General features: G+C 59.7%; 1 protein-coding gene across 4 annotated transcripts; it reads right to left on the bottom strand.

Annotated features, from left to right (window-relative positions):
• Positions 1 to 11,326: 11,326 nt before the first annotated feature.
• On the bottom strand, positions 11,327 to 63,144 carry ELFN2 (extracellular leucine rich repeat and fibronectin type III domain containing 2). Of its 4 annotated transcripts, XM_046010500.1 has the most exons (3): positions 62,893 to 63,141; positions 52,715 to 52,882; positions 11,327 to 14,324 (listed from the first exon to the last, which is right to left on the bottom strand). In XM_046010500.1, the coding sequence occupies exon 3, from the start codon at positions 13,819 to 13,821 to the stop codon at positions 11,350 to 11,352; it is 2,472 nt and encodes an 823-aa protein (XP_045866456.1). In that variant the 5' UTR covers positions 13,822 to 14,324; positions 52,715 to 52,882; positions 62,893 to 63,141; the 3' UTR covers positions 11,327 to 11,349. The 4 variants fall into 4 exon arrangements, 3 of the variants coding, with proteins under 3 accessions (XP_045866456.1, XP_045866458.1, XP_045866455.1); XM_046010502.1 differs by lacking the exon at positions 52,715 to 52,882; XM_046010499.1 differs by lacking the exons at positions 52,715 to 52,882; positions 62,893 to 63,141 and adding an exon at positions 22,493 to 24,545.
• Positions 63,145 to 69,870: the final 6,726 nt, after the last annotated feature.

The raw sequence follows: 69,870 nt of genomic DNA, 5'->3' as shown, positions 1-69,870 counted from the left end.
CTCTTCCCTGGGAGACGAAATTCAGATCCTCCCAGTCCTGCACGTCTTTGCTTCCAACCCTGCCCCTCCTTGCACAGGGCATTCCCTCCTCTGTGACCGACTTGCACCCACCCAGACACAAAAAGCAAAACCATTTCCTCATTTGACATCATTTGCAGAGCCTTCTCCTCCTAACAGTGGGCCCGTCCTGCACCATCGGCCGCCCTCAGTGAGCTCTGGGAGCCCTGAGCCTGGGCGCGCCCCTGGTGCTGGCAAGGCCTGGGCCAGAGCGCACAGGGGAGCTCAGATCCCATAGTCTAAATATTTGGCAGTTAGAAATCAAGCTAACAAACTGTGAGGACATCCTCCTGCCTTGACACAAAGGTAACTTCCCCATGACCTATGACCGATGTGAACTTCAAATTTTTGGACTTGTGAATATGATGGTCCAGGAGAGGGAGCCCCCTTTCCCTGGCCCTGACCACACCCACTTCCCTTCTCCCCCTCAGCACTAGCCCACAATTTGAGTGATCTCATATGGATGCCTATAATCCCCCAACCCATACATCCAAGCTCTGTCTACACCCCACCCCCAACACACACACACACACACACACACAGCTACCCTTGGCCATCTCTCCTGCTGTAGGCGACAGTCTGCACTTGGGAGGACGGAGCTTGGGAGCAGGTCTAGGGCCAAACTAGGCAGACAATGGTGGGATCTCAGGTATTTGCAGAAGGGTCTAGAAGTGGGGAGACCCTGCAGACTTGTTGCTCTGGGGGCTAGAGGACCAGAGCAGGCCCTCCGATGTGCTAGCCCGAGCTAGGGCCCCTCTTGAACCTAGACCCATGGGCCTCCTCCCTTTTCCATCTCTGGGACCGGGTCAAAATATTCTAAGATCTGACCTCCATCCTCCCAGGTCATGCCATGCTCCCTGGGGCCTGAGAAGGCTCTCTCCATCCCCTCTTTTCTGGACTTCATTCTTCTCTTCTTTACATGAAGGATCCCTAACAGAGAGCTCAGCAGTCACCAGGATTTTAACAGCAAGAATCAGAACGCAGGCTCTGGCGGGCCTTGGGACGTCTTCATGGACATTCAAGACTTGGGACTGTCACAGGCCCTGGCCTCTTTCAAAGCTGGCCTTCCTTCCACTCTCTGCTGGCCTGCAGGTTGGGAGGTCCTGCAGTGTCCCCTACCTTGGCCTTGGGCTTGGGACCCTCGCCCTAAGGGGACATCTGGAAGAAGCTACCTAGAGGAACAAGCCAAGCTTGGGGGTGCCATGGGGGGGGCGAGGCTCCATCCCAGCCTGGCCTCAATGCACTGTACCAGCTCGAGGAAATTCCTATTTTGGATCCTGTCCCCCAAAACGCACAACAAAGCTGAAGCCCCTACCTCACACGGTTGCTATGGGAATTATAGGCAACATGGTCCATGGGAGAGATGGGAAGGACCGGCTCACCCCCCTCTTGATGCTGTGGAGCTGATGCTAAGGGCCACCTGCCAAGGTCATGCTGAAGCTGAGGGTCACAGGTGGTTTGGCCCCACAGGTCACATGGGTTTCAGAGAGGTGTGGAAGGAGGTCAGGAGGCAGAAGGCAGTCTCCTGTTTCTGTGCCTTCCCCACCACTTCAGCAAGGAGCAGGGGACCCTCGGCCCACTACTGGCTTCTACGGATGTCCATCTGGCTGCTGGGGTCCCAGTGCCCACAGTCCCGGGCTTCCTAAGGGCCCAAAAGGCAGAAGCCGCCTCACGGGTGGCCTGAGGGAGAGCCCATCCGGAAAGCACAAGGTCCAATCTGGGTCCTCTGTACGCCTGACAGGTGGCCTCTGGTGACTCCTTCCCTGCCTCAGTGAGCTCTAGAGAATTCTGCTCCCTGTGGCAGAGCCCACACCAGAGTCAATACATTCCCCACCCTTGCCTCGGAAACAGGATGCCTCATTGGCCAAAGCAAGAAGAGGAAGGGGCGGAGAGCAGGGTGGAGGTCTCGGGCCTGTCCAGATTCCTGGGGCTCTCTAAATGAGGGCACGGCCCAGGAGGTTGCCAGAGCAGAAAGTCAGGGAAGGGGTAGGCAAGAGTGTTGAGGTCAGGGACTTTGAGAGGCTACAACTTCCCCTGTCCCCACCTGTCACTGTGTAACCCACCACTCCCCACCCAACACACACACAAATGCACGCATGATCTTGCTTAGCTCAGCAAGAACCAGGAAGACTGGCGATGGGCTGTCAGAGATGCAGGCAAGGGCTCTTCAAGCCCAAGAAAGATTTGGAACAGGACTTCTAGCCTCAAGGGGAACTGGGCAGGAGTGGGTATGGCAGATTTGGTGCTGAGGAGAGAGGGCCACAGACAGGAGGCTGGGGCCCCCCAGGCCTAGAGCAGGGGAAGGAGGACCCAGCCCAGGCCAGAGAGGCAGCCCCCAACCTCTTCTGGAGACTGGACCCTGCAGATCAAGCTGCAGAACTCTCTAGGGAGGAGCAGAGGGGAGGCAGAGAGCCCCGAGTCAACCACAACCGGGGCTCCAGCTCCAGAGAGCCTGGAGTCTGGGACTCCCATCGGGATGTCCTGGGACCCGAGATGAGCGTGAAGGAGAGGTTGTTCCTGGAGCTCAGGGCCTGAGGAACGACACCGTGGCTGAGTTCCTAGAGGCCAGGCTGGCACAGGGCCAGGAACAGGCCTCAGGTGTGATCCGCAGGAGGAGGAGGAAGACACGGTGAAGGTGGGAGCCCAGAACCTTCCCTTAGGCCTGGTCTCCAGGTCTCCTTTCTTGCAGGTAAAAAGCCCTGGGGAGGGGTCTCCCAGGGGCTGAGCGTTCACCCGTGTGGAAGATGGCAAGTGTAGGGACTGACAAGCTAGAGACAGGCACCTGTAATCAAGGAAATGGGGTGAGCTGGGGCCAAGAGAAAGTCCAGACCCAGAACTGGATTCTCCAACTCCAATGTCTAAAAATTCGAGAAAAACACCTCAGCTGCTATGAAATCACCTTAAGTCCCCTACTGCCCGGGAGCAGGGGAAGGCAGCTGGTGGGGGGTGGGGGGTGGGGACTGAGCCTCGGCCAGATTGGAGGACCTTAAGGCAGCCCCAGCTACAGACCCTCACCCCCCCAACCCCTCCCACAGACATGCCCCTCTCTCTTCCCATTCCGCAGCGCAAGTTCATCCTGAACCTTCCCTTAGAAAACAGGACATTAGCTAGTGGCTGCCTCCCCTGGGCCTTCCCCTAGGAGGGCCTTGCCGCAGTTGGGAGAGCAAGGATCCGAGCCCAGGGCAGTCTGGGCAGAAAAGGAGGCTGGGGCCTGTAGGTGGCCCCCAGGCCCCACCTGAGCAAGGGTTTCCCTGGACGGAAGACCCGAACTCCATGCCTGCCAGAGACACAAGTTGCCAATCTCTTGATTTCGGAGAAGGTGCAGGGGTGCTTTGTAGTTGTGGAGAAAGGGGCAGCTGTGGCTTGAGGCCAGCAGAAGCCCAGGGCGGGGCTCTGCCCGGGGTGACACTACCCTGCCTGTGGCCTGCAGGAGGCCGCCTCTGGGTCCCACAGACACCTCGAGTACCCAAGGCAGAAACACAAGGTAGGCAGGCCTGGGGTCATGGGCCAGGGGCCAGGGTGCCCACGGCCGTGCCTTCCGAGACTTGCCCCTGAGAACCAGCCGAGACAGGGTGACGTCCCCAGTGCCCTTGAGGCACAAGGGCTGATCTTGAGGACATCTCCAGAGGAAGAGATTTGACTGCTGCTAAGTCAGGGAAGGGAGGAGGCCCGGGGGAGGGGAAGTAAGCCACCCAACCGAATAGAAGAGCAATTTCGTTGGCCCACGGCTCTGAGAAGGTCATGGAATAACCTTGAAACCATGAACACCTTCAAACCAAGTCCTGGAGGAGCCCGAGGAACTATTCTGGGAGCACCTCGCAAAGTGGGAGCCCGCGTATGTGGGAGGAGGGTTCGGGAATCCAGAGACAGTGGCCATCCTGAGCGGACAGCTCAAGGCGAGGGGGACATGACGGGGTTGTAGACTTCCTGGAGAAGACAGAAGAACCGGGCCACCTGCGGACACTGGTCTGAGTGAGCCCCTGTTTAGAGGGCACAACCCGGAAACCGTAAAAGCAGGGTCGCCTCTGTCTGTAGCGTCCAGATCCCCCCCGCCTCCACCACTGAAATCGCCAGTATATCAGAGCTAGCGAGAGTCTACCCTAAAGTGCCCACAAGGCAGACCCCCTGGGTGACATGTGTCTCGTCGCAGGAAGAACACCTCCTTACCCCAGGAAGGATTAGAATTAGGTGTAAAACCCACATGTCACATTTGTATAATTAATGTCTGATGAAGATATCTGGGTATATCTCGTGTTTCAGATTCTTTGTGTTGTTCGCTCTTTATAAGGCATCCATGTCCCTGAAATTCAGATCGATTTGTTTATAAAAGGAATTAATTCTGAATTGTGATTTTCCTTGAAAATACCACTCATGTGGTAAGAAGATCGGAACACGACAAGAACCCAAAGTCACCCCAGGAGCGAGTAGAAATTTGTCAGGATGTAAGGCGTCGCTGGTTCTTCAAATAAACGAAGTATTTCGAAAGGAAATCAGATAGGATGAACGTCTGGATGAAGTTTGGGGCCGTTAAAGACATTTGATTAACTGCATTTTGTAAACAGGACCTAAATTAACCCAAATCCCCTTCCACGTGAACGGGAAAATTTACTAGATCTATAAATAGAATAACCTCTGTGCCGAAATGAAAAGCTAAAGGTCTTTGCATTTGTACCTGAGTTATAACAGAATGAGTCTTTCCGTACACAAAAGCAAAGCTGTCCTTGAAGACACTTCCAAATTCCCAGGAGCTGCAGATGACCCTCGAACCCCTGGGGGAAGGAACTTGAGGGGCCAGGGAGTTCAGGACAGCGGGAATGGAAGGACCTGGACTGGCCTGGATGCCCCCCATTGCCCCACCCCCACCCCCCCAAAAGCTCAAGCCCACCTTTGGTCATGGCTTCCTACCCTTGGAAATCATGGGGACCCTCCGACAGGAAAGGCCCACGGTGACGGAGGCACCAGAGCAAAGTATGAGAGGAAGGCGGCGGCGCGGGTGTGGGGAGGGGTGGCCTGAGCCTCAGCCAGGCTGGGGGACCCCAGGGCAGCCCCAGCTGCAGGCTCTGCCCCCCCAACCCCACCCACAGACATGCCCCTCTCTCTGCCCATCCCACAGTGCAAGTTCATCCTGAACCTCCCCTCAGAAAACAGGAAGTGAGCTAGGGGCTGCCTAGCCAGGGCCAGTCAGCAGAGGTCCAGGGAGACCGCGGGCCGGGCTGCGGCCATCTTGAGACAACAGCAAGAAGGGCGCCCGAGGCCAGCTGAGAGGAGACGGGACGCCAGCTGGGGCTCAGACAGGGGCTTTCGCAGAAGGACGCCGTCCCCCACCCCACCACCGGTCCGCACCAGCTCTCAGGGAGGTGAAAGGGATCACAACACACCCATGGGCCAAGAGCCACCAGGGATGGCCCCGGGGTCAGAGCTGCCAAATGGCACCATGTGACATCACTCATGCGAGAAGAGCTTGGGGCCAGGGAGGCCACTCGGAGGACCCCAGGGCTTTGCCGCAGTTGGAGAACAAGGATCCGAGCCAAGGGCGGCCTGAGCAGACGAGGAGGCTGGGGCCTGTAGGTGGCCCCCAGGCCCCACCTGAGCGAGGGTTTTCCTGGAAGGAAGAACCGAACTCCATGCCTGCCCAAAGACACAAGTTGCCAATCTCTTGATTCCAGAGAAGGAGCAGGGGTGGTTCGTAGCTGTGGAGAAAGGGGCAGCAGACCTCTCCGGAGACCTGGTGGGACTCGGCGGGCTGCCCGGAAGTTAGCCTGACAGTAGCCAGGAGGACACCCGCTGGGCCCCCGTCACTCTTCTCGAAGGGCACAGAGCAATTAGAAGCTGGCCCATGGCAAATCGGGGTCCTTGGCCACTGGCTAAGGGACATAATCCCTGGGCATCGGCTGAGATTTGTAACGTTCACACCCCGTCCATCTCCTCAGGTCTGATTGCGAGCAGGGACGATGGAGGCCAGGGCACCCGGGGTAGGGAACACGGGCAGCTGGCCAAGGGCCTCCCGGTTTTCAGGAAGAGGCACCATCAGGCCCCAGCCTGCCAGGCTTGAGGGGTATGGGGGGACCGGGACCCTCTCATCTCCTGCTGGCCCCTGACCTCCAACAGACACACTGCTTTTTTCCTTGACCCCGGGGGCAGGGTTGGGGGGGCGGTGACTGCCCATCATGGGGGGGCTCCATTCCTCAACCCTGTGTGTCGGGCTCTGGTAAGAAAGGGAAACGGGGGGTCCTGGGACTCCCACTTGGTGGGGGGGGAGGGGGTCGACATTCAACACAGACCTTGGCCCCATTGTTTTAAATAAGAAATTTATTGCAAATATAGAAATTGATTCTCTCCATACAGGAATCTCCGAGTTGAGGAAAACAATTTCGTGCCATTCGGTTTAAAACAGGAAGTTGGGAGGAGGGAGAGGCAGATATAGGGAAGAGAAAATAAATGAAGTTACCCCCCTAAAAGAAGAAAAGGAGAGGTTTTGGGCCCCCCCGAGGAAGGAAAGGTCCACACACAGCTAGGGTTCACAGGTTCGTAGCCCGGGGCCAGGAGTTCCCTCTGCAGCCCCCAAACCAGGTGCCAAGCCGCAGGGCCCATGGGGCTGGCGGCTCCTTAGGGAGGGAAGGGGGGAGGAAGGAGGGGAGGGAGGGAGGGAGGCAGCGAGGATAGACCCCTGCCCCTGTCCAGCCCTGTGCTTGTTTGGCGAGGGCAAAAGAAGCAAGAGGAGGCCCAGGGTCTCCCGCCCACCCCATTCAACACCCCGTTCCTCTCCCTCTGCTCAGCAGCAGTGAGGGACTTTTAATGAGGCCTGTGAGGCAAGAAGTGTAAATACTGGTTCTGTCTTAAAGGTGGGAGGACACAGGGTCAGGGAGGACCAGGAGCACAGCAGCTCCTGGGCCGGAGGGCGGAGGGCGCTGTGCGGAAGTCTCGCTGGGGAGGAGAAAGCAGTCCTTCAGGTGGGCACGCCTCAGCTCTGCCCCTGTAAGCCCCTCGGGAGCCAGACCCTCCCCAGGGCTTCTACCCAGAAAGAGCCCCACTCAGCCACAAATGGGGTGGGATGCTGCTGAAGGCAGGCTCCCTCGGCCAGGGGGATGGGGGAGTGGGCGCCAGAGTGGGGACACCTGAGGAGGTTCTTCAGGACATCCAGCCACCTGTCACCCTCTCCCTCTGGTCTGGTCCTCTTGGTCAGTCCTCCGGGCTCACGCCCCCCACCCCCCATCCCCCTGCCGGGGGGGCCCTGAGCCCCTCCCCGCTCTGTCACCCTGTTTTAATTCTCTGCACAGTGTCCCTCACTGGGGAACACTTCTCTACAAGCTGGGGCCTGTGACTCTTGTCCCCCATGCCTGGCTGCCATCTTGGACTCACGTCCCTAACTGGTTTCGAGACCCTAGAAGACTTCCTTCCTTCCCTTTCCTGAGCTTCTGTTTCCACACCGTTAAATTTTCAAGAATGTGGACAGATGGTGAGCGACGTCCCATCGAAAACCTTAAACAGACCCTCGGCCAGACCCAGACTCTCCCCTGCGTCCCCGGTCTCTGGGGCTACCCAGCCTTACTCTTCTTCCCAAGTGAGACGGTCTCTCCACTCCCACTGCCCCGCAGATAGCCCTACGCCCCATCTCCCCACAATCTGGACTCGGGCAGCCTCCACGGGCCTCCAGCACTGTCCCCTAGCAGGGGTGCGGAGGTGAGGGGCCTCCAGCAGGCAGGGGTGGGCCCTGGGACTCCTGAGAAGGTATCCACAGAAGACTAAGGTTTTGTTTTGGGTTTTTTTTTTTTTCCCCTCCAGACCTCTGCATCTCACTCCTGGAAGGAAGACCATTAGCTCCAACAGACAGTTAGCAGGGCCGGCCCTCCAGGTGAGGGGAGCACCCCGCTCCCCCCCCCCCAGTGCCACTCTCCAGCAACAGGCACCCAGGAATTTCCTCTGGAGATTCTCTGACAGGGACAGCAAAGCCCAGGCAGGAACCAAGGCAAGGAGGCCTCCCCGGGGAGGCGCACATCTCCTCCGGCCGGCTTGTCCCCGCTTCCTCCATTACCCCCCACCTCCCTTCTCTCCTGGCTGCCTGCCCTCCCCATCTGCCCCGGGCCCCCTGTGCTCATCGCTGTTACAAACACGGGGCCTCAGCTGGCCAGACTCTGACATAGGTGTTCGTTGGTCTTTCGTGAATATTTTGCTCCCTGTTGGAGAGTGATCCTGAAGAGGACACAGGACACAGATGCAGGAAAGCCTCCAAGGGGGGCTGCAGTGCACTGGCCCTTTTCCCAGATCAGGGCGACTGGCAGCTAAAGAAGGTCCAGCCCGGCCAGGAGGCCAGAGGCCCGAGTTCGATCCTATTCTGCCACCAAGATTGGGGTGATCTAGGCTGGGAAGGTCAGTTTACCTCCTGGAGTGGCAAAACACTCGCTGTTAAGACAGAAACCCCCGAAGTAAGATGGCCTGTGGTTTTTATAGGCCGTCGTCAACCAGGAATGATGGGGGAATGGCAAGGGTGGGGGGCTTCTGCTCTTGCTGCCAGGAACCCTCCCTCTGTGGGAAGCGCCATCTCCGGTGAGACCAGGCCAACCTGGTCCTGGCTCCTTCCATGGGTTCCCTCCTCAGGGTCCCCAGCCTCCCCACGAAGCCCCGAGCTCTTAGTCCCCTGGATTTAGCTAGGTGACCGTGTCCTACCCCCCAGCCTGGTAGTCAAGTCACCCAGCCCTTCCCTCTTCGGGGGGGCCCCCAACGTCTTCATCTGAAAAATGACAGCACGTGGGACAAAAAGGTCCTCACAGGCTCCCTTCCCTGGCAGGGAGGAGGGGAAAGGGCGAGGGCAGGAAACTGGGGGCCCCAAGGGGCAAGGCAGCACTTGTGGGCCCAACGTTCAGAGAGACAGGAGACGGGGACGGGGACAGGGCTGCGTTTCAGTGGCACCTGTTTTGGGTCTTCTGCAGAGCTGGACCCTCCCCAGGTTTCAAGAGCTGCTTGTCAGATCACGACAGAGGGAACGTGGGCAAGAGGGGGCGGCAGGGGGTGGGGGGGGCTGGGAGTCTAGACAAACTGGCACATATACGACAGATGTTTGCTCAGAAAAATACAGTAAAATCGTCATGCAAATATAACAGGAGTCTGCTTCCTCACACCACTGGCTCTGCCCGCTTGCCGTTCCCGGTTTTGCCGATCTGGTGTGAGGCAGGCTCGGGGGGCCAGGTTTCGGGGGTTGAGGGAGGTCTGCTCTGCACGTCCACGCTGGCCCCCTCCTCTCTACTCCCCAGACAGTCTTTTCTTTGCAAATGTCACCCCCAAAGTGAGCCCTGGGCTTGGTCTGTCCCCCAAGTGGGTGTAAGAGAGGTGCTCCTATAAGCCTAGCAGCCACCCCCAACAGTCCTGCCCCAGACTCTACCCCTGGCAGGAAGGTCACTAGACCCCCCCCCAGCCCAGGAGATGACACTAATTGTCCTGGTCAGCAACCCCCACACACAGTAAAGGTCTTAGTCCCACCCCGATGCCCGCCCTCACCCCATAGCCACGCTCCCCAGATCTCAAGAAACCCAATGAGGTGATAGGCCAGAGGCTGGGGGGGGGGGGGTCTCCAGCAGGGGTGTGGGGCGAGGTGAGTGGGCTCCTCCCCATCCGGAGTTGGGTGGGGAGTCAGGGAGCAGGTGGGCAGGCGGCCAAGGCCATTGTCCCCACCCCGACTGGCCCAGGTCCTTATCAAAGGTGAAGGGCTCCTCGGCACCCTGACAGTGTGTTCAAGACCGCAGTCTCATGACCCCAGATCTGCCCCACCTTCTGCCCCCCCACCCAGACTCGACCCTGAAAGCCCCTCGCTGTTGGGAAAGGCCACAGCCACCTTGGCCCTGCCCTCCCTTACCACCCTCTGCTGCCCACACTGACAGAGAACCCCCAGGAGCCCAACAGTCCCAACTGCTAGGCCCTGGGTTGCCATGGCGACAGAAGCTGGCCAGGCAGAGGGAGGGGCCCCATGAACCTGCCGGCTCCCGCCCCCCCCCCCACTCCAGCAAGAGGGGGTGGTGCTCACTGTTTGTGCTTTGTTCGATGTTGGGTGGGGGTCAGCAAGGAGAGGAGCAGCCATTTCCATGGAAACGTGGGAGCCCCTCTGGTCAGAGGGAGGGGCAGGGATAGGCAGCCGAGAGGTGGTGGGTGAGTAAGCCTGGGAAAGCCCTCCTTCCCCTGGGCAGGCTGAGATGCTGCCCCAAGATCCCATAACAGGGGATCAGGCAGGTGATAGGCCAGGATGTGGGGACACAGGCAGGAAGACCTGCCCCCCAATACCCTGCCTCCCCACTGCTCCCAGGCATCACAGTTCACTGCTGCCCTTCTGGCATAAGGAGGGGTCCTAGAGGCCCAGAGAGGCTAGGGGGCTGGGGTGAGGGGGTCTGCACCTGAGAGGTGGTGGGAGCGGGCCCACCTGCTCTCTCCTCAGACCCCAGAAGCAGCCCCAGAAGCAGCCCCCAGGCTACTTGGAAGACACTTGAAGGGGGCTGGTGGAATGGCCCTGTGCCTCTGCTCCTTTCCTGCAAGCCAGACCTCCTGTCTCTCTTGGGTGCTGGCATGGGGGGGGGCGTGGCGAAGGACCCCCAGCATAATGAATCATAGCTCCACACTTGGGGGCGTGGCCATGGGGCTTTCTAGAAAGGAAAAGCACCTGCCTGGTTCTCAAGTCCCTCAGCCACAAGAGACTACAGCTCTGGAAGGGGATGGTGAGCAGACGAACGGTTGGGGAGACAGCAAAACTGGCTCAACTGCCATGTGGCCCTGGAGCTATCACCTCCTTGCTCCGGGCCTCAGTTTCCCCAGCCATAAAAGAAAGGAAACAAGGCCCAACGTCTGCCTGGTGCTCAATCCCCAAGTGACCTGTCCCCAGAGTCGGGGCCGGGGGAGGGGGACCCTCTCTCCACCCCAGACTCTTCTGCCCCACACCTGTCCCTAGTCCCAGAGCCCTAGACCCCACACCCCCTTTGGGCTTCCTGGCCTGTGTCCTGCCCTCCCCAGCCCCGCACATCCCAGCAGAGTCCCTGGGCAGCACAGTAAAGACGACTGGTTTCGGTATCAGTGTGTAAACTTGAAGGAGAACGTGTCTCTGTTTTCCTGTCCGTTGGTGTCGGGTGGTGGCTGTTCACAGTCACGTGGTGCTCAGGTGTGTGCATGAGTGCGTGCGTGCGGGTGTGCGTGTGCGTCCGCTCCTCGGCCTCGGCCCCCAGCGCCACCCCCTCCCCCCTGCCCGGCTGCCGGGCCCTTCCCCATGGGGGCCCCCCCCAAACCCTCCCCCGTCCGGCCTCACCGGGAAGAAGAGGGTCACAGCTTCTGTTGGGCCGAGACCCCCTTCCAGTAATCGAGGATGTCGTGCAGGTCCTCGTCCTTGGCGAACTGGACCTTCTTGCGCAGGGCGTGGCCGGCAGCCATGTACACCTCCTCCCGGGGGTGCTTCTTGTAGGGCCGGAAGCGCTCCCAGATCTTGTGCGTGCTCTCGGAGGAGTACTCGGGGCTGGAGGAGTACCCTGAGTAGTAGTGTCTGGGGGAGAGCTGCGAGTAGGTGGAGTCCCGCTTGGAGCGGGTCAGCGGCTTGAGGAAGGACACGCGCTGGCTCAGGCTGTCGGCGCCCTCCTCGTAGTAGAGGGCTGGGAAGCTGTGCCGGTGCTCGCTGCAGTGGTAGGCGGGCTTCACCTCCAGGTGGTGGATGCCGCCGCCCCCACCACCCCCGCCGCCCCCACCACCGCCCGCGGGCACCAGCGGGAGCCGGTCCAGCGGGCTGTTGAGGGGGCTGCCTTTCTCGATGTACTTGGAGTCGCCCTTGGCCAGTCCCGCGGCAGCCGGGTGGTCGGGCACGTCCAGGCTGAAGACCTTGGCGCTCTTGATGGAGCCGCTGGAGGACACGCTGCAGGTCTTGCGGGCCACCGCAGCGTCCGCGCTCAGCTGGCGCTGCAGCGGGTGGTGGGAGCTCTCCTTGTAGGGGGGTGAGAGGAAGCTGGGCCGCTCCAGCGCCCCGGGGGCGGCGGCCGAGGACACAGCGGCGGCGGCTGCGGGGAGGGACTGGCACTCGAAGGCCAGCTCGGGGTCCCCGCCGCCACCTCCCCCGCCCAGGAATGAGGCCGAGTCCAGCTTGAGGGCATCGATGCAATTGTTAATGATCTGGTTGACCTTGTCCACCTCCTTGGCAATGGTGGAGATCTCGGCGGCTGAGCCCTGGCCGTTCTCCAGGTCCGGGAGGTCGTCCTCAGGCCGGGCCAGGCCATCCCCACCCGCACCCGTGCGCACCTCAATGTAGTTGCCCTTGGTGGCCACCTTCGGGGTGTCTAGCCCAGCCTCCAGCGCCTTGGAGGTGGGCAGCTTCTCCCCGATCATGGAAGGGATGGCCGACATGCAGGACACGGGCAGCACAGGGGGTTCGCCCAGCTTCTGGGCAGCGTGGACAACAGAGCCGGCATCCACGTCCGCCCCGTAGCGCATCTCCAGGATGGTTTTCTTGACCTTGACCGACTTCTGCTTCTCCTCTTGCATCCGCCGCTTGCGCAGGCAGTAGTAGACGGCCCCCAGCACAATGACCATGCCGAAGAGGCAGCCCAGGATGGTCATGATGTAGTGGGTGGTGGTGGAGGTGCTGGGCGCCAGGTCGCCCGGGACAGGGTCCCGCGTGGTGAAGGTCAGGCAGGTGTGGTTGAAGCGGCGGCTGTTGCGCAGCGAGGTCACACAGAACGTGTACTCGGTGTGCGCCCGCAGCTTGTCAAGCGTGACGATCTCCTTCTTGTTCTTGAGCGTCATAACGTCGGAGAAGTAGCTGTTGTTGTACTGGACCAGGACGTACATCTTGCTGTAGGGGTGCGGGATGATGACCACCAGGGTGGCCGAGGTGAAGGTCACGTGGTGCAGCTTGATGGCGGGCCCCGCCGACGCGTCCGTGGTGGACGAGGCTGGGGGTTCCACCGAGAGGATCTCGTCGGGGTTGAAGCCCGAGTTCTCGTCGGGCTCCCTCTGGGCGTCGGTGGAGTAGGGTGTGGGGTGGCTGGCAGGCCGGGCGGGCAGCGAGCCGTTGCGGCACTTGGCCTGGAGCACGGTGATGGCGTTGAGGCTGTGGTAGGGCCGGGGCACCAGCAGCGGGTAGCCGGCGAACTCGCGCGGGGACTCGCACTGCAGGCGGTCGTAGTTCTTGGTGACGTTGTTGAAGACCACCAGCCAGGCCAGGAAGCCGAAGAGGTCGCACTCACAGTTGAAGGGGTTGCCGGCCAGCTCGCACACCATGAGGCTGGCCAGGCTGGCGAAGGTGGCGCCGTCCAGGCGGCTGAGGCGGTTGGAGGACAGGTCGATGCTGATGAGGCTCGGGCACTCGGAGAAGGCGGCGGGCGTCACCACCTCGATGAGGTTATGCTGCACGAAGAGGAACTGCAGGCGGCCCATGCCGCGCAGCATGCCCTCCGTCAGGTTGCTGAGCTTGTTGTAGCCCAGCTGCAGCACCTGCAGACTCGACTGGCCCAGGAAAGCGCCGTCCTCGATGTACGAGATCTCGTTCTTGGTGAGGTTGAGGTCCGTGAGGTTCCCGAAGCGGTTGAGCGAGGAGTAGAGCACGGCCTTGAGCTTGTTCTCGTTGAGCCGCAGGTCGTGCACGGTGCTGTTGATGTGCTGCGGGATGGTCTCGTAGGGCGGCTGGTTCTGGCTGCAGATGGCCAGCCACACGTACCCCTTGTCACCCTCGATGAGCCAGCAGTCGGCGCGCACGGAGCCCGGCCGGCACACGCACAGCAGCGCGGCAGCGCACAGCCCCAGGCGCAGCATGGCGCTGGCCACAGCCCCCCACCCCACCCTCCGGGGAAGGCCGGGCTGGGGGGGCGCAGAGAGGGGGGGCCGGGGCGTGGGGGGGGAGGACCTAGCAGCGGGAGGCTGGGGCTGGCGGCACAGTCCTCCCTGGGGCCGCCACCATCTTGGGGGCGACCCCTGGCACAGGGGCCCCTGGTGAGGCAGACACGGCCGGCACCAACCGTGTGCTGGGGAGTGGGGTGGGGGGGTCCTCGGGGGTGCTAGCAGCAGGTGTGGGCCACTGGGACAGGGACACACCCCCACCGCTTGTCTCTGGGAAGGTGCACAGGCTCTCAAGACTTGACTTGGTCTCCCTCCTCCTCCTCCTCCTCCTCCTCTTCCTTCTCTTCCTCCTCCTCTGGTTCTGGGCTCAGAACTTCAGACGATTCCCACGATTCCCACGGGAGGCTGGAGAGTGAAGCTCCGAGGAGGGAGCTCGAGAGACGGGGCAGGAAGGACGAGACCCATCTGTCACCTGGCTCCTGAAAGGCAGCACCGAGAGGGGATGACAGATCAGTGGAAACTCAGAACAGCCCCACTAAATCTCCAGCACAGGCCCCTGTCCCTTCTCTACCCCCTCCTACTGGGGGTCCTTGGTGCCAGCAGCAAGCAGGGGTCTCTGTTATGTAAAAGAAGGGAGGAAGGCAGATGGCAAGAGAGGGAGAAGGGGCCAAGAGGTCTGGAGGGAAGGACACGGAAGAAACAAGGAGTAGGGACAGGGGGACAGAATTTGAGGATGGTGGGCAGAGAAGGGAGACTGGACAGTGACAGGTCAGGTGCGTGTGTGCACACGCACAGACACAACACACACACAGTCCCCAGCACTCCTGTCCACACTCGTCCACCTGCCGGCACAGAGACCCACATGCCCTCCCGTGAGCCAGAACACCGCAGCATGCCCACGGATGGCCTTATGTTGGACAAATGGGCCCGTATGCACATGACCCCGTAGCAAGGCAGGAACCTTCCAATCCAGGAGAGGAATTAAGAAGCCCAGCAAAAATGCCTCCTCCCCTCCATGCCCAAAGATAAATAATTCATTTGTTGTGTAACCACTCTTGTTCCAAAAATAATCCCCTTGTCTCAGCTTCCATGGGGGAGGGGGAGCAGAGCAGCATGGTTGTGGGCCCCCCCGAGCTGGGGGTCTCCCACAGGGGGAGGGCATGAGGACAGCTTCTTCCACACGTGGCAGCAGGGCCAAGGGAGAGAGGGCAAGAGTCTGGGAAGCCAGACACACCCCCCAATATCACTTCCCCAAAGTGCTTTCCATTACTGGGCCCCGATCTCGTAGTACAAGGTCTCAGGCAGGCGGAGAAGCTGGCAGCATCCCGAACAGTGTGGCCGAAACCCCGCATCCCCTCTGCGGCTAGAGAGTCAGAGGCCCAGAGAGGGGCAGGGACTTGCCCCTAGTCACACAGCACAGTCTGGGCCAGGATCAAGGATCCCTAGGCACCAGGAGTCAGGAGGCCTGGAGCCCCCTTGTCCAGCCAATCAGCCAGAGGGATCAAACCATCTCTGAACATTCTGCCATGCTGAAGTGGGGACCGGGTCCTGCCCAGCCGTCTCATGGGGAAGAAGTACGGTGAGCCATGCTGACCGTGCCTGAGATGCAGAAAACCAGCGTTGGTTGCACAGGGCTCACAGCCGGCAGGCCCTCATTTTCCAAGGAGGGCACTGAGCCCCCAACCAGGGGACACCTGCCCCAATCGCCCAGCAAGCCAGACAGGGGCCGCTCAGCCAATGTGGCCCCGGCTCCCACACAAGGCTCCCTCGATTTGCAGGAAGAGCCCTGTGCGCCCTCCCCTCACCCCGGGCAGCGGCCAGGGCTATACCCGGCCAGAGAAATCCACATTTGGACAAAGAAAGCCAGACACCTTTCACAAGAGCTGCCTCTGCCTCACGCCCCTCCTTCTGGGAAACTCCAGGAGAGAGAGTGCATTGAAAAGAAAAAAAAAAAATGTATTAAACCTTTGCTGTTAAAGCAAAACCAATTTACAGCCCGGAGCCCCAGAGGGCTGAAGAGAGGAAAGGGAAGCAAGGAGGGAAACAGTCCCTGAAGAAGTCCAGGCAGGTAGTTTCTGTGGAAAGGTGGCAGGCAAACGGGGCAATCGATGACCTCTCGGATTAAAGGCGGACATGGCGACGGAAGCTGTGATGATCGGAACCTCTAGGTGAGGCTGACTCACAGCTCCCAGTCCCCTGCAAGGTTGGTTCGGGCTGAAGGACCGGATGGGGACTGGGGGAGGGGGGTGATGAGGGGGCACAAGGAGGTCGGGCAGGGACGGGCACCCAGGCAGCACAGAGCATTTCTGTCCCTGGCTGGGCTGCGCAGCTCAGCACTCCCATCTGGCGTGGCTGCTGGCTCCTTGGGGCCTCAGTTTCCTCCCCTGCCACCGGCAACAAGCTTGCACTGGGAGAGGCTGAGCGGCCAAGCTCGCCAGGTCAGGGAGCACTCTCTCTGCATCTCTGGCCCCTGCTGGGAATGTCTGCGGACCGAACTTGTATGCCGGTACGCGCGCAGGTGTGCACTGGCTCAGAACGCTGGTGCAGGGGCGCCTGGGTGGCTCAGTGGTTAAGCCTCTGCCTTCGGCTCAGGTCATGATCCCGGGGTCCTGGGATCGAGCTCCGCATCGGGCTCTCTGCTCAGCGGGGAGCCTGCTTCCTCCTCTCCTTCTGCCTGCCTCTCTGCCTACTTGTGATCTCTCTCTCTCTGTCAAATAAATAAGTAATCTTAAAAAAAAAAAAAAACACCGGCGCAGAGGTGTGCAAGCAGACGCGTGCAAGTAGACGGACGTGCAGGCAGCCGTGTGTGCACACTCACGCCCCAGCGAGCGCCTAGCGTGTGCAGCCCGCCACTGGGAGTGCTCTGGGGTGAAGGTGAGCTCACCTACATGTGGAGAGGTGGGGAAAGGTGCCCGTAGGGGCATCTGCAGGGACGCAGACACATACCTGCTGAAATGTCAACATGTTTCAGCACGTGTGTGTTACCCATGTTAATGTACGTGCGCACCTGTGCAACTGGGTGTCCCCCACCCCACTCCCCATGCCCTTCGGATCTGAGCTGCTCAAGCCAGCACCCCCAGCTGGGCCCAGGGGTTGCAGGGCAGAGCTGAGCTGGCCGAAGCTTCTGGAAATCCAAGGCCATGCTGGGGGGATGTGAAGAGGCTGTTGGGGAGGGGGGTTGCTAGGAAAAGGATCCCAGGCTTAGCGAGCAGGGCTAGTCCTTTCCGACCTCTTCCCTTCCCCAAACAGTCCAGGGTAGACAAAAGCCCCCACCCCAGCAACTCAAGGGGACCCTGCCTGTGGCCCTCTCTCCAGCTCCTCTTGGTCTCCAGGATGGCCTGGCCCGGGGCCCAGCTCCCCTCACCCTCCCACCTCTTCCATGACTCAGACCGAAGGGGAGGAGGCTCCCCATCACCCCTTCCCGTGTGTGCGTCAGCCACTCGGTCCCCGGTCCCTGTGCCACCTGCCCACCACCCCTTGAGGCCTGACGCAGCCAGGGAAGGGGGACGGCAAGGGGAAGAAGGTGCTGAGAGCAGCACTTGGCCCCCTGCCCGGCTGCACACCTACTTGAGGTATGCGGGAGGCTGCTGGCTCACACCTGGAGCTGGGGGTCCTCATGGTCCTGGGGATCCCCCAGCACACATGCCAGCAGGAGGAGCAGGGCCCTACCCCCACTCGTGGGGCGGTGGCGGGGGTGGGGGATGGCAGAGGGAAAGGAAGGAGTGAGGGAGCTGCAAATAGAAGGCCGGGCAGGACGGGAAAGCAAAATACGGAGACAGCCAAGCGCGGAGAGACAGAGGATGGAGATGAATGGAGAACGAGCGTCTGAGACAGGAACCAATCAGCAGAGAGGCTCAGGGAGATGATGGAGGGCACGGAGCCTGCTGCCCACCCACCCGGGGCAGAAAAGCCGCCAGTGCCCAGCTCGCAGGGAGGGGCAAGCAGCCGGAAGCAGCTGTCGGAAGCAGAGGCCTTTGCTGCCCTGTGCCAGGGGTGTTAAACCTGGGAGAGCCTGGCCCAGCTTCCCCCCTTCCCAGCTGACCCAGCTTCCCCTCCCCCACCCATGCACTGGGTCTGCCCCCCCACCCCCCCAACCGCCCCCCGGCTCCGGCCCAAGGGGCACACTGGTGTGGCAGGAACAAGAGACCTCTGGCCCTAGCAGGGGCAGGACCCCTCTCTCCAGACAGCACAGAAAAGTTGGGGGGCAAAGTTGGGGGGGTGCAGCATACTGCAGAGGGGTCTTGGGGTGGGCCCCCAGTCTGGCTGGCTACAGACGTCGCCTGTTGTGGGGACACCCTGGGTGGTGAGGAGGAAGGAGAGTCAGCAAGCCCTGACAGGTCTGAAGGGCACCGCTCAGCTGGAGTCTCCGTTCAGAGCCACAGAACAGAGTGACTCTCAGCAAATTCCACGCCCCCCCCCCCACCGGCCCGTCTCTGGGCCTCAGCAACCGTCCCCAGAAGCCACTGGTTTATCCAGCTGGCCTCTATGCCCTTGTCCTCCAGGCGCCACGAGGCTCGGGGCGCCTCTGTGGACTCCGAATCCTACAACTTCAGAACTGGAAGAACGAGGGGCCCTTGCTCCACCCCATCCCAGCCCTTCCCAGAGGGGAAAGCAGACGCCAGGACCAGGGAAGGGCCCCATGCTGCTGGTGGCAGGTCAGGCTCAGGCCCCAGGGAGGCAGTGGCAGACATCCATCTGCCAACCCCACATCCCTTCTGGGAGCTTCCTGTCCCAGAGGGGCGCCCCCCTACTCAGCTTAACCCAGGACATGGCTCAGGAGGCAGAGCGCACTGTCGGGCCCCCAGGGCAGCTCCCCAGAGCAACCCCTCCCTGGGCTGGGTACGCGGGTGGGCAGGCTGAGGTCTGCGGCGGAGGGGGGAGCGGCGAGAGCCAGGATCAGCAGGGAAGGCGAGACACAGGGCTGCTACCTGCGTGGGCTGCTGAGAGCCACCTCGCTATCTCACGGGGCTCCCCCGAAACCGCAGGCCGTGGTAGAGACGATTACACTGGACAGGGCAGGGAGCTCCCACGGGGACATTGCTGGAGCAGATGGAACAGGTGGGAGCTGGGGAACAGGTGGGGTGGGAGGGGTGCGGTCCATGTTCCCGCCTCCCAGGAGCAGGGACATGAGGGTGGACCGGGGAAATCTCATGTGCCGCAGCTGAAACCCCTGGCCTGGATTCTTCCCTGGGCCAGGCTGGCCAAGGTCCCCTGAGGTGCCGTTGTCACTGCCCCGGTCAACGCCATTACCCAGGATTAGGAGGCCTGAGGACTCCTGCGACCCAGCCAGAACTCATGGGGCAGGCAGCCGCCTCACCTCTGTCTACTGAAAGACAGTACCAGGCCAGGGGCCCCCTCTGCCCTCTGGGACAAAGCCTGCCACCGCTGCGGGGGCTGGACACTGAATCTTGTCACTGCCTCCACCGCACTGGGGTTCCCTGGGGGCACGCCCCTCTGGGCCTCAGTTGCATCTATAAAATGGGATCATACCTCCACCATGGAAAGGCCATTTGGCCATAAACCATTTGAATTTCAGGTACAATGAGCCCCAGCTACAGGGCAGAGAGTAAGCAGTATGGATGTTGAAGGCAAAGGGTCCTGGGATTGAATGCTGAGCTGTGTGACATACGGCACATTAATGAACCTCTCTGGGCTTCAGTCTCCTCACCTATAAGATAGTCATAACTATCCGTTTGGCCGACATTGCACAGTCCTTGAATCTTCTATCAATCCTGAGTGACTAGGGCTATTAGACTCATTTTACAGATGAGAAAACTGAGGCTCTCTCCTTCCCCGGCTTCCTCTAAAAAGCTGGGCTCATGGCAAGCTGCCCAGAGGCTCTCCTACCCCTTGTGTATGCACTTCTTCCCTATTAGGAAAGTGTCCACAAGCCAAAAGAAACTTCAATCCCTCTATCATTAGGAAGCACTTATTCCAGGCCAGCTATGTTCCTCAACCCCCTCCTCCAGGCACAATCCTACCTCAGGGCCTCTGCACATGCTATCCTCACTCCTAGAATGCTCCTCCCCCAGTGTCTGCACAGGCCACTACCCCCACTTCATTCAGGTCTCTACTCAACTGCTCCCCTCAAGCCCACCTTCCCTGAGAGCAAACCTGGCTTGGCTCCCTTCAGAGCACTCAGCAATGCCAGACATCACTTGGTTATTTATTATCAGCTGCCCTCCCCACCCACCCCCCATCACGAAATCAAAGCAGGCTTTATTTTGTTCACAACTAGAATTAACCTCCATGCCTGGAACAAGGTCAGACATGCAGCAGGTGCTCAGAACATGGTGTGTGGAGTGAGAGCTCAGGGTTAGGGACGGGGACGGAGGGCAGACAGAGATCCTGGGGTCCCTGACTCCACTGAGTCAGAATGTCACATATCAGAAGGAGGGGTCCCACTGATGGGGTGCTCATGGGGTGCAGGATATGCACTGAGCCTTCCTATTAGCCTCATGAGCCCCCCCTTATTCCTCTCATTTATTGATGACCAAACGGGTTCAGAGAGGTACAGTGATCTACCCAAGACCACACAGTGGGGAAATCTGGGCCCACCTGTGCTCTTAGAACTATCAGACTTTCCCCAAATTCCTGCAGAGGTAACACTCCCCAGCTTGCATGCCCCTCGTGACAGGGACCTCAGCATCCACCAGAAGCTACTTATACCCTTCTTGAACAGATCTGATGGTTACAAATTTCTTCTTCTATTACAGAGCCAACTCTCATTCCTTGTACCTCTGTTCATTGCTCCGAGAGCTGTCTGGAGCCCCTGAGAACAAGGTCAATATCCCCCACTTAAAGACCCCACCGTTACCTCACACCCCTACAAATCCACTTCTCCAGGCTACACAGGCTCTCGCTTCCTCTTCCTCCACCAGGGTTTCAAGTCCCCAGCTCTTGGATCCAGCTGCCCCAGGTCATGCTTGCTGCCAAGGATCCCCCCTAAAATGTGTCACCTAGAGCTCAGCATCACGCCAACGTGGTCCGAGCTGGGATGGGCACCAGGGCCCCCCGCCTCCCTCGGTTTGGCACCACACTTCTGTTAGAGCAGCGGGAGTATGCACACCCGCCTTGCGTCCTCACCTCGTCCTGGATGTCACCCAAAGCCCTGGGCCCCTTCACACACTCCGCTGGGGAGCCCCAGTGCCCAGACCGTCCTCAGGCAGCTCTGGGCAGTAGGAGCCTGGGCTGCCCCTGAGGTGCCGGGCTCTGTCCATCCCCCTTCCATCACGTCTCATTAGGCTCAGCCCTGCACGTGGCTGTCCCCCAACTCGGGGGAGCTGGCTTCTGCCCCTTGAGACCTCAGCACCTGCTCCCGACTCTGCACCATCCGGGGCTGGGCCAGCCGACCACGGCTGCATCCGTATCTGTGTCACAGGGGACACGGGGACCCGCTGCCCACTCGCCCACATTCCTGACACCTGGGCGCGAATTCACTGCACACCTACTGGGGGTCCGGCCCCGAAGCAGACATGCACGCCTTGCCTTCACCGAGCTTCCGGCTCACCTAGAAGAGCTGAAGGAGAACGCCATGCCACACCACCCCAGCAGCGAGGGCTGAGAGCTACGGGGGGCAAGGGGGGAGGAGGGGGGGCTACTTAATTGGGTTTGCACGGCTTCAACACTCAAGCACCAGCTTCCAAGCCCGGCAGCCTCAGCCAGGGAAGGGGCCTGGGCTCCTCTGCGGTGTCCTGGGCTGTCACATCACACTGCTGGCTGGCTCACCGTGTGACCACGGGCAGGTCAGCGCCTTGCCCCTCTGGGCCTCAGTTTCCTCATCTGTGCAGGGGGAGAACAGCTGCGCACTGGTGTCTCTCTGGTTTACCGGGAAACCACCCCGCCCCCACCGAAGCCCTCTGGAAACTCCCCACCGAGTCGGCACCCATGAACGCAGCCGCTCCCGGGGCTGTCATGCCCCATCATTAGCACCTGCGCTGTGTCCACGCCTCAGCGGGAGGAGGTAAGCAGGAAGATGGGCCGGTTTTTACCAAAAGGCTCTGGTCTTGAAAAACTACCCAGAAAAACTGACCAGAGAGGCCTGATACCAGTTCTGTGGAGAGCGCTTCACAGACGGGCCACTCCCTGGCACCCACTGCCCAGCCCCGAGCAGCCCAGAACCCCGACCACCTACCGCCAGGCCCTGGAGGGGAGCATGGGATCCTCCCGCCCAAAGCCAAGGGTGACCTGTGTCAAAATTTCGCCTCCTAGTCCTACCCAGGGGTTACCTCTGGCTTTCCCAGAATCCTCCAGGCTATTCAGAGAACTGCCTTTCCCAGCTCACCCCTGCCTCCTCCAGCTGATCCCTGCCCTCCCCTGACATACCCACCTGTCCCCTGCCCCCTGCCCCCTATCTGACCCATCCCCCAGCCTGACCCCTGACCCCTCCCCTGGGTCCCTGCCTCCCTGGCTGACCTCTGCACCTGGCCCCCACCTCCCCCACCTGACCCCAGCCTCCCGACTTGGCCCCTCACCCCCCACCTGGCCCCTGACCTCCCCATACCTAGTCCCTGAACCCCCCCCACCGGGCCCAAGAACCCCCCCCCCCACCTAGTCCCTGACCCCCCACCTGGTCCCCGCTGGCCTCTTGAACTTGGCTCCAGCAAACCCCAGGCCCCGCTCAGCTGCAACCCCGGGCACTACTCACCAGTCTCCACTGGACCCGCTCTTTGACCAGTGCCTGCACACGCGCGGCTGCCTCTGCCTGCATGGCCTCCATTCATTCATTCAATAAACATTTATGGAGCACCTACTATGTACCAGGCACCGGCTAGGCCTGCCCTCCCAGCTCTGCCTCCTCCGCCTGCTTCTCCTCCAGGGCCCCAAGGGGTGACCAGTCCCTGCCTTCCAACACCCTTAGGGCAGTCCCAAGGCGGGGTGGCCCACGAGGAGCCCACCGGGAGAAGGGGAGGCTCCGGGGGCGCCGGGGGCGGCCCGCTGGGAGGCAGCCTGATGGGGGAGGGATGGGCAGCCTGGGGCAAGGGGGAAACAGAGTCCTGGCTCCCTCCCGGGCTGGGCCTAAGCACCTCTCACGTCAGCTCGTTTGCCCTCCGCACAACCTCAGTTACCATTCCCACTTTACAGAGGAGGAAACCGAGGTCTCACGACTCCTACATAGGGGCTTTGACCCTCCGTGGCACCAGGCTCTGGGTCCAGAGAAGCTGCGGGATCCTGTTTCATCGGGGTAGTACTTTTAAAACTTTTTTTTTTTAATTGGGTTGCCCATATTGAAAACTTCCGTGACTTCATTTCAAAAATCTCGGTTTCTCATGGAACAACCTGGAAGTTCTGGCTGCCCAGGATCCGCATCCCTGCGAGGACAGAGCAAGTGCCCATCCTCCTCCCTGCCCGTCTGGCTGCGTTGCCCTCTGACCCTGGCACACTGGGGCTTGGGAGACCAGCCACAGAGGGAACCTCAGCGTGGGAACAGTTAGAATCCCAGCCTTGGGGTGGGGGATCCCACGAATCCCAGCCTGGGGTGGGGGGATCCCACAAGCCTCCTGGTCTGGGGCCCGAGAGCATCTTTGTCCCTGCTTCCCTCTCCTGTGGCTCTGGGACAGACAGCAAACACTCACTGGCTCTAAGCAGGCCCACGGGGCGGGGGGGACCCCAAACTAGGGGAGCACCCATACACTCTCCCAGCCCTGCTTGTCATCCTAGGGGACCAGCTCTCCAATGATGCTGCCTAGGTTCCTGGGTCAGGTTCGGGATTCGTGCTGAGGTTTGAGGTTTACTCGCTCCAAACACAATCCCTACCCCACAAAACACTGCCAGCTAAGCCTGCTGTGCACACCAGGAGGCCCGAGGCCTCAGTTGCAGAAGCCACACCCCGCAGACAGCTCTAAGTTCACCCCCCGCCCCCCAGGAGGGCCTGCAGCAAAGGGCTCTGGGGTTTCTGGAATGGCCACTTGCTCCACCCCTCTCCCCACAGACACTGAGTTCCCCTCACTCTGCTCACCTGGGACACCTGCCCGCCCTCCCATTGCCTGTTGCGGGTCCAGCACCCATGGCCTGGAGCCAGCCAAGGGTGCAGCCCAGCCCAACCATGAAGCAGGCAGAGGCAAGGGGACCCTCTCCTGGCCCTGGGGTAGCTTCTCTGGAGCGGGTGGGGGAGCCCCCAGGGGCCTGCAGCTGTGGCCTCGGAGAACAAGGAAGCTCTGTCCGTGCTGGAAAAGCCCCGGAAATGCGGGGCAGGGTTGGGGGGGCACCCCATGACTGCCGGCTGCGTAGAAACCATGGCCCAGGGTGCGTGGCCACCAAGCCACCCTCCAACAGCATGGGCCTGTCATCTCGGGGTGTGGGGGGGGTCCTCTGATGATAAGGCTGAGCCTCAAGAGTCCTATACCTAGCTACAGTTCCTAGCTCTGCCACGGACCCCACAGCCTGGCCCCCTGGGTCTTAGCCTCCTTTTCTGTACAATGAGACTAGAAGGGCACTACCTCGGAGGGCGGTGAGTGAACAGCTATGGAGCAGAGTCTGGCCCACAGTAAGTGCTCAATAAAGTCAGCTGCCCCTAGTATGGTCATGGCAGCCTGGCTTTGGGGGAGGCAGGGATGGGGGGTGCCCAGCACACAGCAGGTCCTCGCCACCCACTGCCCTACAGATGGTAGCCCGGAAGGGAGGAGGCCTGCCCCCCCCCCAACAGTGTCTTCCTTTCAGTCTCAAGGGCAACACACCCCTCTTTACTTGCCCCTGTCCCCTCTCACAGGTCCGGCCCCCCAAAGGCCTGCACCCACCCCTGCCTTCTGCCTGCTCCCCAGCCTCGGTTTCTCTCCCATTGCCAAAGCACAAGGACTGTTATAATTAACGGATTATCTCAGTGCGACAGCTGTGGTCCTTTGAAAATGGGGTTGAATAACAAGATCCTGGCGTATGGTAATTTCTTTTCATCTCCTGCTCCCCCTTTCTCTCTCCCTCACTTTAGCCTTGTTATGCATGCAAATGCTCTTCCCAAATATCTTCCTCCTCGGGATGGGGATGGCATGGCGAGGGGACAGACTAGGTGCTGCTTGCTGGCCAATGACTTGTGCGAACTGACCCTTCTGGGCCCCTCCCGTGGGTCTGGCACTGGGCAAAGCGCCTGACACATATGACTTGTGCCCTCCCCCTCCGGGGCAGAGCAGCCCAAAGTCCCTACATCTGGCTTCTCCTCCTACCTCCCCTGCCCTCCCCCTCCATAGGGGCCTCCCCTGAGGTCCAGGTCCTGGCCCTCAAACAATCCCCCAAAGCCTGCTCCCCGCTCCCTACCCAGCATCTCAGCCCATCCCGAGGCTTCTGTTATCCCTTAGGTGCTGACCAGGCCCAACCCCCGCTACCCCAGCTGCCTCCTGTCCCCTTCCACTGCCCGCCCACTGCCCACTCCTGCTTCTGCCCTGAGCCAGCCAGAAGCCCGCAGCTGCCCAGCCCCTCAACACCTGGAAAGCTGCTGTGTACGCCCCCCCACTGCTCTGCCCTGACTGCCTCAGCCTCCTTCCTTGCCCAAAATGAATTTCTCAATCAGCATCCTCACTGGTCTGTCTCCAATCTAATGGCCTCCTTCAACCCATTCATCCAGCAAGGACGAGCCTCCTAAAGGCTAAATATGAGAGTAGCACTTCCGTCCTCAAAAGTCTACTGATCTGATAAGATTCTAACAGCAGACCTCGGAAGCCTGCTCCTGGGGTCCTGTGGAACGGGTTCCTGCTCTTCTCTCCTGCCCTCCTGCTTTCTCAGCCAAGAAAACCAGTCTGGTTAGGGTCCCTCCTATGGGTTCCCGCAGCCCGTAGGGTTTTCTCCCATCCCCACCAGAATCGGAACTGCTCTTTTTAGCCCTGGTCTGAGTTCTTTGAGGGAGGGCCAGATTCCCCAGGAAAGCCCAGCACCAAGCACCCAGGAGGTAATAAATATTTAGTAACGACTGAATGAAGGAGGCCTGCCCTCTCCCTTGATAGATAAGGACACCGAGGCTCAGAGTAATTAACAACTTGCTCAAGATCACACCGTTGGTGCGAGACAAAAACCAGGTTTGAACCAGGTCTGGACTCCAACGCCAGCCTTTTCCATTTCCTAGAGAGGGCAGCAGGGGTCACCTTCTGCACAGATCTCGGGGACACTGAACCTCCCTCCAGCCTCCGCTGGACAATAGGAGATGGGGCTCCCTGCTCAGGCCCTCACTTCCTTGAGTTTGACTGTCAGCTAGCCCCATGACTCCCAGGGCCTCAGCCTGCTCATCTGTAAAGTGGGAAGGAGCCCGCCTCACCCCATCTCAGGGGGTGACAGAGGGGGCAGAAACTCCGGTCTTGGAGAAAGCCCATCCGGCTAATAACATCTGGGGGTCTTCCCACCCTCACCTCAAACCCGACTGCGTTGCCCCTGGCAGGCACGCCTCAGAGCTTGGGGTTGGGGGGCAGTTTCCTAGGATGGGAGACATCACACAGGACAGAGAAATTCCTCAGGGAGAGCCAGTGAGAGAAGCGCAGGGAGTCTGGGCAGCAGGTTGTGACCCTGGGCGAGAGCTTCCCTCTCTCGGCCTCCACGTCCTCATCTGTGAACTGGGCCCATTAATGCCCACTTTACAAGGCTGCAAAGGGGACTAACCGTGCAAAGTGCCCAGCACGGGGCGGACACTGCCATGGCCACAAGGTGCTATGGAAACGTGATTGTGAAGTGCACCCCCGGGGGAAAGGAGAGGAGAGGGGGCAAGACAGAGCAGGACCACTCATTCCTGACTCTCTACCCTCAACAGCCCACAGAATAGAGCTCACACCCCATGTTGCCCTTGGGCCCCTCCCCCACCCAGCTCATACCCCATGACGTCCCTGCATAACCTGGGCAGCTGTTCCTGAGCCTGGGATGCCAGTCCCACCCTTCCCCACCCCCTGTAGCCCAGACCTCATGCCTCTTACTCCAAGAAGCCTTCAGATTTCCTCTGTGCGGGGAGAATAGTGGTCTCCCTGCTCGGCCCCCATCCCTTGATTCCATCCCCACAGAATCTGGGAAGGATCCTAGAGAGACCCACCTCACCTCCCTCCTGTTGTACAGATGGGTAAACTGAGGCACAGACGAGGGACAGCAGCTCTCCAGGGATACAGTTGAACCCAGGCATCTCTGCTGCTTCCGGCCCTGCACGCGGCTTCTCTCCTGGTGCCGAGCCGTTCAGCCCTTACCAGTCTTCCCCAAGCCCCACCGCCCCCAGCCCGGAGCTACCTGAGGACGGGACCCCATCTTCCTCTCTGCTCCCCAACCCCAGTGCCTAGCCTAAGGCCTGGCGCATAGTAGGCACTCAGTAAATGTCTGTTGAATTGAATTGCGCTCAGGGCGGCCAGTCGTCTCTGCTCTGTAAGAAAAGCATAGAGTTAGTGGAACTGTCCCCGTGGCAACGGGGGTGGGAACCAAGCTGGTGGGGGCGAGGAGTCCGGCCTGCCCCCCCAGGACCCCAGGGACCCTGAGAAGCAGGGGCGGGGATGAGAAACTAAGTCCAAATTGTGCCCCAACAGGCAGCATGGCCCTGGCAAATTCAGGGCACCCCAGGGCCTCAGTGGCCTCAACTGTCCAACAGAGAGGACACTCCAGTCCCCCATAGGCTCTGAGGACTGTCTGGGACAAGAACCAAAAGAGACAGGAGGAGTGTAAACACCGACTCCCAGTTCACAAGCATCCAACGCTCTGTGCCTGACGCGCGAAGCTGGATGAGACTTCTACCCAATTCTACAGATGCGGAGACTGAGGCTCAGACGAGGGCGGCTTGCCTGAGGCCACGCAGCCCACACCCCAGGGCCCATGCTGTGCACAGGGTCTCTCTGCAGAGCTGGAGGGCAGTGGGGTAGAACCAGCCCCAGACAAAGACATTGAACCCACCAAAAGGGGGCCCGAGCCCAGGCCCAGACCGGCAAAGATTCTCCAGGCAAAAGGCCCAGCGTGAGCCCCAGAGCCGCGAAGGGCAAGATGAGAAGCCACGTTCTCCCCTTCCCATAGGGGCGAGCTCTGATTCCACAGCCCCTGGGGGGTTCAAAGCTGTCCTCAGATGCAAAGGCTGCAAAGGCCTCTTTTGCACAAGGCCCTGGTGTTAATATAGATCGAGAGAGACTATAAATACCCAGCCAGGCCAAGCACGGCAGAGGGCTGCACCGGGAGCGGCCCGGTAGGGGCTCTAACCCCAGCCTTGCCACACAGCCCTCCCCCACCCTGGGACCTCAGTCTCCACAGGCTACACTCTGACCAGGACAGCTCGGGTTCTTTACCCAACAGGCTACAGTTCTGTGGCCCAGCCAGGCCGGTGAGGCAGGGCAGGGGGTGGGGGCGCCTTTCAGGGCCCAGAGCGGAGATGTGGGAAGGAAAAGAGGAGGCCACGAGACAGCCTCCCCCTGGATGCACCTGGGACAGCCTGGCCTAGAGCCTGGGAGCCCGAGGCAGAGGCCCAGACAGTAGCCACCCATTCAGTCCCTCCCTCAATCCCTCCTCCAGCCACCTTGTGGTACCTTCCGCTGAGAGCCAAGGACTCACAGCCAGGACACAGCCTCGGGTGGGAGGCCTAGCGGGGAAGCCCGCAAGATAAATGAGCACGCCGCCCCTGCCCCTGCCCAGGCCTGCATAGGGGCCACCCTCTGGTTCCCGTGCCCCATCCCAGCCAGCATCATGGGACATCGGTTTCACACCTGCCTTCCGCCTGGACCATGACCTTGTCAAGGACAGAGACGGGGAGGGCAATCTCACTCACTCTGCAAACCCCGAGTCCAGCAGGGCACCCAGGAGGCACTCCATAAATGGTCACAGGCTCAAAGGATGACTAAGGTGCCATGGGGGCACAGAAAGGGTACCCAGGTGCAGGGCCGTGATGTGGGCCCAGGGGAGGTAGAAAGGCGGGGAAGGGAGCTCACTGCGCCCAGCACAATTGTGTGCCAGGCCCGCACACTTGACACACAAGAGCCATGCTATTATGCCCACTGGAAGGATGAAGAGACGGAGGCAGACAGAGGCTCAGGTATGTGTCCAAGGACCCAAGGCTAAAAGTAGCCCAGCACCCATAGCCCAGTACGAGACAGGGCCGGTGCAGGCCAACTCCCAGGACTGCTATTGCAAACAATAAGACGTCATTTGCAGAGCCCAGGACCCCCCAGAGGCCTGATCCAGGTGAGGATCATGTCGAAACAGTCCCAAGAGGCAGACAGACCCTCCCAAGCCAGGCAGAGACAGTAAGGCTCTGAGAATTGGTCTGGGACCCTCCACCTCTGCCTCCTCTGAGATTCATGGTCAAGGGCTGCAGCCCTAGGCCCAGGCCCGACTCTGCACCGGCCGGCTGCTGAGCTGGGCAGTGACCAGCCCTCCCTGAACCTCAGCTTCCTCAAGACCCATCTCCTCTGCCCCACGTCGCTGCTGCATGGAGCCACGGGGTAGACCGAGGAAAGACACTCCCCGCCTCCTTACAAACTGTACAGTGCCGTCCATCATCAAAGGAATGAACTGCCACTGTTATTCGTTCCTTGGTCTTTCTCAGCCATCTCTGCCCTCCCTTCTAAAAGGCTACAAGAGTTTGTGTCAGCTGTTTGCACAGTGCCTGCCCCTATGCTCAGGGCCCAGGGACCGGGTACTCTCTTTATGCCCCTTCTGTACGAAATTGATTCTCAGAGAGGTGAAGTGACTTGCCCAAGATCACATAGTCAAACAGGAGTGCACTTAGCCATGACATGGGACATCTGCCCCGGAGTGTCTGTAAATTCAGCCTTGGTGGCCGCTCCAGCCCTCCCTGGAGCAAATGCCCACCTGCTCCCCAGTTTATCTGACTTGCCAGATGTATGCAATATTCATATCCCCATCAGCAGCTCACGCACCCCTCTCCAAAGCCTTGGGAGCCCCATTAATCATTCAGACACACCTGCATATTCATTAACTTCTGAATTAATACAGGGCCCCTTATTACTTCAGGCCTGCTGCCTGCATTAAAGACACTTCAACTTCATTCATTATTAAACTCCCCAGACAAATGATCACATCCCTCCTTCAGAGGGGGGCGGGGCCCAGGCCCCGAGCCAGCAGGTTTGCTCCCAGCGCCAGCTGCTGGGTGACCTTGAACCTGGCCCTCACCCTCTCTGGGCTATCTGCATGGTTACCTGGTAAAACCACGCAAAGGGGGCACCTGGGTGACTCAGTGGGTTACGCCTCTGCCTTCGGCTTAGGTCATGATCTCAGGGTCCTGGGATCGAGCCCAGCATCGGGCTCTCTGCTCATCGGGGAGCCTGCTTCCCTTCCTCTCTCTCTCTGCCTGCCTCTCTGCCTACTTGTGATCTCTGTCAAATAAATAAAATCTTTAAAAAAAAAAAAAAAAACACGCAAAGGACAGTCTCTAAGCACCGCCAGGGCTCATCGACGTTGGCCCCATCCCATCCTTCTGCAGACTCCTCTGTTGATGCCTGCACTTCTGTGCCTCTCTCCGGCTCCCACCACTCACGTAACTCTCTAGTCTCTGCAAAACAGGAGCCCGTCCCCACGACAGTTTCCCTGGTCCTCCCCCATCAGTGGCCTCCCCTCCTGCCTGGGCCTGGGCCTGGGCCTGGGCTTGCAGCCGGTGGGCCTTGGGTCCCGGCACTGCCCATCATCTCAAGGATAAGGTCTGCTCCTGCACTGAGCTGGGTGGGCAGGACACAACCTGTCCCAGATCAGAGAGGCAGGGCCACAGGCCTTGTGCTAAGTCCTGCATCGTCCCAGCCATTTTCAAACAATCTCCACTTTACAGATGGGAACACTGAGGCCAGTGGGGCCACAGCCAACTCTCTGGGAAATACTGGCACCAGCTGCAAACCTGGGTCTCTCTCACTTGGAGTCCTGGGCTCCTCACCAATGCACTCGCCCCCTGAAGGTGTGATGCTTGACCACCACTCGCACCGGCTCCACTCTCCCCTGCCTGGTTCCTCCACCTGCCAATCCCTGCCTTTTGGAGCGGTGGGCAACACGGACCAGAGCCCTCATTCCCCGGCAGGTGCCCTGATCTATCTCCGTTACACCTGGCGCTGGGCAGAGCCAGGGATGAAGCAGTAAGGATGTCACTGCTCTGTCCTGCCTTCGGCCTCCCTGCCATGGATGCCTCCATGCAGGTCTGCTTCCTACACGCCCCGGGGCCCGAGACTTTGCTCCCTGACCCACCAGCCGTGTGACTGTGGGCCCATTACCAAACTTCTCTGCGCTCAGCCCCATCATCTGAATCACACTTGACTCTACCCTCTGCCTTGTCCATCCTTCACCTCCAATCCATCCCGACACCAGTCCAGGCCGCACACCTGTACCTCCGAGCACTGATGGCTCTTACTCAGACCACAACCGCCTCCCAGCATTTCAAGCATCCCCTGCGCGCCTCCCCATCCCTCTGCTCAGCTGCCAGAGAGCCTCTCAAAATGCCGTCGATCATGGACCCGTAGAGAGACCCTCTCTTAAAACACTTCCAGAAGCTTCCATGATTCCCAGACTGAAGCTATAAATCCTCCTGAAGGTCAAAGCAGCCACAAGGCTGGGCTGAACTGCCCACGGCAGACCCTCCCTCCAGCTTTCCTCCAAGGTGGCTCTCCCCTCTCCCACAGTGACCCTCTCTCCATTCTTGTCCATGGCAGGTGTCCGTCCCCTGTCCCCAGCACCACTGGGGCCACCGGCAAACACAGCGTACTCTCCACTGGGGCTCCGTCTCCGCCCTGGTCAGCACAGTAATCCTGAGGCCTGAACGAACACTTGGGTCAAGTCAAGACAGCAAACCCACAGGGCAGTGGTCAGTGCCAACAGGGAGCCTGGCAGACCACAGAGGAGACCTCACCGCTCTTGGTCCATGTGCACACACAGCTCCCCACCTACCAGGATGAGAGGATAAAGCACCTCAGACCCCTTTCTCAAATGAGGAAACTGAGGCTCAGAAAGACAAAGTGGCCCCCCCAGGTCACTGCTGATAAGCGGCGCTCACCACATGCCAGACCCCAATAGGCCTTTTACATGAATGAACTCAGTCAACCCTCTCCCCAGCCCGGTGGGACAGGCCCTGTTAATTATACCCATTTGAGAGATGAGAAAACTGAGGCCCAAAGCAGTGATGCTGCTTGCCCAAGGGCACAGAGCTAGGAAGGAGAAGAGGCTGAGACCAAGTCGTGGCCATAGAGTCCTTCTGCCCCTCCAGCTTGGCTCAAATCCTCCCAGGCCCGCCGTGGCCAGAGGCGCTCGGGGTGGCGCCCATCTCCATCCTAGCTCCCTGGTGACAAGGCCTTGAGCCAGACCCTCCCTGTCGGGCCCCTATTTCTTCACCTGGAAGGGGGGTGGACGAGATGCACAGAGCAGAAGCACGTTATCCACGCGCCTGTGGGCCTAGAGCTCCCCAGGCCCTGGGTCAGCAAACCGGTCTCCCTTCTGCAGGGGTAGGAGACCCCGGGTGGGATGTGGTGGGGAGTTCACTCGGGGTCTGGGGACAAGTGGGGTGCAAGGCCCTGCCTGCCATCCTGGAGCAGACCGCAGAGCCAACAGGCAGCCCGAAGAGAGGCCAAGGAGACAGTTGGCTGCTCCCCAGATGCCGAGGCTGCTTATTCACTGGGAGGGCTTGGCGCTCGGAGGACCTGTGGCCACCCATGGAGGCTGGGGATCCCCGCAGGGCGCTGTACTCTGCCAGCGAGACGGTCCACACCTACTGAGCACCTCCTGTTTACCTGGCCTGGGACTCCGGCCACGAATGATGGAGAAACAACGACGAGCGAGGAACTCATGCACCAGTGGGGACTCAGGCAAACAGAAACCCAACACACACACACACACACACACACACACAGGAGATTACTGCTTCTAAGGAAACCCTCCTCCCAATGATTCTGTAAAATAAATAACCAGCCTCTAATTTCTCATATAAAAAAACCCTCAGTTGTCACAGATTGGGGCTGTAGAGGGAGATAAAAGCCCCAGCCTTCTGGATGCCTCCTCACCACACCCCCAAGTGAACTCCGTGAGCACACTTGGGTCCAGAACCAAAGCCACTGTGTGTGGGGACCACCCCCCTCCCCCCGTGAACCTCACTCCTTCCACTTTTTGACCCTCTGGGGGACTTCACAGACGGTCAGAGCTGGAAGCTCCCTTAGCCCGTCCAGGCCCCGGGCATAGAACACAGAAGGAGACTGAGGCCTCTCCTTCTGGGGGCTCCCCTCCTGTCCCACCCCCCAAAACATGACTTTTCCTCCAGGCTGTGTCCCCGACCTACCCACAGCTGCTCTCTCTTACCCGTGCCTTCAGATGCCCCAGACCTGCCGGGCCAGGTGAGCTTCTGGAACAAGCCCACGCCTGCCCACACATCTCTTCCTGGTCAAGGTCACCACCACCCACCAGCTTGCTCAGGACACAGACCCTGGCACTATCCTTAACTGCCTCTCCCCCTGCCCTGGTATATGATCTGCCACGTCTGTCCTCAAAATGTCCCACATTTGTCCTTTGCTCCCCACCTCACCAGGACTGCCCAGCTGCCCACGTGGCCTTCTCCAGCCCCTCCGTAGAGCAGCCAGAAAGAGTCTTCCAGAGAGCAATGTTGAGGCTGCCTCTCCTGCTCACAGTCTTTCCGGGGCTCCCTGAAGGCCCAGGGCTAGAGCCCAAGTTCTTTGCTGGCGTGAGACGTTTCTGTAAGAGGTGCTGGACGTTCCCCACCTCCTGCTCCAGACTCGGCCCTCCTCACGTCCTCCGCCCACCCCACCCTACCCTGGCACAGGCACCCCCTGCTCGCTGCACTCGCCCCCACACTGTGAACCCCTACCGTCTCTAGCTCGGGCACCGCCTCCTCCAGGAAGTCTGCCCCGCACCCTAGGTCTGGCTTCACCATTCCACAGCAACCCTGTGTTCACCAGCACCAAGTAGCGTCCCCCTAAACGGTCACCATCTCCCTTCCGGAGGGCCAAAACAGCACCACCTCCCCTCTGTGTCCCCACTGCCAGCAGGGGGACTGGTGCAGAAGAGGTGCCTGGGGTCTGGGGACTGAAAAAGCAAAAGACCCACAGAGCGCCCCCCAGAGGTGCATCACTCCCAGCTGGTCTCTGTCCCCACCCCCCACCTCCCCACTGGCTGAGGCGTGCTCATTATTACTACTGCTGACGAGACAGCCTCCTTACCACTGTTTTTATGACCATTAGGGCCTCTACCAACCCTGCGGCTCCCAAGTCCACCCTGGCCTCCGCCCACTCAAGGCAGCGTGGTCAGGCAGGTGCAGAGAAGCCAGGAAAGGAGCCCTACCAGGGCCTGACAGAACAGAGTTTATGGGGCCCATGGGGCCCCCATTAACAGATGGGAAAGCTGAGGCTCTGAGAACGAGAAGCTGACCTGAGCTCTCCCGCCTGGTGGGGCCAGCCAGAGGCTGACTCCTGCCCCCGCGTGCCCTTGTGCTGGACCTGTGGAGCTTTCAACACAGAAGGAGTGGAGAGAATGTTCACGGAGCACGCTGGGCTGGGCATCTTCAGAGGCCGCAGCCATGGAGGACAGGACATGACAAGTCTGGGGTCCCTTGCTCTGTACCCCTCCCAGCTGCATGGCCTAGAGCAGACTGGACCCTCCTCGGAGCCCATTCCTCACCTGTCCCCGTATTTCAAGGCTGCCCTGCAGGCGTGCGGCGTTCGTGACGTTGCCATGACCACCGCCAATGAACCAGTTCACCACGGAGCGTCCAGGAAGCCCAGCAGATTCGCTCACCCAATCCTCACAAAGACTCCATAAGAGGCGGGTTCGAACAGTCTCCCCATTTTACAGACAACAAAACGGAGGTGCTGGGTTCAAAGACGCCGCCCAAAGCCAAGCAGCTGGAAGTGTGGAGCCAGGCGCGCAGTGCTGGGGACAGAAAGCGTCGCTAGGGGTGGGCGCTCACTAATGATGATAATTCCTTCCTGGCTCAGACCTTCCCTTTCATCCTTCAAAGGCTCCCTGAATCCACGGGTCCTTCTCCCGCCTCCTCCCTGCAGCCACCTGCTGCGTCTTCTTCCCCTCCACAGAGCAGAACTCTCTCGCCCTTTGCAGGCCCCTCTTCCACTGAGCCTGCCCGGGGCTCCGCCGCCCTCCCTCCTCACGGTTGCCTCTGGCTCGTGAAAGTCCCCCAGACAGGCGCAGTCTCCTAACAGCCCACCCAGACTACCCTGCCTCCGCCCACCCTCTGCCCAGCTGCCCAAGGAAACTTCCAGAGGCACAGCAGGCTCGTGGGTCACTGCTCTGCTCAGAAGCCTCTGATCACCTCCCTGGTCCTGAGTGCGGCATTCAAGACCTCTCGTGATGTGGCTTGGCCGTGTCTCCGCAAATCTGCCCTCCAACACCTGTAACCCAGATGCCCATCAGAACAAACCACTCCCGGCAGCATGGCAGCAAACCACACACACGTGCCCGCATGTACACTGGGCCTCCTTGGCTCCTCTCTTGATCCCTCCCGCAGCCTTGATCCCACTACCAGCCTCTCACCCGACCCCAGAGCGGCACTGCCCAGATGTCCCCTCCCCAGGGCCTCAGCTCTTCCCAGTCTGTGTTCTGTCCTGGGACACACCATCCACACCCCTGATTTCCAGGCGCCCAGCATGCTCCCCGGTGCTGGAAGGCGCACAGCCCAGACTCCTCCTCCTAGCCCCAAAGAAACTCCCAGGCCTTGCCTCCTCCCCAGTCTCCAAAATCCTCCTTCCCAAACCGCAGACCCAAGAACATGAGCTTCTCACCCTCCTCTGAACTCATGGAGTCTTTTCCTCTTGGCCTTTCCCCTTGAAATTCCCACAACCCCTTCTGCTCTGCCCCGCCTCATGAATGCTACTTTTTGTGCAGAATTCAGAGCCACCTCCTACAGGAAGCCCTCCAGCCTGCTGGGGCATCACTCACCCTAGTCGGCCTTCCCCCTTGGCTATGCGGTCCCTGATGGCAGGAACCATTCTCGTTGACCCCCAGACCCTCAGTGCCTTGCACAATACTCGGCTCACACTAGATGCTTGAGAACTATCTGCCAAGTAAATGCACTTCCCTCCCGTACCTTCCCGGAGCTCCAGGAGGCAGAGGGTACAAGTTCATGAGCCAACAAGGACCCATGTGAATCTGCTCTCTCTCCACACCTGTGCCAGGCTCCAGCTGCACACCTGAGGTACTGCAGGGGGCGGCCCCTTCCTCCCTGACACCCACCTCACCTGGCTGCGGGGTCCCATCAGGTCAGAATAAAACACACTGCCTTCCCAACCTCATTCCTCGCCTTTCTGCTCACTCTCCAGGGCCCAGCCCAGCCCCCCAAGGTGCTGACCTCCCCCTATTCTGTAGCCTCGACATCCCTCCAGGAAGCCCCCCAAATGGAACAATCCCATTCAGAAAAGCTGACCCCCCATCCCCCCAGTCCTCGGGCCGCTTAGCTCCCCTTCCCCGCACCCTGTCCCTAGCTCCAGGCTGACTGCAAATTCTAACCAGAGATGGACTCCCACAGCATGCAGACAACTACCCTCATGGTCACAGGCCCAGGGACAACAGCGGGGACAGTCACTTCCTCCAGACCTCAAGGCCCAGACACCTGTGTCTTCAGGGCCCCTCTGCATGGATAGGGCTGGAAGATGGGTATCCTGAGGTCTTAAGGCTTCCTACCAGGTGTCTGGCAACAACCCCCCTACCCGAGAAGCTCAGCCTATCAGAACCAGAAGAGGCTGTAAGCCTCTGAGCTGTCACCCATTAGACGAGACGACAGACTCAGGCCTACAGAGATGCAGTGACCCCCCACGGCCCCCCAGCTTCCTCCTAGCCCCGCTGTACCTGCCTATCGAGGGCAACCTCTAAGTCCCTGGAGAGCAAAAACCCACCAGATTCCCCCCAAGACCCCTACTACCTCGCCCAGAGCAGGAGTTCAGAAGTTCCCGTGAACGGACAAATGAATGGGTGCTGGATTCAAATCCCCCCACTTCCACCCACTCCACCTGTAACTTGCCCTGCTTTCTTCGCAGGGAAACCAAAAAGTAGAGATCAAATGAGGACATTAGCCCAAAAGTGCTTTTAAAATCATACATTGGAGCGCCCAGGTGGCTCAGTCAGTTGAGCGTCCGACTCTGGACTTGGACTCAGGTCATAATCTCAGGGTCATGGGATCGAACCCCAAGTCAGGCTCCACACTCAGCAGGGAGGCGGCTGGAAAGTCTCTCTCTCTCTCCCTCTGCCTTTCCCCCTGCGTCTCAAATAAATAAATAAATCTAAAAGAAAAACACACACACACACACACACCTGGAAGGGACTTCTAATTCCAAATGCATGAAAACCAAGGCCGAGATGCTAGATTTCCTTCTCGTTCATTGAATGCCATCTCTCATGCCCTGGGGCGGGCACGAAGCTTCCACAGGGATCAGAACAGACGCGGCGCTGCCCTGAGGAAGCTCACAGCTGGAAGGGAGTAGCAGTTACAGGTGACCAGTAATTGCAGGGGGGACATGGGGGAGCCTGAGACTGCCAAGGCCAGGTAGGGGTGTCCAGTCAGGCTTCCTGGAGGAAGGAACATCTAGGGCCCTGGAGGAAGGGCCATTAGAAACAAAGGGCCCCCAAGGATCCAGGTCAACGAGCAAATAGGCCAAGCCACCCCACAAGCCGATGTCATCTCAGATGAGCTGTGTCATGAGCAAGACACAGTCCCATGAGGTGTGCGTCGCCACCATCCCCATTTCACAGATGAGGACATCAAGGCTGGGGGAGCTCAAGCAACATGCCTCAGGCCTCAGAGCTCTTGGGCAGCAAAAGAGGTGGTCTCTGGGCCTTCTGAGGCACCCACCATGGAGGCAGGGAACAGGGTCTAGAACATTCAGCCTTTGACCTAAGGGCCAAGCTGCTCTGCCGGCAGCCGGGTGAGCCGTTCTCAGACACAGCAAGGCCAGCCCCAGCCGCCGCAGGCCAGGACAAGCACACAGTGGGCCGTCAGCAGATGGCCACAGCTGGATCTGAAGAAATCCCCGCACACAGCCCGAACAAACCTTCCAGACGTGGGCACCGCCCCATGCTGGGGAGGGGCGCAGCCGCTGGGAAGCGTGAGGTTTCCTGGTAACTACGCGGGGCCCAGGCGGCCCTTCCCTTTAATGCATGCAAACGAAGGGCATAGATTTCTGCTTATTTAACTTCACAAATGTGAGCAAGCTCATAAAAAATAAGTTATTCCTCCTCAGTGCCACAACACCCTTCGGCTGCTTAATTTTGTCTCCCCCCCCCCCCAGCCTCATCTTGTGAGGGAAGCGAAAGCTGCAGGTCTGGGGGTTCCCACCCCCAAGTGGGTCTGCCCTTCTTCCTCTCCACCCTCTGGGCTAGAAGGAGACACCTCCACAGAGGAATCTGAAGGCCCCAGGGGCGACCCTGCTCCAGACCCCACAGCTGTGTGACCTGGGGTTCTGACTGAACCTCTCTGATACCACTGCCTCATCCACGAAGTCCGTTGGCATCACAACCACACCCTGCCTGCCTCAGGCCGGTGTGAGGATCAAACAAGATAATCCCAGTAAAGTGCTTAGTTCGCTCCTGGCACCGAACAAGCCCTCAATAAATGTGAGCCCTTGTTATTATGTAAAGGAGAGCTAAATACCCCCCAGTTAATCCATTTGTCGAGTTTGCCTTCTGGGGCAAGCTGGCAGCTCCAAACACCGCCCACAGATCAGTTTTGTTGGCCTGCTCACGGGTGAGAAAAACCCCAGCTTGCTGCCATCGCAGAGCCTGAGCGCCCGCTTTGACCACAGGCCCCGCCATGCCCTATTGCCTCACTCGGACCGGATTTGAACCTTTAAGTGACCTGACCCCTGTGGGCCCCTGAGTTTGCCACCCCTGGTTGAAGACCCTCCGAAGCTTTTCCAACAGGTGAGTTCACTGAACACATCATTAGGCCAGAGAACAGATGGGGAAACAGGCTCACAGAGGGCCAACGATAGGCCCACAGTCCCTGGGGGAGGGGCTATGGGGTCAGACACGGGTCCAAGTCCCACTGGGCTAGCTCGAGAGACTCCTCCCTGTCACACGGAGGAGCAAATGGCCCATCAGCCAGGGGGCAGGAGAGACGGGCTTGGCCTCCATGAGCTCAGTATGTTTGAGACCAGATGGGCGGCAAAGCAGGAGGAAGGGCCCGCCCTGAGCCTCACCCCAACCTGGCGATGGGTGTGCCAAGCCAGGGTGGCACTCCGATGAGCCAAGAATGACCGAATGACTGTAGTCATTCGGTCATTCTTCCTCTCGCACCAGTCTCAGATGACCCCTCAAGGCCCCTCCCCAGTCAGTTCCAGCCGTTGTGCATTTCTACGGAACCAGGCACGGCTCCCTGCTTTGCAGGTCCTGCCCCTGCAGAGCCCAGCATCAGAGGCTCCAAGGGTGGGGGATGGGGCTAGAGCTAGCCCATGCCCCTCAGAGCCCCTCCACACCCTCTCCTTTGAGGGCACCTCCAGGAAAGACCTCGGCCAGAAATTGCAGCCCGTCCATCCACACCAGCCCCTCTTCCGACGTCTCAAAGCATAAAAAGCCACAGCCCTAAGCTGCTTCAGCCCAACTTACCACCAGCCACACCCCCGTGAGCCCCCATCTCACAGAAGTGGAAACTGAGGCCCAAGCAGGAGGACGGATGGACTCCCTATGGTTCCACAAAGGGAGACCGGCCTTGCAAGACCTGTCTTGTGCGACCCTCCCGCCAGCACCAGCCAGCAAGATCCAGAGAACAGGGGCCCAGACTCACGCCAGAGACGCCAGCCCGCTACCCCAGCTGCCCTCTCCAGGCCTCGACTTCCCCGTCTGCAGTATGGCTGACTCCGACACAGTGAGCCATTCTGGGAGGGAAGTCGGTGGGGAGGGTCCTCCACACCGGGCAGCATGGTCAGCCCTGCATGTGCCTCAACTTTCCCAAAGGGCAGTGGGGTTTCTGTGCCCTCTGTCTTCCCCAGAGCCCCTCTCCCTGGGCACCCCCTGCATCCAGCAGGGGCACAAGGAACAATCTAGTAGTTACCAGAGCCCAGACACCATGCTGAGAGCTAGATGGGTGCTGTTCTGCCTGTTTTTCAGACACGGAAGCAGAAGCACAGAGAAGCTAAGTAATTTGCCCAAGGCTACTTGGGAAGAAAAAGCCAGTGGACTCAGGGGCAGACCAAGGAGCAAGGATGGAGAACGCAAACCTGGTTATGGGTGCACAGGTGAGGCAGAGGAAAAGAGGAACACAGTGGGGAGGAGGAGGAGGACGGAGTCCTGAGAGGCTGCCCCCTCACTACCGTGGACGACAGAAGTTGGCCGCTCTTAACAGCTCCCGCGGTGGCATACGTCAGTGGGATCTCAAGTCCAGGCCACAGTCATTCGGTCATTCTTCCTCTCGCACCAGTCTCAGATGGCCCTTCAAGGCCCCTCCCCAGTCAGGTCCGGCCGTTGTCCATTCCTACGGAACCAGGCATGGCTCCGTGCTTTGCAGATTCTGCCCAAGGTCCCACCAAGCCAAGCGTGGCCTACTGCAAACTCGAACCCAGCTCTCGGATAGTCCCTCCCACCCACCACTTCCTGATTTTCAGAAGAGTCCCCAAGGTACCCCCAGCTTTGGAAGGGGGGAGAGGGTGGGGCCTGAGGCGAGAGGGGCGGGGCCATGAAAGGTGGGGGCGGGGCCTGGCAGGTGGGTGGGCTGCCCCCCACCCCCAGAGGTAAGGCTGGATCCTGGGTCTGGTTGCCTTGGCAACCTGACTAATTAATTCCGATTGGCACCCCATCTGTGCCTTGGCTGGATGGGCGGTTTGGGCTCGCGGGTGTTTGTTTTGAAGCGAAGGGGTGATTAATGGGAGGAGCTGGGAGGCTGCAGTCCCGGGCTGGAGAGAGCCTGACGCCCCCGCCCCACGTGCATACTAGCATCCCCACCCCGCAAAGGAACAGGCAGACTTGGTCCCCAGAGACCATCCCAGACCTCCTTCTCCCAAGGGGGGGTGGCTCATCCCAGCCCAAACACGGCCTGGCACAGACAACAGACGGCAGCGCCGGCGGTGTGCGCACACCAGAGCGCCCCCGCAAACACGCACACACCGAGAACACGGGCTCCACAGTGAGGAGCCTTAGGATCAGACTCCAGCTTCCTGAGCCTCAGCTTCTCCATCTGCAAAATGGGCAATACCGCTCCCCTCAAAAGGCTCTTAGAATCAAAGGGACAGCCCCAGTGCACTTGCGGACCTCATTATCCTGGGGTCGGGGAAGGCTTTGTGGAGGGAGATCCTGGTGATGGAACCACGTATCAGGTCCCAGAGGGTGACAGTCCGAGGAACTGGAATGAAGCCAGGAGGACTGGATCATGGCCTGTGAGAGGAGAGGGTCCCTCCAGGCAGGAGCGCTAAGGCTGGCCAAGTCGCTGCAGGTCTCAGAAGCCAGGATAAGGATTCTGGATCTTGGCCCAAGGAGAGTGGGGAGCCAGGGAAACGCTAGGGAGTCCTGCCAAGGGAAGGGCACAGAAGGAACTGGAGGGACAGGAGTGGAGACAGCAGCCTTAGCGGAGCTGCCAGGGTGAAAGGGTGACCAGGAGACGGGAGGACGTGAGAGCAGGTCTTGGTGACACACCGGTCACCTTCAGGACGAGGACAAGAGGCTGAACGTGGTGTTCAGGAATGACTCCCAGGGTCCAGGCGGGCAGCTGAAAGATGGCAGTGCCCACCCCAGAATAGAGAGCCTCCGAGAAGGAACCACAGAGTCAGGATGCTGGATTAGAGCAGTCTGGGATGGAACGAGCTGAGTTTTAGGGATGCCCTCCAGAGGCAGGGCACCGTGGAGGCTGGAGGCCTGGGCACCCCACCCCCCACCCCGTACACACCTGCTGGGAAGAGCCAGGGACATAGAGCACCATCCCCAAGAGCAGAGAATGATGATCAGGCCAGAAAGCTCACTCCCCAGCGACAGGCCTGTCTCCCACATGGCAGCACTTGGAGCCAGACCTCCGGGGTTCAAATCCGGGCCCCTATACCTCACCAGCCGTGAGATCCTGGGCAAGCCTCAACTTCCCCATCCCTAAAATGGATATAAAAGCAATGCCCATCCCACAGGTTGCTATGAGGGCTTCCCCCTGGGTTCCCCAGGGGTGTGGGACCTTAAGGAACGTGCTCCTTCTGAGAGGAGGACAGGATGCTAACCTTTTTGAGCACTTACCAACAGCCAGGCCCCCCCACAGGTGTTACAGACCTATGGTGGTGACCAAGGAGGATGGTCCGGGGCCGAACCCCAGGTCCCTGCTTACTAACTATGGGACCAAGAGTGCCCCTCCCCTCCACTTCGACCTCGGCTTCTGCGAATGTGAAATGGAGGGTATCTGCCCGTGGCACGTGGGATTGTTGTGAGCGTGAAAGATGAACACATGTGAGTACGTGTCATCTGCCTGGCACACAGGAAGCACAAACTAAATCATCATTACAGTCTTTGCTAAAGTTCCTCCCAAGAACCCGAGAAAGCGAACGCAGTGATCCCAGTATAACAAACGAGAAGGGCAAAGGCCTCACTTACCCTGGCATCCAGGACCCAGACTGGCCACCATCTGATCACAGGCTCCTCCCTCCCCAACCCAAATGGCCCTCAGCCCAGGACAGGGCCACATGAGATTGCCTGGGTCGGAACCCTGCCCTAGCTGCTCTGAGCTGTGTGACCTTGGACAAGTCACCTCACCTCTCTGAGCCTTAAGTTCCTGCCCTAAAAAATAAGGGGTCCTATCCTTGCACAACTGAGTGAGGAGGACTCAACAAGGAGATACACAAAAGGTGTTCAGCCCAGAGAATGCATACAGCAGGCGCTCAACAAAGGACAACCATTGTGATTACTGATAGGATGGTAAGACTTGAAGGAAAGAATGATGGCCCACAAGCATTCCAGTGGGGTCCTGGGAGTGATGCCCTGCCCCCAGCCAAGCAAGCATATCCCCAGAGGGCTGCAGCCTGGGGGTCCACCCCAGGTGCAAACCCCACCCCGGCATTCCCCCACCAGCCCCACCGCAGGACCCCAACCGGGCCCCTGTCCACCCCCACCCATCACCCCCACCACCTCCGCCATTGAGCACACAGCCACATGGGCACACACCCAGCCCCGTGACCAGCCCACAGTCCCTCCCCTCCCCCCACTCCGCATCTGCTCAATTAGGGAAACTGGGGAGCGAGGGAAACAAAGACTTAATTTCTGAGCTAATCAGCCTGCCTCATGCTAATTACCATCCTCCCGGGCATTAGGGCAGGCTTCCTGGGGGAGAGGGGGGAGGCTGGTCCCTAGGAATGACACCCCCTTTCCCCCCAACCCGGAGACAGCCCAGAAATGGTAAGGGGGGGGGGAATCAGGATGCTCGGGCAGGGATTTCAGTGTGCCACTTGGTGGATGTGGCCAAAAGGAGGGGACACAGCAGGGGACATGCCTGGGGCAGTGTCCCTTGGGCAGGTCCTACCCTCCCGGAACCCCCTTCCGGGATTCCTGCCCCATCCTGGGGGCAGCCACAGACGGCGGAGGCCCCAGAACAGGCGTCCCATTAGGTATCAAGCCCACAGCCTTGGCAGAGAGATGGACAGATGGATACTTTTAAGCTAGAAAATTGAGCAATGATCAGAGTGAAGCTTTTGGACCGAGGCATAGAGCGAGGGCACCGAGCATGTGTCTGTGTGCTCAGGTGTGTGCATGTGCGCGTGTACGTGTGTGTGCGCATGCTACACCAATCCATGAGTGCAGAGAACAAGAGGCTTTAGGATCGGAAGCCAGGACGTCTGGGCTCCATTCCCCAGCCCTCCTCTGGATAAGTCCCCGCCCCTCTGAAATTCAGCCTTTACGGTGGAAGAGCAGGAAGGGCTCTTTGCTAGGGTCCCTTGATCAACCAATGTGTACTGAGCGCCTACTGTATGCACACCAGGCTCATGGCTGGGCAAAGCTTCCGTCCCCCTGGCTTCCACTGTCCAGTGTCCCATGTTCCAATCAACACAGCGTGGGATGGACAGAAACCAACATAGCAAGGCACTGACCCCATGGAGACAGGCCAGGGCATCCAGGATGGGCTACCAAAGGCAGGGTTTGTCCCTATATTTCTTAGACAAGGTCCTGCCCAGCAATGAAACGTCAGATAACTGGAACTCCCTGCGGGCCCCAGAGCAAACCCCTTCCCCTGCCTGGGCCTCAGTTTCCCCATCTGCAACAATGAGGGAGCAGAGGCTGTATCCCAGCCCCCGCCCAAGCAAGGATTCTTGGTCTCCCCATCGTGACTGCGTGTATGTGGGGGACAGCAGGGGTGGCGGTATGCCCCCAACAGACACGCACACACAGCTGACTGTCCCAGCATTGGGTCCAGAAGCACGACAGACACACCAGAGGGACAGGTGCGCCCAGCGATGAGGGGGGCTGTCCGCGCACCCCCCAGAGGTTCCCAGTCAAGGCTCCTAAGTCTGCAAGCTCAGCTCTGTCGGCACAGGCCACCCCAAAACTGCCTCCCTCTCCCCTTGTCATGGGGCCCTCACAGCTGGCCACCACGTCCTGAATCCCTGCCGCATACCTGGGGTCCCCTAGGCCTCGCCACACGGAATTCCCACCACAGCCCTGACAGGTAAGTACTGTGTGACCCTGTTTGACCAAGGGGGGAACTGAGGCTCAGCCAGGTCAAGTGACTTGCTCGGTGAGTGACGAGCTGGGCACTCGAGTCCTGCCTGACCCCAAGCTGCTACACCTACCGTGGTCTGAGACCACCTTCCTGGACCACCCTCAAGGCTCAGACCAGGGCTCCGGGCTGGCCCGGATCCTGCAGGAGGATTGCTCCCTGCAGACCCTCAAGGGCTCCCACAGCAAGGTGCTTGGGGGCGGGGGCCCTGGGAGCCAGATAGCCCAGGTTCAAAATCCCAGTCTCACCACTGACTCACTCTGAGACCATAGGCAGGATCCTGAATCTCTCTGCCCCCTCAGTTTCTCCATCTGTAAAATGGGGATCAGGACATTTTGTTGGATTGTTGTGAGGACTGAATTTCTGTAAAGTTCTTTGAACAGTGCCTGGCTCGTGGGAAACATTCTCTGGGCCTTGTTAAATCAAAAGAATAAATGAGTTCCTTTAGCTCTAAGGACAGCCAGAGAATTGGTTTGCCCAGAGGGCAAGGGGTACAGCTGAGATTCAAACCTTAGGTCCAGGACTCCCCGCCCAATACTCGCTCCCTACAGCACCAAGGTAGCTCCAGCTTGGCTAAGAGAATGAAGACGTCCCAGGACTGACCCTGGCTCAGGCCCCAGGAGGTAGGCAGAGGCTGTATGGAGACAGAGGTCAGAGCATAGGCTGGGAACCGGCCCCTGTGCCGCCTTCTCTGCCTGACCCCCAGCTCCAGAAAGCCAGGGCCACCCAGGGGCCCTGGGCAGCCAGGTGCCAAAGCAGCTCCCCTCGGTGCCGAGGGCCCAAGGCCAGTGGTCCTGGGCTACAGCAAGGCAGGGGATGGCAAGGGGCACTACAGCCTCCCAGCAGCTGCCGCAGCATTCCCAATCCCCAGCATTCTGCCCCAGGGACAGCCGAGGTCCCACGGAGCCCCACCAGCAGGAATCGCACCCAGAACGGGAGTCCTCCCTGAAGTCCTCAGCCAAGAGTGGACCCAGATGTCCACACACACCCTCAGAAGCTGATCCCCACCCACGAGCCCACCCACATCACCGAGCGCCCACCCAGGTCCAGGGGTGCGAGAATCTGAAATCATGCCATGTTGGTGAAAGTGGAAAATGTGCGACCAACCCAGCCCCCCCAACAGGGAAATGGCCGTGCAAGGGGGCCCTCGGCCAAGGCAGAGCCGGACAGGCCCCCTCTGTGTCCCTGAGAGCAGACGTGCAGAGTGTGGAGTTGGGGGCGCAGGAAGGGGGAGAGGCTGCGAGGCAAATCCCACGGAGGTAAGAACAGATGGCACACGTGTGTTTGCGGGGGGCCTGGAATCATGGGGAAGGACCCCACCAGGCCCCAGCGCGTCCCTCAGAGAGCACGCGTCCATTCCTTAGTTAGGAAGCGGGTGTCTACACTCACATGTTCCCCTTTACACACTGCAACACCCAACGAACACACAAGAATCACCCCATGTGCGCATGCGCACACCCAAGCAGACAGCCAGCCACCTTCCTCGCATGGCCCGAGGAAGGGACACCACAGAGATGGGCAGAGCGGAGAGACAAAAGACAGAGAGAAGACGGGGAGACACAGATGGAGTGAGAGACAAGCGGCAGAACCAAGAAAGCTCCGCTCGGGTCCGGGGGGATGCGATCCAATCCGAAGCGGCCCAAGGGCCCCAGAAGGGGACAGTTCTGGGTCTTCCTGGGTTCCACCCTCAGCCCGGCCACACACCACCCAGTGACCCCGGGCCAGTGCCTCTCTGGGTGTCAGGATGCCTAGGAGGACAGGGCAAGGGATGGAGACCCTGTGGGCTCTGACCCTCCAGCACTCCAGGGTCCCAATCCCCCGCCAAGGCCTGGCTCCCACCTCTCCTCAGGTCCCTCATGGTCTGCAGGCTGCCCCCCACGGGCCTGGGGGGATCTCTGGGGACAGCCCTGTTCCTCCTCCCTGGAGCTCCCCCTGAATCCAGAATCCAGAACGGAGCGTCCGGGTCAGCTGCCGTCTCAGCCAAGCCAGGAACCCCCTCCCCCCGTGCAGCCACCAGGGCCAGCAGGATCAGAGAGGGGAGGAGCAGGGCAGTGACGATGACCGCAAGTACCACGCATCACGTGTGCCTGCAGGGGAGCAGATGATGCTCCCGGCCTGCTCTGTCTCACTTAATCCTCATGAAGAACCTTGATCCCATTTTGTAGATGGGGAAACTGAGGTTCAGAGATGGCCTGCCCAGAACCACGCAGCCAGCAAGAGGACGAAGGAGCTGGCAGGGAGCGCAGGCCGCCTACTCCAAAACCCAGCAGCAACGTCCACATCTTGTCCGGCAGGTACTGGGGAGAGTGGGAGGGGCCAGGCAGACACCCCCGCATTTCCTAAACTGGCATCCCAGGCCTCAGGACACCATGCACCACAGCCCATCCCCAACAGCCTGAGAGGGGGCGGCTGGGAGGGCCGCTGAAGCCCTGCCCCCCTGCTCCTGCCACCAGGAACCCCGACAACAGACAGAGTGAGCATGTTCTGAGCACACGCTGTATGCCAGGAGCCGGCCCCAAGCACTTTAGAGTATCAGTTCTCGGAGGCGGGTACTATTTTAATTCCCACTTTGCAGAGGCCTGGCAACTTGTTAGGGTAGAACAGGGAGTGGAACCCAGGCCTGGGCCCACAGGCTGGACCACTGTGTCACCCCATCTTACAGACACTCAGGACTTTCCTGCTCTGACCGACCTACCCTAAGCCGACACTCCGGAATGTCAGACAGAGGCAAGAATGGCCTCCTTCCTCCAGTCCCTGCTCAGCTCAAGGGCTCCCAAGCCACCATCATCTAGGGTACCTGCCTTCCTCTGCCGAACCCTCTATGGCCCGTCTCTTCCCAGGATGCTAGGGATCCTCGGCCAGCTCCCACCTTTTTCCTTAAAGCAAAGCCCTGAGCAGGGAGGGGAAGGTCTGTGTCTCTCCATAAACCTCAGATGATATCCTCAGGAAGAGGAGCTGGGTCTCAGCCTGAGGCCCAGAGAGGGTGTCAGATAAGCCAGGGTCACACAGCAAGCCAGAGGCAGGAAGGAGAGCTATGGCCCTTGGCTCCCTGTTACAGCTCAGCACAGAGTCTGCCCTCCCTCCTGTGTTTGTAAACCTTGAAACAAGGTTGGTTGAGCTGTGACCCAGTGCAGAGGCAAAGGGTGGAGGGGAGATGGATTTTTAGCAACTTCTAGAATGCCTCAGGCCTTACCAACCATGCAGTCCCCCACAGCCCTATGGGCCTGCTCTGGGTAAACAGTCCTTCTGCAACCCTGTCTCATTCCAGCCCCTGTAGGAGCCCAGCGCTGTCTGCAGGCAATGTCCCCATTTCACAGATGAGTAAACAGAGAGACTCAGGTGCTCAGGACCACTCAGGATCGGGATGGAACCCACTGTGCCTTGCTGCCAACCACAAAACCTGCCTGCCTGGAGCCCCTGTCCTAAATCTAACCCCTTCCCAATCCTTAGGGACTGCCTCTTCCAGGAAGTCTTCCCAGAACTCAGGGAGCCTCCACTCAAAGGAACTGTGCTTTCCTTCTACACTAATGAAGCAGATTGAGCCTCTGCCCTCAGACTAGGGCTCCTGGGAGACGGGAGAACTCCCTGAAGTCAGGACTATGACTCCCTAGACAGGATATTGATGGCCCAGTCTTTCCCCACCCCCAGTCCCCGGCTGGAAGACTAGGACCTCCCTGAGGACAGGGCCACCACATTCTCCTTCCTTCAGACTAGGAAGTAATAGGAGTGAGACTCCCCCTTCCCTCCTCCTGCACCTCCACGCCCACAGCCCCCCCCCCCCAGAATATAACACTCTGCCCCAATGGTACAAGCAGGACCCCTCCTTCTATCCCTCTCCCTCCTGGCAGCCCTCCAGGCCTGGCCCGTACCAGGCAGCCTACTCCCCTCCCCCGGGCCCTGTCCATGAATCCCACCTCTGTTGGGCACCACAGACCCCCCTTTCTCCTCCCCAAACAAATGGGGTCTTGAGTGAACCACTGGGACTGCACACAAGGCTAGATCTATTCCCTGGGCTAATGTCGCTGCCAGCAGGGGGCCAGGGAGTTGGGGGGGGGAGCCAGGCAAGGGGTGGGGGGGCACGGGGAAGTAGGCTGTCCATGCCACAGCCTCTCTCGAGGTCCAGCCTCCGAAATCGGATCCTGGTGGGGCTAGGATCAACGGCTCACTCCCCGTATCACCCCAGAGTGGACCAACCCCAGATGCCTCCAAGGTGCCTCCCCTCCCAACAGTGCAGGCAGGAGCCTCTGGGCCCAGGTCCAAATTCCTGCTCTGTGCCCCACGGAGACCTTCCCCAAACCTGAGGCAGGTCATCTGTAAAATGGGCCTAACTAGACTGACTCTGCCTGTGCTGCTGTGACTGTGAATGCGGACACAGACAGCAATGTCCCCAGCACGAACTCAGTGCCCCAAGAAAACCAGTTTCCTTCTTTCTTCTATTTTTCTTTTTTGGTGGTGGGGGGGGGCGGGGGGGACAAACTGGGTAAGAGCCCAGGCTGGCAGGGCAGAAAATGGCCTTTTCCAAGCACTATAAACGTCCCTATTCAGAAGTCAGAAGCTCAGTTCCCTCAGGAATGAGCGATGGGGCCTCCCAGGACTGGGGTAATTCAGGAGAGGCTGCTGGTCTTCCCTGGGGAGAGGGCCTTGGAGTCAAGCTTGCAAATCCAAAGCTCCAAGTCCACCGCCTCCCAGAAGCCCATCTAGATAAGATATCATCTCCATTTGGGGCACCTGGGTGGCTAAGTGGGTTAAGCCTCTGCCTTCAGCTCAGGTCATGACCTCAGGGTCCTGGGATCGAGCCCCACATCAGGCTCTCTGCTTGGCGGGGAGCCTGCTTCCTCCTCTCTCTCTGCCTGCCTCTCTGCTTACTCGTGATCTCTCTCTGTCAAATAAATAAATAAATCTTTAAAAAAAAAAAAAAGATATCATCCCATTTTACAAACAAGTAAACTGAGACACAGAGTGGGTAAGTAATTTGCCTAAGGGCACACAGCAGCTGAACTGATGACTCAGGCTGCTACCAAAACTTCTTCCTTATGGCAGGCAGGAGCCGGCCTGGCTTCGGAGCCTTTCTGCGGGTGTTGCCTCTGCAGTCAGAGTGAAGTCCGAACTGTCCAGCTTGAAAGGCCAGGCCCCCAGCAAGGCGATGTAGTGCAGCAGAAAAAGCACCTGACCCAGAGTCAGTGCGCAATTGGGGCTCTGGAGGCCAGCTCTGCCACCAACTCCTCGCTGTGTATCCGGGGCCAGCTGGCCTGGCCTCCCCACCCTCAAGAGCCTTGTGGCTAAGACGCGAATGACAAGACGGGCAGCCCAGGGCCCCCGGTAGAGTTACCCACCCACGCTGTCATCGCGTGTTCACTGAACACCTACTATGTGCCAGGCCCCGTTCAAGGCGCTTGGGATAGATGGGGGAACAAGACCGAGAACGCTCCAGCCCTCATGATCTGACATTGCGCTGGCGAAAGGGTGGATAATAAAAAAACAAAAAACAAAAAACAAAAAAAGCAATCGGTTGTGTTAGGGGCTACCAAGAGAGGGTAGAAGCCCAGGGCCACAAACAGAGCACTCAGGAAGGGGCTCCCTGGGAAGGCGACACGGAAAAGGGATGGGGGGCGGGAGGGGGCAGCCCAGGACAAGCCCAGGGAGCAGGGGGGAGCCCAGAAGGGCCAGCAACTCCTGCAGAAGGACCAGCAAGTTCAAAGGCCTAAGGACTTCAGTGCCCCATGGAGTCTGAGGGGGGCACCCAGCACACAGCAGAAGCTCCAGAAAGAGCCGCCCCTTAAGCCCCGTGAGCTCCTTGCACCTTGCTTTCCTCCTCTGGAAAACAGGATGCTGGGCAGCTTCAAGGGAACCCTGTCTCTTCCATACACCTGGATTCATTCTTAGTCTTCCCATTTTGCAGGTGGGGAAGCTGAGGCTCCCAAGACCCCACAGCCCGTAAATGGCAACATGACGATGGGAACCGAGGTCTTGTCATCCCCAACCCTAGGTCCTGCTGGCCTTATGCGGCCTCACGGGTCACGGGACACTCACTGCCTCTCCCCCAGGTGATCCCAAGACAGCACTGACCACCAGAAAGTCTCTTGGAAGGAACAGAGGTCTATGCCCTCGTTGGTTCCCCTTTACCACCTGGGGCCACACAGGACACTTCTCCCCCGACTTCCCGCAGGTCACTGGAAAGGCACGGAAGGGTTCACAGGTTCAAAAGAGCAGGGAGCCCCTGCTAGGTAGCAGACACTGGGCTTTACTGTCACACCCCCCACCCCCCTGCCGCACGCGGGTAAAATAAAGCTGAGCCTATCACACCCATCGTACAAAGAAAAAAGCTGAGGTTCCCAAAAAGGTAAGAAACATGCCCAGGGCCACCCACCTAGAAAGTGGCAGAGAGAGGCTCTGAACTCAGGTCTGTGTCACTCAGAGTCTCCATGCTGCTCATCCCCCAGATCCCTCAGATGTCCCTCTCTGGACATCCTTCTCCATCCCTGGCCCCTAGTAGCAGGAAGGACTTGCCCTGAATCCATTGCTCCGGGGACACCAAGCGCCACTCGCCTGATACGCCATGCCCCGGGCTGGGGTTAGGTGGGCAGGTTCAGGACACTCGGGAGCCCTGAAGGAAGCCAGGAGGTGGGGGGCTTAGGCGGCAGCTGGGGGGGCCAAGGCCTGTGTGAGGACAGCAGGCACCCAGGCCCCTGGATTAGGCAGGCAAGGAGCACATACATTATCCCCAGTGACAACAAGCCCAAGAAGCATGTGCGATGTCTCCATTTTACAGATTGGGAAACTGAGGCCCCGGACCGTACAGCTGTCAGTGCCGGAGTCGGGATTCAAACCCAGGACTCTGCTGTCCCAAGCTGCTGCCTCCTGTAACTACTGAAGGGAAATGTTTGCTTCGGAAAAGTACCTGGGGACTGAGGGAAGAGAGAGACAACTTTCAGTGGGGCTGTCGCAGAGGGACACGCTCCCAGGGGAGGATTCAGGACCAGTGAGTTGGGTGTTTGGGGAGACAGGTACCCAGGGGTCAAATCCCAGCCTCAGTGCGTGGCTGCTGTGCAACCTGGGGCAAGTGACCTCCCCTCTCTGATGCCTCAAAGGCAAGTATCAGTACCAGGTATCCTGGAGCACAGCAAACGTGAGGTATGGGACCAAGTCACTTGGGGACAAGGAGAGAACGTGGATCTGGAGGGGGGACTTGTATGCTCAGAGGCCCTGAGGAGGAGGAAGGCTCCAGAAAGCAGAGGTGGGGGCACCTGGCCGCAGACGTGGGAGTGAACAGGATGAACCTGGCAGTGAACGGCGCGGCTCGGACCCTCCCACTGGACCTCCCTCCCCATCAGAGAACCCTGCATCAGCCCAGGAGCCCAGCAGCACCAAGCCCAGGGCCGCAGCCCCTCCCTGTAACACGGCCACCACACCCCGCGGAGCCCCCACCGCCCCACTCGCTCCTTGCATGGCCCCCCTAGAGCCCCCAGCACCGGCCCTTCCCCAGGGCCCTCAACCCCTCAGCAGCCACGGCTCCTCCACGTGGGGACCACCTCGTCCTAGAGACGGCATCTCCTTCTCCTTAGCAACCATCAACACCGCCCCAGACAGCCAGCCTCCTCCCTCTGTCTCCTCCTCTCTCCATGGAGACCACAATGCCACAGAGGCGGCTCCCTCGCCAAGGCAACCACCGTCACTCAGCACCCGCCCCGGACCACAGCTCTCTCCACGTGGCCACCACCAACACTGCCGCGGTGACAGCGACAGCCTCTCCTCTCGGGGCAGCCACCAGCCCCAGCAGAGACCAACAGCTCCAGTCTGCGGCGGCCTCCAGCTGTCTGACTGCGCTCCCCGATGAAATCCCAGACACCGATCAGGTCCCTATTGATCCTGCCCCGCGTGTCTCGGCTCCCAGCTCTCTCCCAGCCCCTCAGTCTGCCCCTCCCGACAATGGAGAGACTCCCTCCCCTCCTGAGGGAGGAAAGGAGACCCCCGGAAGCCGGTCCCCACCCCAGCAGCCCCCTCCGATGCCCCGGTCCCCTGCTGAAGTGCAGGAGGCCAGGCCAAGGGGCAGGAGTGTGACTTCCTCCCACCCACCACAGGGAGCCTGTCCCGGCCCCCAGAAAGGCCTGCCACTCTGCCAGCTGCCTCGCAGGCCCCAGGAAGGGAAGCTGGGGAGGAGCAGGTGAGGGTGCCCATAGCAGGGGTGCGGGTGGGGGGGGGGTGCCGGGCAAGGCAGGAAGGGACCAATGGGTGACAGGCCTGGCTATACCACAGTTCACAAGGCCAGGTCATGTGAGCCAGGCTCACACGCAGCCACACGCTCGCACACAGTCAGAAGGACCCTGTCCTTACCGATGTCTGCGGGTTAAGGGGGCCCTCCGGCCCACGAGGCTCTATCCCTGGCCTGGTCTCAGGGAGGCCCCCCCTGCAGCAGCGGCGCCAGGCGGCAGCAGCAGGAGCAATGGGGTCCCGGGTCCTGGTCCAGCTCAGGCATCGGCAGCTTCTCACCCAGGTCCTCTCCTTCTGCGAGGAAGCGAGGGGGAGAAAGGGGAGGGAGGGAGAGGAGAGGAGGAGAGAAGGAGGGGGAGGGGGGCAGCAGGAGGGAGGGAGGAGGGAAAATGCTGAAGTCTTGAAGGGTACACTCACTTCTTTCTTAGGTTTCCCATGGCAACCAAATATACCACAAATGAATATCAGTGTGAGAGAGAGGGAGGAGGCCGCGAGAGGGGAGGGATGCACGGAGATGGAGGCCGAGATGGAGAGAGATGGGAGAGATGGAGGCAGGGAGGTGGAGAAATGGAGGCGGGGAGATAGGGGGGGAGATGGAGGCAGGGAGATGGAGGCTGGGAGATGGAGGCAGAGAGAGGCTGGGAGATGAAGGAGATGGAGGTTGAGATATGGGGGAGAGGGAGTCAGGGAAATGGAGAGATAGAGGCAGGGAGATGGAGGCTAGGAGGAGGGAGAGATGGATGTTGGGGTATGGGCGAGAGGGAGGCAGAGAAATGGGGGAAAGGGAGGCAGAGGGTGGGGAGAGGGAGGCTGGGAGGTAGAGGAGAGGGAGGCAGGGAGAAGGGGGAGATGGAGGCTGAGAGACGGGAGAGATGGGTGTTGGGATATGAGGGAGAGGAAGGCAGGGAAGAGGGGAAGCTGGAGGCAGGGAGAAAGGGGAAAGGGAGGTAGGGAGAGGGGGGAAAGAAAGGCAAGGAGATGGGGGAGACGGAGGCAGGGAGATGGGAGGGACAGAGGCAGGGAGGAGGGGGAAAAGGAGGCAAGGAGAAGTGGGAGATGGGGAGATGGAGGCTGAGAGATGGGGGAGATGGAATCGGGGAGGTCAGGGAGAGGGAGGCTGGGAGATGTGGGGAATGGAGGCCAGGAGGTGGAGGAGATGGAGGAGATGGAGGGAGGGAGGAGGAGGAGATGGAGTCAGGGGGATGGAGCCTGGGAGATGGGGTAGATGGAGACTGGGAGATGGAGGCTGGGAGGTGGGGAGAATGGAAGCTGGGAGATGGAGGCTGGGAGGTGGGGGGGATGGAAGCTGGGAGATGGAGGCTGGGAGGGAGGGGAGAGGGAGCCAGGGAGGTAGGGGAGAGGGAGGCTGGGAGATGGGAGACATGGAGGCTGGGAGATGAAGGCTGGGAGGTGGGGGGATGGAGGCTTGGAGATGGAGGCTGGGAGGGAGGGGAGAGGAAGACTGGGAGGTAGGGGAGAGGGAGGCTGGGAGATGGGAGATATGGAGGCTGGGAAGTGGAGGCTGGGAGGTAGAGGAGAGGGAGGCTGGTAGGTGGGGGGCTGGGGGCTGGGAGATGGAGGCTGGAAGGTGGGGGATGGAAACTGGGAGATGGGGACATGGAGGCTGGGAGGCAGAGAAAAGGGAGGCTAGGAGGTGGGAGGATGGAGGCTGGGAGATGGGGACATGGAGGCTGGGACATGGAGGCTGGAAGGTGGGGAAGAGGGAGGCTGGGAGATGGGGAAGGTTGGGTCCCCATCCTATAGGCCCCATCGGGTTCAAGAGGAAGAGGAGGGAAGGGGCCACAGGACTTCTTTCACTCCCTCCGTGGTTCCTAGAGGAGGGGCGAGCAACAAATGGGTAGTTTCTAGGAGCTGAAGGGACCCCATTCCTCCCATCCCACCCCAGCCTCGCTCACGTTCCTGACTCCCTGCAGGGCCCCAGAGACTGGAGGCTCTTCCCACGTCCCAGCCAGACACCCCACTCAGTCATGGACACACAGAGCATACCCAGGTGGGGATGGTCCCCACCCCCTCCCACTCCCTGTCGCTAGGTGCTCCCATACACAGCCCCTCCCTCCTCACATGGACAACCACACCACCCTCCTATCAGTCACCCCAACCCCAACCGGACTACTCCTTCTACCACTGGGCCCCAGGCCCTCCGCTGCAGGGAACAAGCAACCCCCCCACCCCACCCCGTGCCATCTCTCATTGATGACTCTGGCATACACCCATTCTCCCAGTGTGCCCACAGCCTATGCCCTGCTGGGCACCATCCGGTCATATGCACTCATACACCCTAAGAGTAATGCACCTGCCGGACCTCCCCTGGCAGAGACACACACTATTCCCGACAGCTGTGCCTCCACCCAACCTTCTCCCATCTGTGCGCACACGTACACGCGCACACACTCCCTCTCTGCCCTCAGAGGCCCCTCTCCCTGCCTGGCCCGCACCCCCCACCAGCCCAGATGGTCCTCCCAGCCCGCCCTCACAGGCAGGGGCTCACACCTTGGCCCCCTCGACACCGCCATTCATAAACCTACATAGACCCTCCCAGAGCGGGCAGCTGGCGGCCCTGGAACACAAGTGCGCACGCGCGCCCTGCGCTGCCCGGCTCAAAGGCAGAGGACAAGGACGCACCAGCTGGCTCCTGGAAAGGGCTCCCAGGCCCAGGTCCCCCAGGGATACCTCCTCCACGCTCAACCCAGAGCACTGTGGCCAGCAGACACCCTCACACACACACACACACACACACACACACACACACACACACACACGCCAGCACCCACAGGACACTGAAGAGCAACTAACACCAGAATCCCACATCCCCTCAATCGGACATGTGCACGGAGACCCAGATGCACCTTCCACAGCTGCCCACAGAACCCTGATATAGCAGCGCCCACCTGAACACGTGGACTCACACGAGTGCCACCATGCTTGGGGCCAGGGCACAGATAGCCCTCAACACACACGTGGAAACGCACTGGCGCCCACTCCCGGTGGACCACCCGCCGCAGGCACTCGCGCTCCACCATACACACCCAGACAGACATGCCCACAGGCACGGGGGCCCCTAGACGGCCTCACAGGCCAACGCGGACGGGCCCCGGCACACCAGCGCTGAAAAACAGCGCTGGGAGATGGGGTAGATGGAGACTGGGAGAACTGGGGAACGCTCCCTGACACCCCACCCCCCCAGCACACGCAAGGCCACGCCTGCACACTCACGGGGCCATACTCCCAGGATAGTTCTCCGCGGCGCCTCCCCAACCCCATCCCGTCCACACCCACCTGACACACACACCCCGTCGCCAACAAGTCACAGGCCCTTGATTGGGTCGCCCCTCCACCCCCCTCCCTGGGCACGCGCCTCGGCCTGCAGCCAAACCCCTGCCCAGCGCCCGCGGGTTTACGATCCAGCGCAGAGACCGTGCGGAGCCCAGAGGCCGTGAAATTGGCTGCGAGCTGCGAGGGATGCGGCTGCAAATTCTAAGCACAGAGAAGTAAGGCAGAACCAGGGCGGGCTGCGGGCCATGGTGAGGGAGGGGGTGCGGGCGACCCCGGGAGGGGGCTTCCTGTGCGCGCTCCCGCCCACCCCGCCGCCTTGCCCGTGCCCTGCTGGGCGGGGCGGGGTGGGGCGGGGCGAGGGGTGGGGAGGGTGGGGAGCAGTGCGGGAAGAGCCGCGCGCGGGTGCACCCTGGGGGCCTGCCCGGGGTGCCACCGGGGATGGACACCCGCTCACTGCCCGGCCCACTGCCACTTGCCTGGGCCAGAGCGCCCACCGGATGACCGGATGACCGGCCTCAGGTCACAGCTTCGCGACTGTGCAACTCTGTGTTGCCACCTCCGGGAGGCCTTCCAGGCTCTCCGTCCTCCTCTGGCTTCTCTGTTCCCACCTCCACCACCTGGCGGCCTCCAGCCTCTGCTCACAGGCATAACTCCAGGCTCAGCTCCACCAGCACCCCGGCACCAAAGGAAGGGAGAGGGAGGGCATGGTCTCTCTCCAAAACGCAGGCCCTCACTGGTCTCACCTCATCTGCCCCGCACTTCATGCCTTTACCAGCTGTGTGGCCTTGAACCCGAAACCACAGACTCTGCCTCCTCTTCCTCATCTGTGCAACAGGAACGATGCAGAGGGTCGTTCTGAGGATTTGCTGAGGGCCATTTGGACAAGCTCAGAACAGCAGCTGGTAAACACGGAGATGATTAGTACCGGCCTGACCTTGCCACAGACCAGGGCCACACAGAACTGAACCCAGGCTCCTCTGAAAAATGCGGATGCCTTTGGTGCCTCCCCACCTGTGTGAAAGATCCAGAAGACGCAGCCCCCTCAGCTGCCCTCCAACCGGCAAACATGGGTGAATTCATATTCTGGAAATGCATTAAAAATGCAGGTTCCCAGGCCGCACATCGACCCTCCTGAATCAAAGTCTCAGCCGACGAGGCCTGAGAATCTGCATTTTTAACAGCGCCCAGAGACATTGGTGCTCCCTGACAAAAAGGATAACTTTCCCTTTCTTTTCTTTTTTTTTAAGATTTTATTTATTTATTTGACACAGAGATCAAAAGCAGGCAGAGAGGCAGGCAGAGAAAGAGGGAAGCAGGCTCCCTGCCGAGCAGAGAGCCTGATGTGGGGCTCTACGTGGGGCTGTATCCCAGGACCCTGAGATCACGACCTGAGCCGAAGGCAAAGGTTTAACCGGCTGAGCCACCCAGATGCCCCTAACATTCCCTTTCTTAGTCCAAAGTAGACCGTCCTGTGTAATGGAGCCCCTAATCGCATTCCAGACTCATCTTCCCAAAATCCACTCCAGGCTTTCCAACCTCCAGACCTTGGCTCCTAATGGTCTCTCCACCTGGCCTGCCCCCACCCAGAGCTGGCTGGCCCTCCTTCACCGTCCTCAGGCCAAAATTAAACAAGATAATAGCCAGTGTGGAGCCCCTTGCCTGGCACCCAGCAGGTGCGCAGTCACGAGGACCCCACCGGGGTGAGCAGACAAACAGAAGCGGCCGACCCAGCCTCTCCCACCCTCAGCTCCCCAGGCTGGCTCGGCACCTGCCCTTGCAGCCTCCAAGGCCGGCCCCCTCGGGGTCAGGTCACAGACAACCAAGAAACACTCCCTGTCATCCCAGCCCTACTGTGCATAGGCCCCACGCTGGGCACTTGGTAGATATTCCACGTGACTCCTCTCCACGTGTTCCTGCCTGAGCCCCGGGGCCCCACAGTGATCCCTGGGTGAGATACGCTTGTGCACGCGTGCACGCGCCCGCGTGTGTGTGTACTGAATGCAAAATGCATCAGTCCATCCTCAAAATAGCACGGAGATAAGAGGAACTTGCCCAAGTCATTTTTGAGGGCCTACTAGTCTGCGCCTGTGTGGAGCTGATGTACTGCAGGAGAGACACACAGGGAACAGCCAAACAACCAGAACCATGAACCTCCCCACACAGCCCCATAGCGAGAAGCGTGGAAAGCAAGGGAGGTGGCCTGCCAACCCCGCCGCCTGTGTCTCTCCCCCATCCCCGGGAGAATTTCAGAGAGAGGGGACCCAGCCAGGCCAAGGAGGGAAACTGAGGCAGGCCTGAGTCTTGGGGCGGGGCCCGGAGCGGGCTGGTCGGGCAGCCTTTCGGAACTGCTCCCCGCTGTCCCCCACCCCCCACCCCCGTCCCAGCAGGCACAGGCATGCGCCGAGTCACACACACAACACTCGCTCACACACATGCACAGGTGCACAGCAGACGTGCCCAGCCCCCTCCCAGCCCCTCTGCACATTCTAGCTGGGGGGGACAGGCAGTTCCCAGGCCCTTCTCACACTTCCGTGGGGCCCCCAGCCTGGCTCCCGAAACAGTTTCTATGTGTTTCAAGGGGTGAACGGAGAAGCTGAAAGGAGAGGAAGGGATACACACATACACACACACACACACACACACACACACACAGAGCCCAGGACCCACTCCAGAGAACCAGGAATGAATAAGGGAGACAGATGGGAAGGGGGAGGGAACTCATCTAATTGACACCTACTATGTGCCAGACACAATGCTCCGCACTTGACATTCTCTTACGTAACCACACTGGAAAAGTTAGGAACCCGGCATCGCTATCCCCACTTTATACTGAGGAAGCAGGGCCTCCTGGAGGGGAACTTACTCACCCAAGACACACACCGTTAAAAAGAGACAGAATTTGGACCCTGGACCCCTACTCTTTCGCTGACTGAGACAGGGGGAGAGGACGGTAGAGTGGCCCAAGGGGACTGTCACTGAGGCCGTAATAGTCTCGGAACCTGGAGAAGATACTGATCTGGGAGCAGCAACCCCTCCATCACCCAAGAGAGCCCCCCAAAGACCCGCTGGGTGCCGGCACTGTGCTCAGTGCTGGGGGGACAACAAGAGAGCGTGCTGCTGGCTTCGGGGATGTCACAGGTCACCCAGGGGTGGGGGGAGCACAGAAGGAATGTGGAACAGGCCTGAGACCCTAGAGCCTTCCTGCCCCTCTGTCCCTGCGGCCACTGCCACACCCACTGCTTCTCCTGCTGACAGATGAGCCTGGGACAGGCAGAGGCCTCTCACCCCGGGACACCCCAAGATGGAAAGGTCCCCTGGCAGAGGAGTTCATCGATTCATGGTGCTGCTGTGGGGCTTCTGGTCCTCGTTCTGCTGCTGTGTGGCCCTGAGCCGATCTGTAACCTCTCTGTGTCTTGCGTAGGAGACGAGGCATGGGAATGGCTATGTTGCAGAAAGTGTGGTGGGGATTAAACACTTACAAAGAGCCTCACCCCGGGCCTGACTCTCGGGCTCAATGAATATTAGCTCATATCATTATTATTATTATCACTGTAATGATTGCTGCCAGCGGAACCCAGCAGCGGAGGCTTGCCAGGTGGCTCCCTAGCCTTCAGGGCCTCTCCGGGGCCTCCCAGGGGGCTGTCTGCTCACCAGAGGGGAAGGGGCTCTATTATTCTAACTCCCAGCAACCCCCCCCCCACCACCACGCTCCCCCTGCCGGCCCATAATAATGGCAGTGACTCTGCCCCAGAAACTCATTGAGCCACGAGATGGTTAATTCAATAGGGGATCAGACGGGGCAGTGAGAGGCAGAGGACTGAGCTAACCTTCTGGACTACTGGTTAAGGAGGCTCGGGCTTCCAGGCAATCCTGCTTCCTGGCTTTCTGTTCCGCACAGCCTGGGGCACCACTGCAGACTGTGGGGGGACCAGCCTAGGCCCAGAGGTGGGGAGGGCACTGTAGCGGGGGTGGGGAGGGTCACCAGGATGGGGACCTCCCGGCCGTACGCGTGGATGCTACACTTTCACACTCACTCACCGAGCTTGCAAGGCTACAGCTGCCGCCTCGCAGCCAGAGGACAGCGCCGCTGACCCCCGTGTCACACACAGCCGCTCAGCGGAGATGTCACTGGAACCAGTTCTGCTTCCAAAGCAGACATCCCGCAGACTTCAGGAGGCAAGGAAGCCGCACGGGGCAGCGGGCAAGGAGCGCGCTAGAGAAGGCTCAGTCGCTGGAAGCTTGTGGGGTGCAAGGACAAGCAAGAGGGGGCTGGGGGTGGAGGCAGCCTCTACAGTGGCCAGCTTCGCCTTGCTCTTGGGCACTCCCCACCCCCAACGCACAGAGCTCCCTGTCTGTCCATAAAAACAAAGACAGTGCCCTGTGGGAAGGGAGCTGCCAATCCAGTGTGTCTCCCCGCACCCACTGAGCTGGGGAAGGCAGATGGGGAGGGAGCGCGGGGGGCAGATTCTAAGGAGATTCTAAGGACTCAATCAACGGACAGCTCGCCCCACTCTTCAGACCTCCGTTTGCTCATCTGTCAAATGACTGCATGACCGAAGCCGGCCGGCCCCACAGGACGGCTCTGAAGATCCGAGGAGGGAGAAAGAAGTTCTTTACAAAGTTAGACTCGGAGCTGGGGGACAGGAAGCCAGGGCACGTGATGGGCCGAGCCCCCACCACAGGCCAAGCACCCAGCACCCCGTTCCCTGTGACACCCCTCACCTTTCCAACCACTCCTGCCCCAGGTTACAGATGAGACGCCGAGGCCCAGAGAGGTGACAGGAAGGCCGAAATCACAAAGCACAGAGTAGCCACGCGGGACTAGAACCAGCAGGCCCGTCCCCTTGGCCGTGCTGTCACATGAATTTGCACACACGTCCTTGCTCACACGAACACGTATCTCCGTGACCTGGCTGGGGCTGGTGGAGAACATCCGACGGTCGGAGGAGGGGAAGAGGCGCCCCACTGAAAGGTGGGGGGCAGAGGACAAGTCTTCAGGTAAGGGGCTCCACACGCACCTGGGGCGTCTGGAGAGGGACCTCTCCCTCAGGGACCCCATCCTTCTCCCCCTCTCACAGCTCACAACACGGGGGCCACACGCCCTCCCACACTCTGGCTGCTGGGGGTGACCCCCTCACACTGCTATCCCAGTGACGTCACTGGCAGCCTGCCGTTGATGTCACACGCAGAGGTGTTCACTGACGTCACACCCACAGGCCCATGCTGGCATTACGCACACTTCTCCCCAAGACCCCCTCCCCTTTCAATTACTCCTCTTTCTTGCTGCCCAGATGCAGATGGCCTAGAGGTCGCCACCCACGTACACAGCTTGAGAGTCACCACTCACTCTGGACAGGCGTTCACAGACACAGTCTATGCGTGCACATTCCTCGCAGGACACATGTTTATGCGTGTGCGCAGGCCCACGGGCCCTGCTGATGGCCGAGACCCACTACGTCCCACAGGTGCCTGGCAGGCCAGGGGCACAGGTGTGCGAGCCCCGGACATATGTGTGCACAGGCAAAAATCCTCCCCACCCCACCCCCATGATGCGGCTCTGTGTATGAAAATGTCCCTCAATGACTAAATCCGGCAGCCCAGGGCTGGCAGCTTCTACCACATTCCTCCAGGTGTTGCCAGCACCCCCTCCTCCCCCCCCCCCCCCCCGCCCCCCAGCTTCTCTCCTCCTCCAACAGCCTGGGCTGCTGACAGCAGCGACAGCCGCAGCCTGGACACACAAACACGTACTCCATCCAACACCTGTGCCTCGGCAAGGGCGGGAGGGGGGGGGGGGCAAGGGGACGGAGGCAGTGCCCTCCAGAGGTGGCCACTGGGCTAGGAGGGGTTCGGGGGAAGGGGCACAGCACCGAGCACAGAGCGACAGAAAGTACCCTCAAGTCCCACGTTCCTCCTGAGCTCAGCCGAGGGCCAGGGCCACCATCCCCTTCCTGTCTCTCCTTGGGCATGCCTGACACACTGTGGCTGCTTCTGTCCTGGACACATGCTCCCCGAGTGCACACACGTACACGCATACCAGCCCTGTCCCCTCCAAACAGTCCAAGAAAACCCTGCTGGGCCACAGACTCTGTGTGTGTGTGTGCATGCGTGTGTGTGTGTGTGTGTGTGTACAGAGAGAGCAGGGTCCACCCCTGCACAGAGCCCTGTGTGCACACACACAGGGCACACACATCCCTCCCCACGTGGACACACTGCCCCACCAGCCAACACGCCCACCCTCCCCCGCCCCCATCTTCTGCCAGTCGCTGGAGTCCACACACACACACACACACACACACACACACACACGCAGCCTGGGGCTGTGGCCCTCCCTGCCAGAGCTGCAGTCTGTGCCCATTCCTGCTGCTTCCCGGGGCTGCCTCCCTGCTTGCCCCACACCAGCACCACGGAGAAGGGAGCAAAGCCTTTGCCAAGGTCCCCACCCACTTAGGGGACCCCACCCCCGGCATCTGGTCCTCTCACCAAATCCATCGCCCTCCTGCGGGTAAAGGGGGTAAAGCCCCACCCTGCCTCCCTCCCCCTGGAGCAGCACCAACCAAACCCCCCTTACCAGCTACGAAGATGAATTGCTCGACCCTGGCAGCACTCCGTGAAACAGGGGGCCAGGGTCCCCGATTCGCAAGGATGGGGGCAGAGAGGTGCGGCGTGGCACTGACTGGTACAGCCGTCCACCATCGAGCCTCTGCACCACCCCCCAAAAATGCTCACCTCACCGACCGTCCTCGGCGTCCTCCCACCCCGCCTCCGCCCACCACCACCCGCACTCTCACACAGGGGGGTCCCCCGGGGGGTCTCACAGTGATTCCCCAGACCCCGGAGCCCCTGGGGGTGGCTTTCCCGGTCTCATCCTACCCCCCCACCCTCAATTGTGCTCCCCCCACAGCAAGCCCCACCCCCACTGGTGGAGGAGGGGTGCCCTCCGGTTCCAGCCCTCACTCCCACCGCCTCCGCCGGCCAGCGGGCGCTCGGATCCGGAGGGATTCACTTACCTCCAGCCCAGCCGGGATCCGGGCCGAGCGCCGCTTCCGGCGGCGGCGGCTGCGGGGCCTGCGCGCGAGTGTGAGTGTGAGCGCGGGTGCGAGTGTGCGCGGCGCCCGGCCGGGGCTCGGTGCGTGTCGTGTGTCTGTGGCGTGGCCCGCGTGTGCGTGTGTGTGCGTGTGTGTGTGTGTGTCTGCGAGCGAGCGTGTGCGCGCAGACACCGCCACCCCCGCCTCCCCGTCGCCGCGCCTCTGCTTCGGCGGGGCCCGCTGCCCGGGAGGGGGCCGGGGCGCAGCGTGCGTCAGGGCCCGCGGCCGGCCGTCTGTCCGTCCGCCCCGGCCCGCCCCGGCGCCCGGCTCCCTCCGCAGGCCTCTCCGCAGCGAGACCCCGCCCGCCCCCTCTCCCGGCTGGATCCTTCCACGGACACACGCGCACGCACAGACACACGGCCGCGGGGCGGGGGCCGCGCCCGGCTCCAACGCCGCAGCTGCAGCGCCCAGGGAGGCGGCGGCGGCCCCGCGGACCGCGGAGCCCCTGACCCCCGGCCCCCCGGCCTCGCCCCGGCCCCCATCCCGGCTCACCCCCGCGGGCTCCGGGTCCCGCCAACGCCGTCTCGAGCGCATTCAACAGCTGGAGGCAAACTTGCCGCGGGGCGGGCCGCCCGAGGTGCGCAGCGCCCCCCAGCGCACGCCCGGGGACGCCGGCGGCCCCCGACTCCCCCTCCGCGGGTGGACCCCTCCTCACCTCCGCCGGGCCGCGGGCGGCCGGCGCTCCACCGCGGGCAACCCGAGAAGTGCGGCTGCTGCGTTCCCATTTTATCGGCGAGCCAACTGAGGCTCGGGGGAGAAGAGCGAGCGACTCGCCCAAGGTCACAAAGCAAGCTTGACCGCAGAGACAGTGTTAAACTCCAGATCTACGCTTGTGCGGGGGCCCTTGGCAGCGGCTCATTACCCTTCACCCACCCCCGGCCCCCAGACATACTTCTTAGGCCCTAACCCCTCCCTGGCTAATGCCCACACACCTGCGCCCCCCGCAAGAGGGGAGAAGCTAGGGGAGGAGGAAGGAGATGCAGAAAGAAAGCTCTAGCATCCGGGCCCATACCCCTGCACTCGGGCACACAAGAACCTGGCGGGAACACTCAGCTTGTGTCCCGCATCCACGAAGAAACGGGCGCCTTCTCTCGGCCCTCGGGATCCGCTAACCCACACACTGAAGCCCCGCCTGGAGCGGGTCCTCTGCGTCTCCATCACTTTTTACAGGGCGGCATGCGCCAGTGCCTGTCCTCGGGTGGTCCACAGCAGAACGAACGTTAGGTCCGGCAGCGGGAGCATCCCCTCCAGGCCAGGGATGGTAGCAACTCCCCGGAAGGAGCCACTGCCCGAGCTGAATCTCCACGGAGAAGTAGGAGTTGGTCAATTGAAGAAGGTGGAGAGGAATGTATCAGGCTGTGGGAACAGCCTGTGCAAAGGCACAGAGGCATGAGACAGCTTGGTGTGTGTGTGCAGGGAACTCCACGGAGCTAGGCTTCACTGGAGCAGCAAGGACGTCTGGTCGGAAATTCCTCCCTCCGGTCAACGGAGAACAGGAAAGCAGGTCCGGGATGGGACTGGGAGGGCGCAGAAGAACTGGGACGCAGGCCGCCTTTATCTCCCCAAGTAGGAGACAGATAACAGGGTTCCAGCTCTACCCTCCGCAACCGCACCGCAGGCTGCTGGGTACACTCCTACCCACCCTTCAAGGCCCCTCCCTGCACATCCTAAAGTGTGCTGTCTCTGCTCCTAGAGGGCAAGGGCTGTCCGGAAAGCGTGGTATGCGCACCCCCCCCCCCGCCCCGCCCACCAAGAGGGACAAGAAGCAGGGTCCCAGGCCAAAGTCCTTGCGAGAGGCACCTTCCCCCACCGCCCCGCCCACCTCAGCAGGAGACACAGCGGCCCCTGCGCCCCCTGGCGGATGGAGCGCGCAACTGCAGAGAGCTCCCTGCCGCCCCTCCTTTTACCCCCGTGACCACGGCTCCGGCGGGCAGACCCTCTTCAGAGGTGGGCACTGGTACTGGTGAGGCCCACCGAATCCGCTCCGACTCAAGAAACTGAGCCATGATCTCAAGGAATACCAGGCAGCGGGCGGCCAAACAGCCTCTTCTGGTTCAGCCTGGGTGACGTTTCCAGCCATCCGCCAAGGGGCAGATCACACCCCTCTCTGAGCCTCTTTGGTGTGATGAGAATAACAAAAGCAGCCCTGTACCCAGCCCAGTGCTGCTGGGCTCACTACCTGAGCGCTCCCTTACCTCCTTGGGACCTCCAGGTCTCGCTGGTTTAGCTTTGGGGCGCTTTTGAGCTCTAAAATGTTCTAAGAGTCTCTCTGGAGACCTACCTTACGACACATAGCCTGGAAAGACTTTTCAACTTAGTCACTGCCACTACGTAGTAGATACAGTTGGCCTGGGCTAACCGAGCGAGGGTCATGGTGGACCACACTATCTGGACACCCGATTGTGCTTTCTCTAGACAAGTGCCGTCCAATAGAGTTTTCTGTGATGGTGGAATTTTTTTTTTTTTAAGATTATTTGTTTGAGAGAGACAAGGCACAAGCATGGAGAGGAACAAAGAGAGAGGGACAAAGGAACTCCCTGCTGAGCGTGGCACCTGCCCCTGCTGAGGGCTTGATCACATGACCCTGAGATCATGACCTGAGCGAAATTAAGTCAACTGAGTCACCCAGGTGCCCTTTTTAAAAAAATTGTTTAAAGATTTTTTTTTAATTTACTTTAGAGAGAGAGAGAGATGGTGGGAATGTTCTACCTGCACTGTCCAATGTCACTAACCGCGTGTGGCAAGTGCTTGAACTTGGGGCTAGCATGGCCAAAGAACTGAGTTTTTAATTTTTGTTTTATTAATTTAGATTTAAATAGCTGTATGTGGCTAGTGGCTTCCATACTGGATAGTGCAGGTCCAGAAAGACAACAACTTCCTCACTAAAATAGAGCCCATAGGAAGCTAACAAGTGCGCGTGCACGCGCGCGCGCGCGCACACACACACACACACACACACACACACACGGAGCTCCCCCAGCCCTCTGGCCAGGCTAGAGAGCAGGGACGACAAGGACACTGCCTAGACTCTCTCTAGGTGGACGGGTAAGGTTGAGACAAACGTGGGCAGCCATATGTTCATCCCCGTAGCCACTGTCTTCGGTTAGTCCTTGCCATCATTCACCTGGACACCTGCAACCACCTTCCTCCCCACCCTCCAGTAGCCCCCACGCAGGGATGCCACAGGTTTCATTTCTCCTGATGATGCCAGATGATTGGCAGCAGCCGCCTGGGTGCTCCCTCTGCAGGAAGCGTCATGATCGATTGGTGATGTCTGCCTTGGGTGCAGACAGAAGGACGAATGGTCTGCCCTCTGTGCTGGGAATCAAATCCCAACTCCTTAACTTGCCCAAAGAAGGCCCTTTGCAGTTGGGCCTTTACTTACCCCTCCAGGATCCTCTCATATCACCGCACACATGCTCTGGGGCCCAGCAACACCAATCCCTGCCCTTTCCAGAACATGCCATGAAACTCTCACCCCATAATCTTTGCACCATCTGTGGTTTTGATGCTGCTGTTCCTTCAGCCTGGACACCTTTCCTCCTCTCATATTCCCTCCCCACCTGTCTACTTCCAGTTTTTCATCAGGTACTGCTCAAAGACCATCTCCTCTGGGAAGCCTCCCTTGACTACCCCTAAGCTGAGTTGGCCAAGTTACTTCTCCTCAACCAGTTCCTGGAACACTCTGTGTAGGTCTGAATGACAGCATGCATCAAATTGTACTATTTTCTTTCTCACGTGTGTCCTTCCCCGACTGCCTCCTCACCCATCACCTCCATCATTGTAGCTACCGTGTATGGTGGCTCATTAGGGACCAAGCACCATGCAGAACGCTTTTCATACGTTATTTCATACATTATTCGCATTAATAAGCCACCAAAGTGGACATTAGAGGGCTTTTGTTCTGGGCATCCAACATCTATCTCCCTTCCCGCCAACACCACGTTGGCCTGTCTCCCCACTACTATGTGCCATCTTCATGGATTGTGAATCCCGGTGCCTCTCCCTGCCCCTGCTGGGCTAGTTAAGCCATCGGTGGAGTGACGCATGGACAGGAAAAACTAGCAAAGCAGAACCATCTAGAAGCCTTAGTGCCAGATGACAGGCAGGTAGGTATCTCCAGCTGCCTGGATCCCTGTCCTGGATCCCAGACCCCATCTGTTCTGGAATCTCCTAGAAGTGCCCAGGAGCTTGCCTCTAATAGCCCACCAACAAGGACCCCTTTTCCCTCAGCTGACCAGATGTGGCTCACATCCAAATGAGCCCAAGGCCCTGGCCACATCGCCACAAGGACAGTTCGTCCAGAAACTCTTCCTTTCTGCAGGGCCCAGAGAGCCAAGCGAGCGGAGCCAGAGGAACACAGGAATACTAAAAGCTGCCTGCACTGTCCAAGGTGAACAGAAGATACACCCTTTGTGCTCAGAAGAATTGTTTTTCACTTGGTCTACATGGCATTTTGAGTTGATTAAGAAAATTAGGTTAAGTGATGCTTTTAGTGAAACACACATGTAGCAGAGGGGTCCCATTCCTGCTTCAGATCCAAACCACAAAGCAGATTTTCTGTCGTGCCTCTGATGCGGGAATGAAGGCTACAGTTATTGGAGACAAGACCCAGCGATGAGATGCAGGACCCAGAAGGGAAACCTGTGGCTCCGCTTCCTAAAATCTCTGCACCTCACCCACCATGGAGCCATCCCAGTGGAACACGGATGTGTGGACTGAGCTTCTCCAGAAGGGTTGGGGGGGGGGGTCCTTTACATGGGAGGGTTTTCTTTTGCTAGGCACTGTGACAGGTCAGAGTAGGGCAAGGTTGAAGGCAGAGGGCAAATTCCGAGGCCTAGTAAGGATGAGAGGATGTGGGGCTCCTGGATGGCTCAGTCAGTAAGCATCTGTCTTCTGCTCAGGTCATGATCCCAGGGCTCTAGGATCAAGTCCTGCATCGTGCTGCTTCTCTCTCTCTCACTCCCCCTGCTTGTGTTCCCTCTCTCACTGTCTCTCTTTCTCTTTCAAAAAATAAACAAAATCTCAAAAAAAAAAAAAAAAAGGAGCTGGGGTTGAGGGAAAGTGGGCAGCAGGAGGGGAGAGGAGAAGGGATGACTGGTCAGGAGAGAAGGGATTCAGGAAAACCCCCAGAGGAGGCCCAGTCCTGAATGGATTTTGGAGAACACACACATTTCCAAAAGGGATTTTTTTAGTCCTTTTGCTGTGCATCATGCAACAGAATCCCCCCCTCCCCACTTCTGCCTCACCAAACACCTGCCCTGCCCAGCTCGGTCTACAGGCTCTCCATATGATCAGTACTAACTTACAATTACCCATATATTTCTCATATTGCATTAATTCTTTTCTCTCCTGTTTTCACCTAGAATTATTTTGCTCATGGATATTTTGCCTCAATTCACTTTCGTGAGCGTTTGCTATTTTCCACCTCCCTATCCCTGTTTATCTGAATTCCTTGTATTTAGCTGTGAAAGAGGTTTTTTGATGGTTATCAACATCTAGGTCATCGGTTGTTTCCTTTTAGCATTATTAAAGGTGTGACACTCTTTGCTGACCAAAAGAAACAGAAAAGTCTATGTGCTTATCATATTAGTCATCTGTGGCCATGTAACACATTGTCTCAAAGCTTGGTGGCTTTTATCAGCAAAAAAAAAATACAAAAAACAAAAACAAAAACAAAGACAACAACAACAACAACAACAACAACACAGTTATTGCACTGTTGCTGTGATCAGGAATTTGGGAGTGGGTGATTCTTGCTTGCATAACCTCCCAAGATTGCTGCTGGGGCCACTCTCATCTGAAGGTTGGGCTGGGGCTGGAGGAGATCTCCTACAGAGTTCATGAATGTGGCTGGCATGTTGGCGATGGTCATGAAAGGAAGGCCTCCATCTGTGTCCCGTGGACCTCTCAGCAGGACTGTTATGCACCCTCCTGGCATGGCAGCTGCTTCCTCCCGGAGCGAGAGCAAAGGGGAAGCCTTAATGTCTTCTATGACCTGCTCCAAAGTTACACATTCTCAATGTTGTCAATTTCCTACTGGTTACACTGGTCTGCCCGTTCACTGTGGGAGAGAACGACACAGACTGTGAATTCTGGGAGGAAGGTAGCATTGGGAGCCATCTCGGGAGCCCATGGGCTTAAGATCCATCAATGATATTGGGGAAAATTGAGACAGTTCTGCGTTCTGCCTCCAGACTGCCAGAGGCGAAAACAGAATTAGGAGCACAGCTACCGGAGCCGGAGAACCTAATTCCATAGGATTTTATGATTCTGAGAGTCTCTAGTCCTCAAAGCCATGAATCAAGGGCGGCTCGAGGCTAATGGGGCAGGAAGAATGTACATAAAGTCCCTGATGAGGCTAGACTAGAGGCTGGCTGGGTATGAGGCCCCCAGGAGAGGGTGCCTATGAGGGCCAGAGCCCAGGGCTACACTCCGGGGGATATTTTGAGTGTCCACGGGGATACCCTTTGACCCACCGATCCAGTTATGGGAGGGCCCCCGGGGAAGCTCATTAAGGGTGCTGAGGGCACCCCGCTTGTCTGGCTTGGAGACGACATTCCTGGGTGGCGAGGTTGGCCAGCCTGTGTCAGTAAAGCACCACCACCAGTCTCAGTAAAGCGGGCCTGGAGCATACCCTGCGACAGAAAAGGAATGAAAGCCCCGCCCCACCCCCGTTGATATACTTGGTGACTCCCCGAGAAGGTGAGCAGCTCCCAGATCTGGCCATGTGTGACCTGGTCTGTGCCCTGGGTGCCCAGGCCCTCACCAGACACAGACAGGGGTGCCCTAGGAGGGAGAGCCCCCATGAGCTGCCCCACCCAGTGGCACAAGGGTCCGACTGAGAGACTGAGAGTCTGCTCCGACTCAGGTAGGGCTTGCATGCATGTGACAGGCCAC

This window comes from Meles meles, chromosome 7 (assembly GCF_922984935.1).
Source record: "Meles meles chromosome 7, mMelMel3.1 paternal haplotype, whole genome shotgun sequence".
Classification (NCBI taxonomy): Eukaryota; Metazoa; Chordata; class Mammalia; order Carnivora; family Mustelidae; genus Meles; species Meles meles.
Note: the sequence above shows the minus strand (reverse complement) of the source record. Positions and strands in the feature narration are given on the sequence as shown.

Coding starts and splice junctions, on each gene's coding strand:
- ELFN2 (XM_046010500.1), bottom strand. CDS start 13,821: ATGCTGCGCCTGGGGCTGTGCGCTGCCGCGCTGCTGTGCGTGTGCCGG.